The sequence below is a fragment of the Rhipicephalus sanguineus genome, chromosome 11, assembly GCF_013339695.2.
Source record: "Rhipicephalus sanguineus isolate Rsan-2018 chromosome 11, BIME_Rsan_1.4, whole genome shotgun sequence".
Classification (NCBI taxonomy): domain Eukaryota; kingdom Metazoa; phylum Arthropoda; class Arachnida; order Ixodida; family Ixodidae; genus Rhipicephalus; species Rhipicephalus sanguineus.
Genome location: NC_051186.1, coordinates 92,624,735 through 92,696,823, shown reverse-complemented (window position 1 = coordinate 92,696,823; position 72,089 = coordinate 92,624,735). Strand labels below are relative to the sequence as shown.

General features: G+C 44.8%; 1 protein-coding gene across 2 annotated transcripts; it reads right to left on the bottom strand.

Annotated features, from left to right (window-relative positions):
• Positions 1-21,144: 21,144 nt before the first annotated feature.
• LOC119373387 (uncharacterized) lies at positions 21,145-48,067 on the bottom strand. Of its 2 annotated transcripts, none has more exons than XM_037643408.2 (5): positions 47,912-48,067; positions 37,287-37,423; positions 37,143-37,225; positions 31,637-31,747; positions 21,145-21,469 (listed from the first exon to the last, which is right to left on the bottom strand). In XM_037643408.2, the coding sequence occupies exons 1-5, from the start codon at positions 48,041-48,043 to the stop codon at positions 21,288-21,290; spliced, it is 645 nt and encodes a 214-aa protein (XP_037499336.1). In that variant the 5' UTR covers positions 48,044-48,067; the 3' UTR covers positions 21,145-21,287. The 2 variants fall into 2 exon arrangements, with proteins under 2 accessions (XP_037499336.1, XP_037499337.1); XM_037643409.2 differs by having other exon boundaries at positions 37,287-37,358; positions 47,912-48,056.
• Positions 48,068-72,089: the final 24,022 nt, after the last annotated feature.

The window sequence follows — 72,089 nt, the reverse complement described above, 5'->3', positions numbered from 1 at the left end:
TTGAAATTGTGCGAAAAACGAGAAGAGTGGCAACCAGAGATGTTTATATTAACGCAAGTGGACTTTTGCGCGCCTGTCAAGCAGGCCAAAGTGGAGAGGGCATTGTCAGCGCTGATGTTTGTTACAGTGAAAGCTGTAATGAGATCACAACAGCCGATTTTGGCTCCATAGTTGTCCCCTGCCGCCAGTGTACGTGACCGCTATCGCGTGAAATAAGAAAAAAAATAAATGAGAAACAAATTTCTACGATCCGGGCCCTCTGCGTGGCAGTCGGGCCTTCCGCCACAGTGTCACGCTGGTGCTTATAACTCCATCGCAAAAATATTCTACACAGGCGTCATGTCGGGCAAGGAATCGCGTTAACATATGTAATATAGCTTGGCAGAAGAGTAAAATAACAACCAGTCATCACACAATGCTAATAGCGTAAAGAGTGTGTTGTTTAATGCTTCCCATCAGTGTTGCGGAGTTACCACTTCTGAAATGGAATGACTCCGGAATCATTCCACATTTTCGCGACCCCGGAATGGAATGGGGACAACGCTCGGAGGAATGGAATGCGAATGGAATTACGTCTTTTTCCGAAAATACAGGACGTTTTCGTCTACGTGCTGTTTTCAAGCTTCATACTTTAGTAAGTAAGAGCCTCGCAAGTTAACACTAAAGCAGTATTTTTAAAATGGCTTAGCTGATTACAAGAACGGTACATTTATAAGCAACGCGCCTACTACAAACTTAGGCATAAGTTAGTGTACAAACAAATGCATTATCCCAGCAGATACCGAAGGGAGAAACAAATTACCCCTGCGCGTTGCTTCCCATTGATACCCCCACCCGAAAGTGGCGAATACGCTATGCACAGCCTGATCTTTATCTCACGAGCAGTTTAGTACCTGACACACGTAAATTGCATTTGCGACAAGGAAGACACTGCATACCTGCGCACAGGCGAACACAGAAAGTTCTCCTCACCCCATCCATGCTTGCGAGGCGCGCTTGACAGGCGTGAGTGCTGACGGGCAGTGCGGCCCAGTGTTCCGTATTTGATGTAAAGGCGCTTTTGTCAGCATAAAAATACGCTATGTCGTCATTTTAGGATTTACAGATTTAAGCTTAAACAATAGTGAAACACCGCCATTCGTTCAAACATGTTGACCACGCAAATACTATCGCTAGCGGGAGAACTGCCCCTATGGGAATTAGTAGGGTGGTTGTACTGCACGAGATATGTTACCAAGTTACTATTCCTCGACCTTGGCAACGTGTTTTGCGTACTTTTGCAGTTCTTATTGCATTTCATGACATCAGCTTTAGGGGGCGTTCATTCTTAACTCGACAAAACTATCAAGATGCCTTTCCTACGTTGAGGAATTACAGGAATGGAATCGGACTGCCAGGCCATTCCCTGAGTGGCAATGCGCTAAGTTTTTTTTTCATTTCGAGGAATTGAAAGGAATGGAATTACGGCAAGTTCTAATTTCCCGGAATAGAATTGGAATCGAATGGAGGCACCCATTCCGCAACACTCCTTCCCACCCACTGCAAAGTGCTCAGCCATAATTCTTCATTATCAGCCACAGCACAAAGTGTAGATAATGCCTTACAGATGTGTAGTGGGTACCGCGATTCTCCGAAGAATGAAGAAAAATGGCATAGTGGGAACTTAGCTACTTCAGAAAAATTGCGAAGATTTATGACGTAGTGGGTACGTTGCCCACTGGCGACCACAGCCAGCAATGCACTCCCTCACCAGAGCAGGATTGGCCACCCTGGTGTAATACTTGGCCACTACCTCCCACATGAATACACCAATTAACCCTCGGCCCTCAGTCCCCAGCGGCTGCGAAGCAACTGACCAAGGCGGCGGTCAGACCTGCGACGCAGCAGAGGATGCTAAGAATCTCTGGGTACGGACAGGCCGCCATTGGAATCTGAATTTGGCTACGTATAACGCTAGAACTTTATCTAGTGAGGCGAGTCTAGCTGTACTATTCGAGGAATTAGAGGGTGTTAAATGGGATGTAATAGGGCTCAGTGAGGTTAGGAGGCCACAGGAGGCTTATACAGTGCTGAAGAACGGACACGTCCTATGCTATCGTGGCTTAGGTGACAGAAGAGAACTAGGAGTGGGGTTCCTTATTCATAAAGATATAGCTGGCAATATAAAGGAATATATACTATAGCATTAATGAGAGGGTGATATGTATCGTAATTAGGTTTAATAAGAGGTACAAGATCAAGGTGGTACAGGCCTACGCGCCTACATCCAGCCATGATGACCAAATGGTTGAACGCTTCTACGAAGACGTAGAATCAGCAATGAGTAAGGTAAAGACACAGTCTACTGTACTGATGGGCGACTTTAATGCAAAGGTAGGCAAGAAGCAGGCTGGAGATCATGCAGTTGGGGAATATGGCATCGGCTCTAGAAACGCCAGAGGGGAGTTACTAGTAGAGTTTGCAGAACGCAATAATTTACGCATCTTGAATACCCTCTACAGAAAACGGGCTACTCGTAAGTAGACGTGGAGGAGTCCTAATGGCGAAACTAAAAATGAAATAGACTTCATAATGTGCGGCCACCCGGGCAGTGTACAGGATGTGGAAGTAGTTAACAAGATCCGATGCAGTGACCATAGAATGGTAAGATCTAGAATTCAACTTGACGTGAGGAAGGAACGGCAGAAACTGACACGCAAGAAGCCGATTAATGAACTAGCTTTGAGAGGGAAAGTTCAGGAATTCAGAGTTTCACTTCAGAATAGGTACGCGGCTTTAACCGAGGAAACCGACCTTAGCGTTGACGCAATAAATGATAATCTGACTAGTATCATCAAGGAGTGTGCAGTGGAAGTACAGTCGTTAGACACTGGTAAGCTATCCCAAGAGACGAAAAACCTCATTAAGAAACGTCAAGCTATGAAAGCCTCATACGCAACAGACAAAATAGAGCTGGCGGAGCTTTCGAAGTTAATAAATAGGCGTAAAGTAGCCGACATAAGAAAGTATAATATGGAGAGAATTGAGCATGCTCTAAAGAACGGAAGAAGCCTCAAAGCTATGAAGACAAGACTGTGCATAGGCAAAAATCAGATGTATGCATTAAGGGACAAGGAAGGCAAGGTCACAAACAATATGGATAGAATAGTTGAGGTAGCGGAAGAGTTCTACAGAGATCTGTACAGCAGCCGAGGCATTCAGGATGATAACGTAGGAAGGAGTAATAGCGCAGAGGAATCTGACATCCCACCAGTATTGACAGGAGAAGTAAAGAAAGCCCTAAAGGGAATGCAAAGAGGCAAAGCAGCTGGTGAGGATCAGGTAACATCAGACCTGTTGAAAGACGGTGGAGAGATTATGTTTGAGAAACTGGCCACCCTGTATACGAAGTGCCTCTCGACGGGGAGGATACCAGAATCTTGGAAGAATGCCAACATCATCTTGATCCATAAGAAAGGGGACGTCAAGGACCTGAAAAATTACAGGCCCACAAGCTTACTGTCCGTTGTCTACAAGCTATTTACAAAAGTAATTGCTAACAGAATTAATGCGACATTAGAGTTCAATCAACCAAGGGACCAGGCAGGATTTCGTACAGGATTCTCAACAATAGACCATATTCATACTATCAATCAGGTGATAGAGAAATGCGCGGAATACAACCAACCCCTATACATAGCCTTCATAGATTACGAGAAGGCATTTGATTCGGTGGAGACATCAGCAGTCATGCAGGCACTGCGGAATCAAGGGATCGACGAAGCCTATATAAACATAATGGAAGAAATATACAGCGGATCCACAGCCACTATAGTACTCCATAAAGAAAGCGACAGAATCCCAATAAAGAAGGCCGTACGGCAGGGAGACACGATCTCTCCAATGTTATTCACCGCGTGTTTACAGGATGTTTTCAGGGCCCTACATTGGGAAGAGTTAGGGATAAGAGTTAATGGAGAGTATCTCAGTAACCTACGATTCGCTGATGACATTGCATTGATGAGTAATCCGGGAGACGAATTGCAGCTCATGATTACTGAACTGGATACGGAAAGTAGAAGAGTAGGTCTGAAAATTAATATGCCTAAAACTAAAGTAATGTGGAACAATCTTGGCAGAGAACAGCGCTTTGCGATAGGTGGCGAGACACTGGAAGTTGTTAAGGAGTACGTCTACTTGGGACAGGTAGTAACCACGCAGCCGAACCATGAGAGTGAAATAACTAGAAGAATAAGGATGGGTTGGGACTCATTCGGCAAGCATTATCAAATCATGAATGGTAATCTACCACTATCCCTGAAGAGGAAGGTATATAACAGCTGCATCTTACCGGTACTTACCTACGGAGCAGAAACCTGGAGACTTACAAAGAGGGTTCAACTTAAATTGAGGACGACGCAGCGAGCGATGGAAAATAAAATGATAGGTGTAACCTTAAGAGACAGGAAGAGAGCAGAGTGGGTCAGGGAACAAACGGGGGCTAAGGACATCATAGTTGAAATCAAGAAGAAGAAATGGATATGGGCTGGGCACGTAGCACGTCGGCAGGATAACCGGTGGTCATTAAGGGTAACTAACTGGATTCCAAGAGATGGCAAACGCGTGAGAGGGAGACAGAAAATTAGGTGGGTAGATGAGATTAAGAAGTTTGCAGGTATTACGTGGCAGCAGAAAGCACAGGACCGGGTTGATTCGCGGAACATGGGAGAGGCCTTTGCCCTGCAGTGGGCGTAGACAGGCTGATGATGATGATGATGGGTACGTTGCATGTTTACTTGTATTAGTTGCCCCAAGAGATAAGAGCGGGCTCTACAAAGTCCGCCCTTCTAGCTTTTGCTGTGACTTGCTGCGTGTTTCACGCAGGCCTGGCGATCTTTTTAGATGCGAAGTATCTTTAGGCGGAGCTCAATCCGGTGGTGGTGGTGGTGGTGGTGGTTGTGGTGGTGGTGTGCGGCGTGACCACCCTTACTGCGCATGCGCATACCCTCTCCACACACCTCCTCTCCCATTTCCCTCTCCCCTTCCCCTCTCCATTTCCCTCTCCCCTCCCCCTTTCCACTCTTCTTCTGAAACGCGGGCTAGACATGCCGAAATTCTCTCCTGCGCAACGCCGCGATGAGCTCGAGCGCATGCGCGTCCCCTCCACTTCTCTCTCCTCCCACGCTGCCCCCCTCTCGCCAGCCTGTCGACCGCGTTCCCCGCTCGCCCTGTGAGAATTCACGGCCAGGCTAGATGGAAGATACGACGCGCGTAGCATCCCTCTTCGCGTTCCACGACGCGAGGTCGGTAGCATGCCCAGCGAACGCCAACGGAACGCGATTGTGCAAATGCTCCGGCTTCGCATCGCCTCATGGTCCCCTTTAGCGGGAGATGGTGTAATTTTATCAGAACAGCGGTCTCGCACATCAGAGAGTACACTCAATGACGTGCTGCTTCTGAGATCGTGCTCACTCCCTTGACACAAACAATTAAGCCAACTAAATAAATTCGTATTTATCTTGTGAGAAAATAAATACTATGACTTTGAAATGTATGCTGGTTTGTGCAAGTTGGTAGGAATACGTGGTATAGTTACTTCAGCTCCTCTGAAGAACGTGTTTTACCCTTGTCCCACTTTCTTAAGAGGAGGGCAAGCAACTACATCACACATTCAATGTTTTTTTGTAATGTTTGCCTCACCTTTTTCATACTTTCTTTTTTATACAAAGAAAAAAAAACCGTTACGAACCGTTACGGAACGTTTTTTTTTTCGTTCCGTAACAGAAACGAAACGGAACTTTTTGCGGTGAAACGAAACTAAAACCGAAACGAAAAACATTTCGGTCCGACACCCTGCTTGAAACAGTTATTAAAAGCATTAGGTTAAGATTATTTAGGAAGTGTTTTGGTGTAATCTGAGAAAACTCGAGCGCGATCGGTTTGATAGTTTTCCAGAAAAGTTATATCAAGTTTGGAAAATTTTGAAAAGCTCGGAAAACATACAGCAACAATTACACTAAAAACAATTTTGATGGGAAAATTTGCCATCAGAAAGCATGAAAATGTAGGAAGTAAACACATTAAACCGATCTAGACATAGTTATTTTAAAAAATGCATACACGCAGAATCAATAATGGAAAAGAGCCCGCGTATTCATTAGGAGGCGTGGTCTTTAGTGCCTCTTTTAAAGAGATCGGAGCACTCCTACGCCCTCGGCAATACATTGTTTCGCTCCTCATAGTGTGTATTATTTTTTAGTAAGGAAGTACAAAAACATGGCTCTTTTGGTCGCTCAACCCTACCATACCCCTTTAAAGTGGTCATAACAACTTTTGCAAGCAATGATCTAATGACCTCATTATTGGAGTCTACTGCCTCGAGAATCGATTGCTGTAAAATTTCTCGAATCCGTCAAAAATGAGTGGTTTGGCGCACGCTGTGAGCGCTTTCTCTCTGCTCTCGTCCCGACCAGCTCACTGGAAGCTACACAGGGAGGGATGGCACGGGGAAAAGGAGTGACGACAGCGCGCGTCATGACCTCGTATGAATAGACGGCGCCTGAGCAAATGCCAAATTCGAGGTCCACGTCCAAACTCTCGTTGCCGCGCACGACTGCAACATTCGGCTGAGCTGTCCATAGCAGTGTCTGCTTTCCGAAGGATGTGTTTTCTCCCCAAGGCCGAGTGGTGGTTCATGACCCTTTGACGCGTGTAATATTTCGCGGACAGAAGCATACAATTTGCGTTATTACTGCGTGGCAGAACGCGTCAACACAGATTAAATGCGAAGGGAGTGGGTGGTCAAAAGGCCTACCGATGACAAAGCGCTCAGGCGTAATTAATCATCATCAGCCACAGCATCAACAAAGTAAGTTGACGCTCAGGTGCGAGTGTTCCCGTACTGACGCGTAGTGGGTATTTTGCCAATTGGCAAAAGGAAGAAATACATACTCATTTATTCAAAAGTGTTAACGCCATAAAAACTTTGCCTCTTTGACGACTATTGAAGAAAAAAAAAGAAGGTGACCATTTTACTCCATCGCATAGGGGAAGGCCCCTATACGAAAGGCCTTTGCCTTTCGTATAGGTTTCAGCCGTGGCCAAAATTAATCGGGCGGCGCCTTTTTAACGCGAAAGCGTTCAAAAGCTCGTACCTTTTACGTGACCGAAATAGCGAGAGATTCAAATAAAATAAATAATGAAAAACATTGCTTCTAGTGAGAATCGCATCCAGTTCGTCTGCGTGGCAAGCAGGTGTTCCACCACAGAGCCACGCTATTTTTTTATTTATTGAACATAGCCACGCAATTGATTGAAATTGCTTCGAAAAAAAAAAAACGCCAGGCCTGCGCGGAAAGCGCAGCACAGTCACACCGAAAGCTGGAAGAGCAGCATTTTCAGAGCCCGTTATAAACTCTCTTGTGGCTACTAATACAAGTACACTAGCAACGTACCCACTACGCCACAATGGATGGATGGATGCGAAACTTTATTGTAAGTCCTGAGGTGCACGACTCAACGCGCAGCGGGCCGCTCCCACGTTGGGACAGTCAGGCCAAGCCCAACCACAAATCATACTTTTTGTCAAGTTGGGAAGCACCCACCACGACATTATTCGTCATTCTGCGGAGAAGCGAGGTGCCATCTGAAAGGCATTGTGTGCACTTTGTTGATGTGACGGTTGATGACGATGAAGAATTATGGCTGAGCCCTTTGTAATGAGTTGGAAGCTTAAAAGACCCACTAGTTACGTAATTCACATTGTGGGACGCCCGCTCGTTATTTAACTCTCCCACCACGCTTTATGACATACGTTTACGTGATAGAGAGACTTTATTGAGACCCTGACGAAATGGATCATGGGAGCCTTATGAGCTTCCTTGGCAACCAATAGAAGTGCACTTCTAGGAACCCACTTCGCTATAAATCGTCATAATTTTTGTGAAGAAGGGAAGCAGCCACTATGCAATTTTTCGTCATTCTGCGCAGAAGCCTGGTACCCGCTTAAGACTTGTAAGACATGTTGTGCACTTTGATGATGCTGTGGCTGATGACGATGAAGAATTATGGCAAAGCCCATGTAATGGGTTGGAAGCATTCACCAACCCACTTGTTGCGCAATTCGCATTGTGTGACGCCTGGTTACAAAATTCGCATGGCGTGACGCGTGGTTGTTATTTACTCTTCTACCACACCACATTACATATGTTAATGTGGTCCCTTCCCGACATGAAGCCTGTATACGGTGTTTTTGTAAAGCAGTTTCAAGCACCGGCATGGCTCTGGCGTAGAATACTGGGCTCGCACGCAGAGGGCCCATGTTCGCACCTCGTTCCATCCTGGGTATTTTTTATTATTTCCTTTTTTTCTTATTTCGCGCGATAGCGGTTACGGACACCGGCGGCGCCAAAAACGGCCCTTGTCGTCCTCTCATTACAGCTTTCGCTGTAAAACACTATAGGAATGTCATTTAGTGGAAGGAGTCTCCTTGACGGATGTAGTATTGCGTGGCAGTGCGTAGCATCGCGCCAGGCGTCAAGACATGTGAGTTGCGCAACGAGTGGGTGCTTTAAAAGCCCATCCAATACCAAGCATTTAGACATATTTAATCAACATCAGCTGCAAAAGCATCAACAAAGTTAACAGCTGCGTGGGTTCGCGTGTTGCCTCATGGACGCCTAGTGGGCCCTTCGCTTAATCACAAAAGGAAGAATTATGGCGTCGTAGGCATTTAACTATTGTACTTGCTGTAGGCTATCTTGGATAGCTTTATGCGGCCAATGCTACGCGCACGGTCGTTCGTTTCCTTACAGCCCGGCTGAGACATGCAACGAGAACCGAAGGCAGGCTAACAATTGAGAAGGCGATGCGCGCGGGTCCCGATTACGCTATCGTGTTCTACTATTGAAAGCGAAGCTTAAGCGTCCTCGAAGTTTTTCGCTTCACGCACGACGTCACGTAACCACTAGAAGTGGCTATCTTGCCGTGTAATGCACTCAAACAAGGATTTTATGCCGAACAGAATGAAACATCTTTTCAATAATCGTTAACCGCCCTTCCTCCAAATGAATTAGATAATTGCCCAGCGATCGCTTGGCATGGGCTACTTACAGCTGCTGGCTAGAGCAAATTTTGTTGGTCGTCAAAGAGACACAAATATTCACAATTTTGTACATACATGTTTTAACACGAGAAACTCCGTCTTTGTTTTTTCGTATTCTGCCGCTCCGTCGTGTTGCGTGAAAATTTCAGTAAATACAGGGTTAGTTGAATGGTGAAAAAGTACCAGTCAAAGAAGGCCTTCTTTAAGAACCTATCGAAACAAGACTTCTTGAAAAAAGATATTGCCACGTGCGTTTCTTATTATCACTTTTGCTGTGTTCGGTTTTCGCCCACAAAGACTGCCAGCAACGCTCGGCGCAACCCGCGCCTTATTGTTCGAGGAGCTTCGCAATGATTGTAGATCATTTTGTTCAGCTTTCGCGCACGACGCGAACACTCGAGCTTGTTCTAGAGATTGCGCGACAACCAGCGATAACGCTGGAATATTCTACGGCACGTGCATAAATGCCGACGCGCTTCACCGCTTGTCAGTTGATCGACGGTCGACGCTCTGTTCGCCGCTATCAGTGTATTGCTGTAGTTTGACGTTCAGTTTGCCGGCCACAAGTTCGGGCAAATAAACAGTTTCATCTCGGACGTGCTGACTGCTGTCTTCGTCGACGTCACGACCCCGTGACATCTTGGATCAAGCAGATATCTTGGATCAAGCAGTTTCTGCTACTGTTCTAGCTTCAAATTAGGCTCCCTAAAATCTTGCAGTGAAATTGCCGATCGATTTGGTCGGCAACCACAGATTTATCATTTATTTCTTCGCAATTTTCCCCAGACATAATTGCTATTCAAGAAACCTGGCTTGCAGATGGTCAAATATTTTACCTAGGAAATTACCGATTATTTCGTTTGGATGAACCTGGCAGAGGTGGTGGACTGGCCATCCTAATATCAAATAGGTTTAGTCACGGAGCCAAGATAGCTTATCACTGTATGGCTACTGATTTGGAGTTTTGGTGTTAGACGTAACATTGCCGAACTGCTCTCCTATTTGTTTTGGTAATGCATACTTCCCGGCCCGCGTACAGGACACGATATGTCTAGATGTCAGGATAGCCTCCTGCAGAAAGGATCTACTACTGACTGGTGACTTCAATTCCCACCACGTGTCTTGGGGTTTTAGAGCAGATATAAGTAGAAAACGCTTGTGGGAATGGACTCTTGACAATGATTTATCTTGTTTGAATACAGGCGTCGCCGACTTGTCAGAGATCAATCTAAATCGGCTATAGATGTGACTTTTTCCAGCTCCTCCTTAAATATAGCATCGTGGATTACTTTAGACTGCGCTTCAAACAGTGACCACCTTCCTATTAGTTTCGAAATAAACTTCCCGAAGATATTTCTAACCGGAATACATGGCTCATTTGTAAATTATGTTAAATTAAAAAAAAAGACCTAAAGGCTACCTTGATTCCTCGCAAGGACATGCAGGATGATATTAGGGCTATGAGCATGTGTGCGGTATTGAAAACACCATTAAAAAATTCAACTTTTAGGGGCGAAGCTCCTTAAGGCGGCACCCGTTCGTCCCTCGTAGTCGTCGTCGTCGTAGTAGTAGCAGTAGTAGTAGTCGTAGTCCGTAACAAGTCTTACGCTTTGACCTCCAAGGTGGTGCCGGTAGGAGATTTTTCCTGTGCGTTGTTGAACAATAAAAAATTCGCAGCGTGCGCGTTAACTAAAAGCCGAATTCTTCTGTCTCTCATTCCCCATTAGCAGCCATTGGCATGTTCCAGTAGGAAACGTTAGTAGAAGTAGAAGTGTAAGTGTTAGCTAAAAGCCGACTTCTGTCTCTCATTCCCATTAGCAGCCATTGTTTACCTCCAAGGTAGTGCCTGGTGAGATTTCTCCTGTGCGTGATTAAACAACAAAAATTTGGTTCAAAACGCCGTTGATTGATGAAATAAACCAACGAAAGACGCCAGATGTTTTGTAAAAGCAAAACGAAAGAACGCCAGATGTTTCTAAAGCAAAACGAAAAGACGCCAGCTGCTTAACGAAAGACGCCAGATTTTTCGAAAGCAATGGTTTTCTAAACAATGAAAATTCACAGCGTACATGTAAAATTAAAGTGAGCTGCAAGTCGTCATAACTCATCTAACCTTTAGTATAAACGCGCCCGATCTCACGTCGGTGATGATGTACTGGGCAGAATTCACGGAAGATTCATGGTTTACCGATGAACCTCCGCAGCTTCGCCCACTCATCATCATTCACTCCGTGGATATGCTGTGATTTTTTTCATTGAACTCGGCCACAGAAGGATCATTTAGCCCTTGGTGGAATGCGGAATGTAAGAGGGTTATATAAAGCTAAAAGCTGCGTGGAAACAACTTCTACTAAACCAGCCCCCCCCAAAATTGGTATGATTACAAATACATGGCAGCAAATTTTAAGTGCATTGTACGCAAAGCAAAAGATGACTATGATATTAACAAATATAATACCCTTTCTAAGTAAAAAAATAACAAGGCGCTTTTCAGATTTTTACGCTCTAGAAAAATGATTCCACCATGAGCAAATATTGATTTGCTCGCTCTCGCGAACTCTGAATTATCAGAAAATATAGCTAAAGGATTAGAAGATAGGTTCATGTCAATTATGCCTATGCACATTGTAAACCCAATGGCAGGTCAGGAATTCAGTGAGGTTACATTAATAGAACTGGCGGATGTAGTAAACATTTACTTCCTGCAGCACCAGGGCCAGATGGGGAGACCGCTACAATAACAAAAGAGTTGTACGAAATTTCCCCGCATGAAATCCGTAACATGGTTAATTATTCGTTGAAAAATTCTTGGATACCTGCAGGCTGGAAGCTTTCCAAAATAATTCCGATACTGAAAAAACAGGGAGTTGGGTTTGCGCTTTACAATATAAGGCCAATTTCTCTTACGTCTAACCTGATCAAATTGATAGAAAGAGTTTTGAATACACGAATAACAAAATATATTGATGAGCACTCATTACTAAAACCGAGTCAAATTGGCTTCCGATCTGGGTGCTCCATATGGTGCGCGCACGTGGACTTGGAGAGTCGCATGCAGCTGGCTCGGCGCCGACGAGAATATTGTGTGCTAGTGACCATGGATTTAGCGAAGGCGTACAATAACGTGGAGCATACAATTCTAATACAACAGATGAAATGTTACCAATTTCGAAACTACATAACGGCATGGGTTGCAGAGTTTTTAAGGGAAAGAAAAGTTATTCCTTCCAAGGTGGTTGTTTTTCTAACAGATATAAGCAGAAACGCGGTGTGCCACAAGGGGCAGTGCTGTCGCCTGTTTTGTTCAATATTTTCATGAGCTCCATTCTAACCCATCGCGATATTCAATTATATGTGTATGCGGACGACATTGCATCATTCACAACCAATAGTGATTTGCACGCTCTTTTCCAGACATTCCAAATTATATAAATATGTTACAAGCATAGCTTCAAGATATTCATAGGACGTTAAACGTCAACAAAAGCACGCTTCTCGCGTTTTCGTTCAGTGACCCGGTCAACGCCTCACTAATGTACGGCCAAGAAAAGATTCCCCAAGTTGATTCCCGAAATAACAAGTCACCCCATGGCAACACGCGCCATGGGGTGACTGCGTAAGCTTGCAAACAGGAAAGCTGGGGTGCAAAGAAATACATTGATAATGATTTATAAAATGTATGTGCGGCCTATTATGAAATTCGGGTGTGTATTATTTTCTGGACGCGCGAAATATAAAATTAGACCCTTACTACTAGAAAGACAAGCTTTGCGCGTGTCCCTTGGTCTTCCGAAGTTTGTGGCAAATAATGCATTGTATATCAAAGTGCGAATACCATCTCTGATGAATAGATTCAAAATCCTTACCGTTCAAACCTCTTTAAACATATATAAGTTGCCGTAGAATTAGCTATATTACGTTTTATGAAAGATCCGGGCCATTTTTTTTGAAAAACAGGGGTCGCGCTTACACACCCCACAGATTATATACGCTCAGGCGCTGCTAGAACCATTGAAGCTTAAAATAAACGTATTGGCTCAACACGTACAAGTCATTCAAAACTTGACATAGATTTTAATAATATTTTTCCTCCAAATGCGAAACAAATGCCATTACGGTGTTTAAATGATCAGTTGCAAGATTACATTGCGCACTTGACAATTACAATATAATTGCGACTGATGCATCCGTATCAAACGAAAAGGCTGGGGTAGGCATCTTCTCTCCTTCTCTTGACTGGTCTTTTCCTGTTAGACTTCCAGATTACACACCTATCTTCAGTGCAGAATTATTTGCTATTGTTCTGGCTCTACGAAAACTTCCTTCAAGCGAATCAGAAGCACTTATAATTACAGGTGCTCTTTCAGTATGTTCGGCGCTCTCTTCGGCGACAAACTTACCGCTAATTATAATGTTTCATCATTTAGTACCGGCAAACTTGCGAAAAATTCGGCTGTTATGGTTACGAGGCCACTGCGGAATATATTGTCACGTGGTCGTGACGTCGACGAAGACGGCAGTCGGCATTTTGAAGATGAAACTGTTTATTTGGCCGAACTTGTGGCCGGGAAACGGAAAGTTAATTTAGAGCAATACACACTGTATGCACTGATATAGCGGCGAACAGAGCGTCGACCGTCGATCAACTAACTAGCGGTCAAGCGCGTCGGCTTTTATACAGGCGCTGTCGAACTTCCAGCGATATCGCTGGTGGCGGCGTTATTTCTCGACAAAGCTGGAATATTAGCGTGGGGCACGCAATCTTAACAAAACGACCTACTACAATCGCAAAGCTTCTCGAACACTGCTTCGCGGACAGCATCGCGCTTGATAACCGTCCTTGCTGGTCAAAGCCGAATACATCAAAATATAACAAGAAGTGGGCGTGGCAATATTTAAATGAGATGGCGGACTCATTAGCCACAATATCTTAAAGGGGACCCATTACTCCGATTATACCCGATACTTTTTACGCAACAGCAATAAGATTTCGAAATGCGCGTCTGCATAATGAAGTAGGCAAATTTTCATTGGATCAATACAGCGATTTCACACATCTAAGATTTTGCTGGAATAGGCAGCGGTGTGTATCACGGCAAGTAGAAGTTACTTTCACCAGACTACGCTGCAGAATTCCGAATTTGAGTTATTACTTACACAAAGCGGGACTCAGCGCGTCTCCGTTATGTCAGTTTTGCAGTGAAATAGATACAATGGACCATTTGTTTTTAATCCGTCACCGGTATTATAATCAGAGAAAAAGATGCCTCGTCGCTCCCCTTCAAAAGTTAGGATTACAAATCAATATTCCCCAAATATTATCATTTGGTGGCATTACATTAGGTTATAGACACATGAAGGTCCACTCTGCAGTGTTTGATTACATACAGGAAGCAAAAAGGTTACTGTGCTAGTTTATATAGGCTTATTTTCAGTACTAATTACAAACCGTTCTTACATCCGTCAAATATCACATCGGACAGTCTGACTGTGTGCTCTGCAGAATTCTCAAGTATTAGCTACGTTTTTTTTTTTCTTTTCTTTTCTCTTTTAGTCTAAAAGCACATCATTTATCTTTAGGTTCACAGGTATTTACCTCAAATATCCTGCCGCCCGGTTCATGGCCCATCCCCCTTGTAAGCGCCATCCGTAAAAGGGTCATCCTCATCATCATCACCATCATCAGAAAAAAAGGGTTCGCGTAGGCGAGTCAGTCTTGGAACACGGTCTGAACGAACCGGATGTCTACCGAACCCGCATCGACGCACGGGGTTCGCGCACAGTGGCGCCTGTCTTCGGGACAACTAGTGCCTCAGGTTCTTCACCTCGCAAGACCTGTTACGTGGCCTGCTGCTGTCAGGGAACCCGCATTTACGCGCGTGGTTCATCCTACCGGGCGTCGTTGGCGAGTATCTTGCGTTACTCGCCTGGCGCCGAAGAGACCCGTGGTGCTACCGACAATGGCGGATACCGTCTACCGAGTGGTGGGTCACCCATTCGTCCCATGACCCCTACTGCTGCAACGTCACTACCACGCCCGACATCTAGCCGACGACGACTACGTCACCGCCGGGACTCTACCAGCCTACTACTTCCCGGACTCTAACACCGCCGCGTGGGACGATAGACTGTAGTACGTTCTCGTCTTTTGTATTTCGTGTGTGTGTGCCATCCAAATATAATTGTCGTGTGGTTCTTAAACTCAGCCACCATCTTCTTCATCCTCAACGCGTCACATGCTCTGCGGCGTGACGATCCTGAAATACAACATCACATATATGGCGTCCTCGAGACAGGACTGCTCTTAACCTGTGTAAAACAACATCGTGTTCCTGAGGCGTGTTTGACGGTTGATGATGGAGACAGACAAGCTCAGGGCAATTGGGAAGGAAGTGGGGCTGAGCGGTTCAGCGCTAAAGGAGTCGATAGAGGAAGAGCGCGCACGTGAACGAGAAATTCGTGAAGCAAGCTTAACCAAACGCAATGCGACAAAAGAAGCTAAACTGAGGCACTGGCGAGGTTGAAGGCAGAGAAGGAGGTACTGGAACTCAGGTTGAAGCTGCGAGAGTTAGACGCGACAACTGGTAGCTTGAGTGCTGGTCAGTTAACGGAGGGTGCGCACTTGAGCGCTCCTGAAAGCTACCAGAGTCCCCACAAGCTCATACCTCCCTTCAACGAAAGTCGCGACGAGTTAGACGCTTATATTCAGTGCTTTGAATGTGTCGCCATGAGCCAAGATTGGCTGGAAGACAAATGGGCCCTCTCACTAAGCCTCTATTTGACAGGCGAAGCGCTAAGTGTTATTGGTAGAATGGCACCTGACCACCCCATGGATTATGCTACACTGAAGAAGACGTTGTTGCAGCGCTTCATGTTTACTGAGGAGGTGTACCGCACCAAGTTTCGGTCGGCGGAACCAGAGAGCTCCGAAATCGGTCGGCAGTTCGCTGGACGAATTTTAGGATAATAAGATCATTGGCAGGAGATGGCCAAGATAGAACGGACATATGCTCTGCGAGACGTTATTGTTTCGGAGCAGTTCCTCATGACATGCCATAAGAAGCTGGCAATTTTCCTGAGGGAAAGGAATTGCCAAGGAATCGAAAAGCTGGCCGAAGCTTCTGATCATTATATGGAGGCCCAGTGTTTAGTCAATCTTGGCAAAGGTAAAAACGATAACGCCAAACATAATAAGCCACCAGACCAAGCTCAGCCCACGCCTTGAAAAGAGGAAAAAGAGAAGCTGTAATGATTTCTCTGTGGAAAACGTGGCCACAAAGCTGCAGACTGCTGGTCAAGCACAAAAGGGACAAGAACAAAAATCCTTTTGCGTAAAGTGCAGGCGTAGTGGGCATAACGCCGAGGGCAGTCCTAACAAGGAAAGCGCAGAGCCTCTTGCCTGAAAGAGCAAGAGCACCGGCACGAGTCAACAATGCAGGAGACACAGGCCTTGCGTCAAGGTACCGATTCGTCGGAACACAAAAGGGGGAGATGCCTAAACGGGAAGACAAGTCAGTGCCCACGGCTGATTGTGCCCTCGAAGGCCACTCCGTTACCGTCTTGAGAAATACGGGATGCGATTCGATTATTGCAAGAAAGCCTCTTGTACCAGTCAGTAAGCTCACAGGGAAAGTTTCCTCTGTCTGTCTTCTCGATCGAAGGGTACTGAAACTACCGGAAGCGTAAGTGCGAATCACCTCACCTTCCTTCACAGGCCAGACTCGCGCGATATGCATGGACGACCCTCTGTGCGACGTTGTTTTGGGCAACGTAAACGGGGTCTGGGATGCATCCGATCCCGATCTTGATTGCCAAAGGCATCTATATCCGTCTAGTCAGGTGGAAGAATCAGCTGGGCAGGGAGCTGACAAGGGCTCTACCACTGCATCCTATACTGGGGAAACCTTAAAATCGGCTGCAAGGGAAACCAAAGACAACAAAGAAGTGGCTGCGACAGTCAGAGAAGTTATCGTCTGCTACCGGTACCCGCAATAAGTCCCCTGAATACAAGTTCAACCTATTTGCGGAGAAGACGGTGAGATGACAGCAGTCTTCAGAAATGCTGGGAAGCAGTTGACAAACCGTTAAAGGGCCCCTAAACCACCCAGCGGAAGAAATTTAGTTGAGGTGAGGAAGTTGTGCTCGAGTTTACAACGAACACGTAGCCGTGAGAATATTTCGAAACGGTGCCGTAATAGTGGAGTTACACGCGTTTGATGATCGAAACGCGACGATCGCTTCTTTCCCTCTTTCCTACGCTACCCTCTTCCAAAACCGCTTTGCCCTCCTCGCTGAGTGCCCCTCCTCATCTCGCGTGGCATACGTCACCGCTGACGCGCCGTTCGAGACAGCGTCTACGTCCGGTTGCCGCGACTCCGGCGACTCCGACGCTCCAGCTCGCCGTCAACTCTATGTGGCATCTGGGTGCACTGTTCGTTGACTAACCGCTGTTGCTGCCGTGCCGCCCCGTGCCCCTACGAGTCGTGCCGGTATGGACCCTGTGTTGCGCGCACGCCTTCAAAGGATCGCCTACATGATGGACCCGTACGGGGACACGCCGTGCCAGACCATCTCGGCTCGAGATGAGGAGCCGAGCTCGAGTTCACGGAGCTCATCAAACCGCAAGGCGTGAATGTGTAATTACGCTAGCGACTTGGCGGTTGCGTTACGGGCCGCAGATGTCGATTCGCAAGCGGCAACACGACCAAGAACAGCAAGGTGCGCGCGAACAGCTGTTTGCAGAGTAACCAGAAGTCGTCGGTTGTCGTTCGGCCAATCGCAAGCATCAAAAGTGATAACGTCAACGAGTTTCACTGGTGATGTCACACATGTCAGTGGCAGGAATGGCGGGGACCGGAAAGGGGAAGCTATTGTTTTTTCGAAATTGTGGGGCGCCCGCGACCTGTAGCGCTGCGGCGTGTGGCATCGTTGATCGCGACGGCATTCTGCACGCGATGCGCTTGTTTACTTGAAATGTTTGGGAAAATGTCGGAGGGGGTTTAGGGGCCCTTTAGAGACGAGATTTACCGAGATTCAATTCCTTTTAAAAAAAGGCATTCTTTATAGAAGATAGACGCTGCGGTCGGGGAAAGAAATGCAACAACTTGTTGTACCAACATCCCTCCGCACTATTGCAATGCAAATGGCTCATGAAGGAATTCTTGCGGGTCAACAAAAACGGACAACAGACCATGTCCTCGAGGAGTTTTACTGGCCAGGGGTACAATCAGATGTCGCACGATTTGTGAAATCCTGCGACATGTGCCAGAGGACTTTTCCCAAACACTTAGTCGGTCGAGTGCTGTCGGGAAAAACTCCCGTCATTTATTCACCTTTTACAATAGTAGCAACAGGTAATGTGCGACCACTATTTCCGGTGTCACAGAAAGCAACCAAGCTACCATTTATACCATTTCAACGAATGGAATCGGCTGTCGATGTCAGCATTTCGAAATTGCTCGCACCTAACCACGGATTGCAAATCGCAGCTCAAGGACAAGCCATCGATGACTCGGGAGATTCCGCCTACCACAGGAAACAAGAGAAGAAATATGGACCGCGAAGCTTCTACGCACAAAAAAAGAAGTGAGCTCATATGTGGTACTTGAAATACGACTTCTCGGTCGCGTATATAAAGGTGGTCAGAATGTCGGCGCTGATTATAAGAGCTGATTAATCTACCCATAAGCGATGTATCTACTCGACTTGATGCTTTAAAATTGTTCGGTCTTGTAGATTAAATTCGCTTTCATGCCTGTTTACTTAGAGCTGACCGTGAACTTCTGACCTGTACTGTGATTATTCCCACAAGTGCCGAGTGTGCGGTACTCGAAATTTTCGTGACAGTTTTTGTTTACTCATGCGTGCACTCATGTGCAATGCTCTCATGTGCAATGCTCGGAAGTGTGGTGCAGTGCACGAAAGTGCGGTACAGTGCTAGTGCTCCGAGTGCGTGTGTGCTACGGTGCCCCAAGTTTTCAAGCAACAGCGGCAAGTTCTTCAGGAGGAACTTTCTTAAATGGGAGGTAATTGTGAAGAACCACGTAAAAGTGAGCCAGCGAGAGCAGACGACGGAGCGGCAGATCGCTGGAAGCAGAAGAAAAAGAAACAGCTCGTGCTTCTGAAGAGAAAAAAAGGGCTCGCGTAGGCGAGTCAGTCTTGGAACACGGTCTGAACGAACCGGATGTCTACCGAACCCGCATCGACGCACGGGGTTCGCGCACAGAGGCGCCTGTCTTCGGGACAACGAGTGCCTCAGGTTCTCCACCTCGCAAGATCTGTTACGTGGTCTGGTGCTATCGGGGAACCCGCATTTACGCGCGTGGTTCACCCTACCGGGCGTCGTTCCGCCGTCAGAAACGCGAGCGTCGCAATATACTCGCCTGGCGCCGAAGAGACCCGTGGTGCTACCGACAATGGCGGATACCGCCTACCGAGTGGTGGGTCACCCACTCGTCCCATGACCCCTACTGCTGCAACATCACTACCACGCCCGACATCTAGTCGACGACGACTACGTCACCGCCGGGACTCTACCAGCCTACTACTTCCCGCACTCTAGCACCGCCACGTGGGACGATTTATTGTAGTACGTTCTCGTCTTTCGTATTTCGTGTGTGTTTCGTCCACATATAAATTAAGCCACCATCTCCTCCATCGTCGACGCGTCACAAGCTCTGCGGCGTGACGATCTTGAAATACATCACAGAAGCTCATAGCATCCAACCAGCCATCCATCCAGTGGCGCCGCTCGACGTTACTTTGGAAGCTGATAAGTGCGCGGTCTAGGGCGCTGGCGCGCGCGCTATTTCGTCATGCATCAGGAGACGGTTCGCGAACTTGCTGTGTTCTTGACGCTTCGCCTTCCTAGGACTGGAAGCACGAAAAGCGCTTTGGTCCCTGGAGTGGCCGTATATCCTTAAACCAGCGTAATGTTTTGTTACACGAGATCGGATCTAAAAGAGTTAGCGGCTAGCCTTACTTATTACACCATTCCAATTTGTTGTTACCACATCCCTTGCTTCGTTCTCGCGGCGAAACTGACTTTTTCGTGCAGTTTATTTCTGTATAATTGATGCCATCAATATTACACCTCAGTTAATCAAAGCAACAAAATAATGTCCCCTGTGTTCTTCCTGAGCTATTTCTCTGCTGGATTCATTTGGTATGAACATGCTGATCACGCCACACTGTACTCGAGCAATGTACCTCCATCTGTGGATGTGTACTAGGCCACGAAGTTCAGCAACTACCAACCATTCGCGACCTGAGCCCTGGCTCCTTTTATCATTTGACCCAACTGTTCCATCAACTGTGTTGAAGTTGCCGTGGAACAGGACTTACCGAAGATACCGATAAAAGAAGGGACGTCCAAACTATCAACGCGCTTATCACTAGAAAAATCATGCTACGCATCAGTACCTTGCGTCTGTATGTGCCATTCATTTTTATATAGTATATACAGGAAATACGCGTACTAGGGAAGTTTCAAATTTTACCCGCCGGGGTGGCTCTTCGGGTACCTAGTTGTGCGGCATAGCACGACAGCAAAGGCACGATTTTGCAATCGCAGTTTGTACATTTGCATGAGAAAAAAAATATCGTTAAGTTTATCAACATCCTTGCTACACCTACACGTGTTATGGCTCGGCGCAAGCCCCGCCAGGATGTGCAGGAGCCTTGTCAAATGCTTCCGAACGTTCTGCTCAGACTGCATGCATGACGCGTGTAGTTGAGTGCGGTATGGGGCTCAGTCAAGCACCAGCGATAACGTCGGAATGTACGATGGTACTTATATACAAACTGATACCCTTCAACAAACATCCCATTGTTGACGACCGATCCTGTGCTGGCCGGTATAATTATTCCGTCAGAGTTAATACTTCGTGGTTCGCAAAATAATGAGTTTCATTATTTCCGGTTTGTCTGATACTTTCCTCGCCTAGCAATGTGCAGGCCGAGTTGGTGAAAATAATTGTGAAGCCCATCATTATAATTGTGAAGGCCATCGCCCAGATATTACGCCTGTAATATCTGAGTGATATCTGAAACACTATATTTAAAAATAAATCAGGCGGATACACTGCTTCCCCAATATCGTATTTATTAAATTTCATTCGGTGAATGAAAGCAAGTAGACTTGTAGAAAAAGTATTGCAAGTTGCACTTCTAGAACTGTAATACATTTTCCAGAGTTGTTGTTTCTCTAGGATATCATGGGGACCCCATTGTTCTCACTCTTGCACTCAGGAGTGTAAGGTTGTGTCCAGTTCTTCTTAGTCAATAACAGAATATCGTTATAACGTTTCCGACATTCATCATATTTGGTGTTATTGATATCGTTCAGTGCTGTATCTTCCACCCGCAGGTCGTGAAAAGTTAGGGCACCTGGCAACGAACATTAAAGATGCTTTTGTACAAGAAGCTTAGTGTATGCAAATTTCCAGCATAAACTGTATTGCTAGTTGGAAAGTTCATTTTTGTGTCGGTGGTCTTCTAACTGTAATGTACGAACTCACCCTGCGCTGTATATTGTTACGGGGAGAAGGACAACGACGAAGACAAGAAAGAAGACGACGTTGACAGATCCTGCAAGCTGGGCGCCATCTTGCCAGCCGCTGTCTGCGAATTTCTTCTAGACATAAGAGGGTTACTTATTATTTCCTTTTGCAATTTGGTATTTTATAATTCTTTTCTCTAATTGATTATTTTCTATATTAAGGTTATTTTCTCATGCTATTGGCACATAACCCAAAGATTCCTATCTTATTTTCAATTCTCGCTTGCAGTCCGATTAATTCAATTACTTTTGTCTAAATTCTAAATTTCCATGTAATGTTTACCGCGGGTTTCATGGCCAATCCCCCTTTGTGTGTAAAAGCCAGTAGAAGAGGTTCAAGCAAGCAAGCAAGCCGCCTTTCTCCTGCTGAGCGCAAGTACTCTATTATTGAACGCGAATGTCTGGCGCTTGTTTGGGCAGTCGGAAAATTTCGCCCTATTTGTACGGCCGGCCATTCACAGCCATCACTGATCATCATGCTTTGTGTTGGCTTTCGTCCCTGAAACACCCTTCGGGCCGCGTTGGCCGTTGGGCTCTGCGCCTCCAAGAATTCGACTGCTCAGTTGTCTACAAAACCGGCCGCTTGCACCAAGATGCCGACTGTTTGTCCCGATATCCTGTTGACCCCCCAGACAGTTCTACGGCCAACCTTTCTGGCAACGTTTTCTCTCTGTCCGCTTTTCACGACATTGGAATCAAGCAACGGCGGGACACCTTCTTGCACGATATCATCCAAAGGCTAACATACGCGACGCCCGACCCTTTCCTTCGAATGTTTCAGCTTCATGATGATGTATTGTACCGTTGCAACATGCGTCCTGACGGCCCCGACAGACTACTCATCGTTCCTCCTCACCTGCGTCAGACTGTTCTCGCCCAGCTTCAAGATATGCCGACAGCCGGTCACCTCGGCGTTTCACGGACTTATGACAGAGTTCGCCGGTGCTTCTTCTGGCCTGGACTGTACCGCGACGTCTCCCGTTATATTACTGCCTGTGATCTTTGTCAAAGACGGAAAAAACCTGCTATCCATCATGCCGGACGCCTTCAGCCGCTCGGCATATTATCAGAGCCATTCTACCGTGTAGGTGTTCTACGTCCACTGCGGGCAATGGGTGGATTGCAGTAGCAACCGATTATGCAACACGATACGCGATCACACGGGCTCTTCCAACTAGCTGTGCAACTGACGTTACTAGCTAGTTGGCAACTGACGTCATCCTACACCACGGCACCCCTCGGCAGCTCCTCACCGACCGAGGCAGCTATTTCCTTTCGAAAGTGGTTGATGACCTCCTACGCTCCTGCGCCACCAAACACAAGCTTTCAACTGTTTATCATCCGCAAAGCAACGGCCTAACCGAGCGCCTCAATCGAACTCTTACTGACATGCTATTCATGTAAGTCTCCGCTGACCATCGCGACTGGGACACTACGTTACCGTTTGTCACCTTTGCCTATAATTCTTCTCGACACGGTACCGCTGGGTTCTCTACATTTTTCCTTTTGTTCGGCCGCGACCCTACGCTACCTTTCGACACACTCCTGCCGTCCAAACTGAGTTATACGTCGGAGTACGCTCAGGAGGCAATAACAAAGGCCTAAGAGGTGCGCCAAGTTGCTCGACGCCGACTAGCGGCCTCGCAGGAAAACCAGAGGCGTATATATGACGCCCACCATCGTGACGTCCGCTACGCACCAGGCAATCTGGTTCTGCTTTGGTCCACCACGCGCCGCCTGGGACTTTCGGACAAGTTACTCCCACGCTATTCAGTCCCTTACCACATCTTACGCCAGCTGACCGACGTCACCTACGAAATCGCCCTTAGTGAACCCAACGTCGTTCACCCTCGCACTGACGTAGTTCATGTTACGCGCCTCAAGCCCTATCACTTGACTGCCTCCTGATGAGCACTGGGTCGATGCTTCAGCAGCCGGGAGATAATGTAACGGGCTGAAGAGGACAAGGAAGACAAGAAAGAGGACGACGTTGACAGACCCTGCAAGCTGGGCGCCATCTTGCCAGCCGCTGAGTTTATTCTCTGTATACATATTGTAAATATATTCTCCCCGTAACAATATTTCTACAATTTATAGCAGTCATTTTTTAGGTGTAGTCGTATTAGTAACTAGTGAAGAATTATCTACAGCGCAAAGAAGAGTGCGTGTAATAATTTATGAGCAAAGTGAAATAGGCAGTGGTAAAATTACAAAAATACCACAGAATGAACACTACGTACTACCAAATCAATGTTTATTTCAACAATGACCGAATTGCGCATAAGCATAAACTACACAAGACAAGAAACATAAAACAGCCGTGGTGGTCAGACGTTGCTCGATCATTAACGTAGGGAGGACTTACCTTTCGGTCACGTAATATTATATTGTAAGAGTTGAATAGTTTCCCTTTAATTATTTCAGATTGCCGCTTCACACACCTAGTCCCTGCTATCGCGTGTGTCGTTTGTTATTTCTGTTAATTATTTAGCGCGAAAGAAATTAGCACCACGCCGATCATTCAATGTCTCACCTGTATGTGCGGCACATTAGCAAGTGGGTGCAATGTACTGCTCTTTTTGAAAAATTTGGTACTCATTGAACGAGGAGGGGGGGTGCACATATTTATGTACTGGCAAGCCTGTCATGCATACGCGAGACCACAGTCGAGCGGCATGCTGTGTGTACACTTCGCGCTACTTGACTGTGATCTCGCGTATACGGGACGACTGGGACAAATCCGGCGTCAAGCAGTGTCGGGCAATAGCCTTTCCTCCCTACCAACTTTCCTGACCCTCTTCTTTAATGTGCTGCCGAACCGGTACACGCGGCATGAAAAAATGAAGATGGTGGTCTCTATTGGAACGCAGTGGTGCCAGACTGCCACATGCACGTCACCAAACCTTTGCATGTTGCACTATTTCAACGATGGTTACATCATCTATTACTGTGTATCATCATCGCTGTATCTTCTTATGCTTCATCCAAAGTTGTATATTTATAGAGGGTGCCCCAGCTAACTCTAGCCAGAGTTTAACAATATACCGACGCACTTTTTCATGACGCGATCAAATGTACGTGGCTGACTATTGCATGAAGCAAGTCATGGTACTTTTAGTGTCCTGATTAGGTGCTTAATCAGGGAAGGTTATTTAACTAAAATCTAAAGCAACGAGGATGTGCAAAAATTCCAAATAGAATTTGTAGATCGGTTTGTAAATTGTTCGATTAGACAGTTATTATTTCCCATCTATTAAAATATTAGCGCGTTTCTGCTTGGTGCGAGAGCCCGCGAAATAAAGAAGCAAGAAAAAAAAAAACATGGTTGATCGCGCTATCATATGAATCGGTATAACAGGAAATTAAAACGTGCCTTTACATATGTAGTTGAATGTTTACTGTACACTGACATAAGAGAGCTTGCATAATTTATCTTGGTGTTTGGCAGCTATAGCACCGTTTAGCGTGGATGCACTCACGTTAACGCTTGGTGGCACATCTACATCCCAAAAACTAATTTCCATGATCAATGATCGATGAAATCTTTGTGGGAGCTACAGTAGTTAACAGTGAGAGCTTAATCGGAGTAAGTCGTGTGGCAGCCAAAAGAACGTAGCTGATTGAACGCAAAACTTGGGCTAAGGTCGCCATCCCACGACATGTTAAAGAGTTTTTGTACACCACGGCCGGTCTAGATAAAAATGCATCGCACTTCATGTGTACCCTCTAACCCGGCCGCGATTTTTCACGGAGTGAGCTTACGCGGGGAACGTAGTGTTACAGCCAGGCAAGGAAGGCGCGCTTTGCAGAGCTATTTTAAAGACGATAGTCTTTATTGGGGCACTTAAACGCAGAAATTTTTGTCTGTCTGTCTGTCTTTCTGTTTGTGAGCACGTCACTCGATTCAGCCACCCGGCCAAAGTTGAACCACTTGTTTACCGCCCACCGATCTTGAACTGGTACGGCTGTTCATACTTGTGAGCGTTGTCGATCAAAAAGCAAACAATACGCATGTCGGAGGCGCAACATCACTAGGTAAGTATTAGGTGGTGTGTTCCTTTAATAGAAAATACATAGATACGTAATTCTAGAGACCCTAATTTCTTAAGCTGTGCTGAAAATGCGACTGCGCGTAAACTTGCCTTCCTCCGTGCCCTCTGCACGAGCTCATTGTTGTGTTTCGGTTTCGGTTCAGTATTGCACTGTACGAATGCCATGGGGCGCCGCTCTGGCATTCCTGTTTTACCCAGGCTACGTGTAAATAAAAGAGTGTGTGAAGAGTACTCGTTGAGTGCGGACGTTTCTTCTGCTTCGGCGAGTCGCGCCAAACCGCGTGTTGGGGCTGGCTGGCGTCCCCGCCGGTCGCGTTGGTCACCGCCGGCCTTCGCCTGCTGCTGCGCCGGGACTAGCATCCCGCGACACAGCACTCATGTTTCCCGACGTATTGCCAGATGGCGTCCATATCTCACGCAGCGCCTCTTCTATCGTCTTTAGACGACATTTGCAGCGAATCACGCAGATACGCGGCCAAATTATTCATTTGGATGGATGCTATGAGCGAGGCCGAGGCTTTGGCTTAAGGTCGCACTGCAGGAACTAATCGCAACGACGCATTGCAGGAACTCATCGCGGAGGTTACGGTCATGATGCATTGCTTCACTTTACCGCTCTCAGACGACGACACCGCCCCGCCGACCGAGAGCACTGTGAGAGGAAATTCTGACAGATAAAAGGCGCGTTTGTAACGCCTCCAGAGTGTGTGACCGTGGCGCTACAATAAAGAAAAAAAGTGACCTTGGCGGAGTAAATAGCGTACCCGGCATCTGTTGTCGCGGCCCGAGTGACCGGGGATTCGACTCCCGTTGAAGGATTTTTTTTCTTTGCAATGTGTTCGTGTTCCGTTTTTCGATCTCTATTTCCATGACGGAAATACGTCACTGACGTCTTGGTGGACCCCGCCATACAACACTTTCGTGTTCAAAAAATGCCACGGGAAATACCCGTTTGTGCGCCGTGATTGCAGGGCTCCCGAACGTTGCGCGTACCAATAATACATTTTCCTTGCTACAAATAATGGCGTTTAGATGGTAAATGTAACTGGTAGCGAAGGTTCCACACAAACTCATACGGTCATAAAATGGCCGCTCATCAGCTGCACATGGGGCTGAGCGCCATCTATGTGAGAATAAAACACTTGCGGTGGAACAAAAACAAATAAAGCAGATGTGACGCAATATGCGGTATAAAAGTGACGTCATTTTGTTCGCACTAGCGCGAACTCTGGTCTAAAGATCGCTAAGGAGTTGCGTCATTGCCATCCGAGGTGAGCCCTTGGCGACTGCGCTTCAAGTGGACGCCAGCTAAACTAATATCGACCCATCACTACACAGTGTTGTCCAAGTGCACTGCCGTTTCATTTACCTTAGTTTTACTAGTAAACTTTATTCTTCGAACTCTTATTCTTCGTGGTGGCATCTCAAGCAGCTGCGTTAAATCACGCAGTCGTGTGCCTCTCATGTTTGCAGCGTTGCGTTATTGCTTCGTACATATACATGCGCCGTGATGTGAAGGGATGGAAACAAACGCGAATAGTGTGGCATCTACGCGCTCTGCTGTTTCGCATTTCATTTCAACCGGCTGTAGCTGCTATCGTAATAAAGAGCCACTGGAGTCATCTGTGATACAGTCAAGGACCACTATAGCATGTTTATGTCGCAAGGTCGCAGCGCGGTGACAACAGGGCGCCGCACTGTTCGGGCGTGTTTCCATCCGTCCTGTACATTGCTTGTGTGCTTCAGTTCTAAGAAAAAGATAAGACGTCTAGTGACGTCGAAATTATGACATTTCGATTTTGTTCAATGATGACAATATGGCAACATTAAGAAAGAGAAAATTGACAACCACTGGTATGTAGCACGGACCCACAGGGAAAGCCACACGAATTTCTCAAAAAGAAAGCTTCTTTGTTGGCGAAAACTTCATCCTGATTCGGATTCGAACTCGGGACCAATGTCTAACGGGGCGGTCAATCTACCAATTGGGCTAACCAGGAAACTAGCAAGCAACAGCGCGAGGGCGTATTTATCGACAACTCGAAGCAGATAGACACACAATATTTCAAATGGGTTCTGCGGAATCCCGCAAAGTAGCGGAAGGGTTAATAAACGGGAAATAGTAAGGCAATATTAGTACACTGTACGCAAGGAGTACCATTTGTGGTAATAAGTGCAAACGATTGTGGGCAGCTCAACTCGAAGTGAATTCTGGGGAAGTGCAATGCACGCCCTGTCCTGTGATTTTCATGTGTTTATATTTGCTCGCTTAGCCTTGACGGTGGCATCCGCTCACCTTCGGCACTGCCGAAGGGAGCGGAATAATTAAAGGGTGATTAGTATCTTCATGTCACGCCTTTCCCAACTTATCCCCCACAGCGACCAAGATTTTATTTCCTTTTATTTCAATAAAGGTCACATTCATTCATTCACTCTATTAATTAAATAAAGGAAAGAAGTGAAACTTTTAAGGGCACGTTTTATTTGTTATACACGATACTAATGAGCACTAACAGACAATAATGCCAAGGAAAGTACAGGGGACGTTATTAGCAGTAAATGTAATGTAAGTGTGAAGAAAGAAAAGTGGACGAAAAGGTAGCTTGCCGCGGGCAGGGATCGAACCTGCGACCTTCGAATAACGCGTCCCATGATCTACCAACTGAGCTACCACGGCGGCCATCCTCCCGTCCACTTTATAGGGTATATATGTACATTTAACCGTATTTTAAGCTATCTTTTCGTACATTTAGCCATATTTTAAGCTATCTCACGTTAATAAGAAATAAGTAAAAACTGTGACAATTACTTCGCGCTCGTCTTGTGTGTACCTGTTCGTTCGTTTCGTGCGTCCTGCTTTATGTTTGAGCAGTGGGCTTCAAGTGTCGAGCTGTGACGCATTAGTTCGCGCTCGTCCTGTGTGCGTTGTTTTCGTGCGTCCTTTAGGCTCGAACGACGCGCTGGTAGTTTTGAGCTGCTTTCCGTTCTTTGCGTTACATTGCACTTTATTGCTATCGCATTCATTCCTTCGCCGTTGCGGCAAAACTGTGACATTTTTTATCTGCACGTAAGAAATGCCGTAATCATAGGTTTAAAAGTCGTCAAAAGACAGCCATCGAGCCAACCTGCCATTTTCGATGCCAAACGGGGTCGTAAAGTAGCCAATTTGGCGCAAAGTAGCCACCAACATCAACCCTGGCCCCGAGCCACTGCGGTGTGCCTGGCAACGAACTGCCCAACGAGCAAGCGGTACACACCTACTGTCACCCGAGGACGTGCCCTTAACAACCAAGACATGATTCTGATTAAATGACGCACCTACAACAATACGACCCCGACGCACGTATCGCACGCGTCGAAAGGCTACTCGTGATCACCGCGTGCTACATAACACCAAAACGTCTAAAGAATCAATCGAATTCCATTAAGTTCACTGTGTAATTTGATGATCAGGGGCTACAATTTGTGGTCGTTATCGTTAAAAGGAACGATGGAACGCTATCTTTCAGTTTTTACAGAAAAGGCACGCACACTGGCAGGTACCCGAACTTCAGTCCTATCCATCCTGACATTCACAAGAGGTCAGTGGCTGCCTTCTTGTTAGGCCGCGCGAATCATATTTGCACGAATTCTATAGAGCTGACGGCTCATCTGAAGACACTTCGGGAGGACGTTTCGAGATGCGGCTGCCCACTAGCGTTCATTATTACGGTGGAACATCTTTTGTATTTCCCCTCCCAGCCTGCCTGTGTCAGACAGAAGAAACGCACTTCTGTTCCCTACATGCCCGGGATGAGCGAGACTTTGTCACGCATACTGTGCAGCTAATTAATAATATCTGAGGTTCAACCCCCCAAACCACGATATGATGATCAGAGACGCCGTAGTGGAGGGCTCCGAAAATTTCGGCCACCTGGGGTTATTTAACGTACACCTAAACCTAAGTATACGGGCATGAAACATTTTCGCATCCGTCGAAAATACAGCCGCCGCGGCCGTCATTCAATACCCCTACCTTCGGGTCACCAGTCGAACGCCAGAACCACTAGACCGCCATGGTGGGGCTACTGCACAGCTACGACGTTGAACTTGCCCACGTGCCTAATCGCAAATTGAGGCAGGCACTTGTGAGTGGGACGGACAATCTACCGAAGGATGCTTTTCCTGCTGTTGTGTATAATGTGCCCTATGCGGATTGCCAAAGCGTTTACATCGGGGAGACCGGTAACTTTAGGCAGCGTCTGCGCTAACATAAAATTGATGTGCAAAAGAAGAGAATGGCATCTAATGCACTGGCGGAGCATGCAGCTATGACTTATCACACCATTGACTGAATGACTGCTAGCATCATCGGAAAAGAAAAAAAATCGAAGTCGCGCCTGTATCTCGAGGGACTCGAGGTGCAACCTACAAGGCACACACCTAATCGAAATGATGGAAACCTACCATATCTGCTTGCTTTCATAGCCTGATAATTACATACTTGAAATACAGGCACAAATCGAAGAAACGTCATGCGTCACATGAACATTTCCCATCTCTAAAGCTGATCGCTTATCGCAATGAAACTGCATCATTACACGCTCAGCAAGTTGCATTTGCGAAGTTGCTACATTGCTAGGAATTTACCCATAACATTAGAGACATAATTTTAGAGGCTTGCAGAAAGTGCGAGTCATAATAGGCACCTTCGGTGTATCCTTAAAAAAACCGTGAAATATTTCTATTTTTTCTTCTTCTACTGTCAGAAATTCATCTTCAACTACGACGTTAACAAATTTATTTTTAAAAAAGAATCACGGAGGACGCGAATAGCAATGGAAGGAAGTCCGTTAGGAGTAGCATTGCGAGACTGGAAGAGCATGCTTTCTTGCAAACGAATGTTGCCGCAGCCAAATTATTGTTTAAAATAATATATATTAGGGAAGCTGCGTAGACCATATAATGCGTGGTGCAAATAACGAAGCCGAAGAATTTAGTTGGTCGTTGATTATTAGGTAAAATGAAAACAGTAAGGTGTAAGTCTAAATAAGAAAGTAGCCTAATATGCTAAAACGCAAATCTATAAGGACTCACTGCGTACATAGGGTTGTGGAATACTTTTTCGCTACGTGAGATTCCTTACCTTGGCATAAGTATCCAGTAGGTGACTGTTTTTTTGTATTTGGCCCCAAGCGAAGTGCGGCTGCCGCGGCGAGGAATCCAACCCGCTCCCTCAGTATAAGCAACGCGACATTTTAGCCGCTAGGGTATCACAGCGGTATACTGCTGTGCTTGACAAATATATGAAATTCTAGTCATAAAACAGACTCCGCTTATGAAACACGGCGTAATTGTACTAGCCAGAAAGCCAGGAAGGATAACCCAGCAGTGAATATAAATAGGTTCGTATTTGCGGCTCTTATTGAATAATATAGCTCTCGTGCACAAAGCTGGAGCAGGGGCGGCGCCAGCGGGGTGCGCGGGGAGCCTCTAATATTTCCGCCTGCTAGTGCATTACACCTGGTCAGTTTAATTGAAATCTGCATCAATAATTGCAGTATTCTACGAAACATCCGTGGTTACTTAGCTCGTAGTCTTCAACAGTATCTCCCCTAAAAACACAATGCTGCCAACACAATAAAAAGGAAACACTCAGTTGCTATATTAAGGGCAATTTCCGTGAAGCTTCATTGCATATGTACCTAAGTCCTCTAAAAAAATGAACGACAATGGTGGCACTAATTTTGTACAGCAAAAGCACACACACCAGTTTTGTGCCGGGCAACATAAACATGCAATGAAATATTGTGCCTTATTCAGGTTTTTCATTCTCTTAGGCATAGCCTATCAGCGTACGCATTGATGGAGCGGCGTTAGAAACGGTAATGTTAGTAGTAAAATTTCACCCTAGCTTATCTCGCAAACCAATTAAATAACAAAAACTGCACAAAGAGCACGTACCACCAACGCTGCTGCTGCTGCTGCTGATGGTCTGATTGCTCACCGCAACCACAGCACACTTTTTGTCTTCGCTTAGGTATTCTAATATCTCCTCGTCAACTTCTGTCTGTCCTAAAAAAGAAAATATCCAGCGTTGTCAACATTGCGATGCCGTAATAAAACTTTCAAAGGGTTTTCCTATATACTGAAATATTGTGTAATTGGCGCAGGGACGTGACTGTATAATATTTATGTAGATTTGTTTTTCTGAATGTTGGTGTTTTAAGAAAAAGTGACTATTTTCGGAAAGCCCAGAACACGGCGTGCGCTACTGCTTTCTGTCATCACTTTGCCAAATTAAAGTTTATTTATTCATTCATTTATTTAGGACACCCGCTAATGGTCCACGTCCGTGACTGTCACATAACGGGCACACACGCACACAAAAACTCACAGGGCCCCTTATGCATTCCGCCGCTCCATACAAACATGCACCCTGTGCCCCACAAGCAACGGCGGCAGCGAACAATTCCTCTGGCAAAATCATCTTCTAATTCTAAAGAAGTCCTCTACGTCGATGCTGCCGAATACAGTGCTGGTCTTTTTTTACAGCGAAAGCTGTTATGAGATCATTTCAGCAGCCGTTTTTGGCGGCGTAGTTGTCCGCCGGTGTGCGTAACCACTATCGCACGAAATAAAAAAGCAAACGAAATAAGAAAAAATTTCCAGGATGGAACAGGGTTGGAAGCTGGGCCCTCTGCGTGGGAGTCCAGTATTGTACCTGAGATACATGCCACTGCTGTTTTTAATTCATGGGAAGATGACCATTTATTGCTGTGAACCGCGCACTACATAATTCGTCACATTATAATTACCTTAATGTACACAGCGCCAACATTGTTCCCTACAGTAAGAGACATTTCGAAAGTGCGGCAAACACACACAAACGTACAGAAGTGCAAGCCACTCCGGCACGGGCTCACAAGTCTTAACAACACTGCACAATTTAGCAGCTCCTTCTCGGAAGACAGACCTGGTCGGTCGCGGTGGCTCGGCGTGCCTGTCGATCATGCGACTTTTCCATAGCGAATAACGTCCTAATAACATAAATAAATCATATGGTCTATTATTGGTGGGGCTGTTTTTTGAAAGGGAGGATGCCGTTGCTCGAAACTGCTTCGCAAAAAGACACTATACAGGCTTTATGTAGGGAAGCAACCACATTGACGAATGTAATATAGCGTGGTAGAAGAGTAAAATAAGAACCATGTGTCACACAACGCGAATTATGTAACCAGAATGCGAATTGCGCGAACACAATGCGAATTGCGCAACGAGTGGGTTGTTCAATGCTTCAAAACCATCACAAAGCGCTCTTCCATAATTCTTCATCGTCATCAGGCACAGCATCAACAAAGTGCACACAATGCCTCACAGGTGTTTAGCGGCTACCTCTGTTCTCTGCAGAATAACGAAAAATGGCACAGTGGTAAATTCCCTACATCGCAAAAGCTTTGATAATTTATAGCGTAGTAGATTTCTCGCAAGTGCACTTGTATTGCTTGCCAAGGAAGCCCATAAGGCCCCCATGATCCATTTCCTCAGGGTCTCAGTAACGTTCTTTCCCCCTCTGTCTCTCTCTTTCCCACGTTAAGGTACGTCATATTGCGTGGTGGAAGAGTGAAATAGCGACCGGGCGTCACACATTGCGAATTACTGGGTCGTTCAAAGATTCCAACCCATTACACAGGGCTCAGCCATAATTATTCATCGTCATCAGTCGTCGCACCAGAAAAGTGCACATAATGCCTTAGGGACCTGGTACCTCGCTTCTCCGCAGAATGACGAATAATGGAGCAGTAGGTGCTTCCCAACCTCACAAAAATTATGACTTATGGCGTAGTAGTACCTTGCTTGTGTACTTCTGTTACTAGCCCCAAGAGAGTTTACAACAAGCTCTGGAAATGCCGCTCCTCCAGCTTTCGCTGACACTATACTGCGCTTTCCGCGCAGACCCGGCGTTTTTTGCCCTATCACTTGTCAACTCTCAAGGCCAGATACCTACTGCTGCCTCAATTTCTGCTTCCTCTTCTGAGGAGGGAGGAAGCGTACATTGCTCTAGCCCTTACCATTCCGGAAAATTCATGTATTATAAGTGAATCGAAAACTGTCACCTATAATTTTGGAGCGGATAGAGTGTCCAAAACAGCCCTCTCCATCCTCCTGGCCCATCTTCCGCAAGAAGATGCCGCTTTATTATGGACTCCCGCGCACGCGGGCCTTGCCGGTAACGAAGCGGTTCACGCCAGCGCCCGAGGATTTACCGTCCGGGCGCAGGCACTGGAACAGTCAAGCGCCGTTTCGACAACGACTCCGTTTGCTGCGCGGGATCGAATTCGAACATTTCATGACATCTACCTACATAAGTCAACGCGAATGCGATCTGCCCCGCCACTCAGAACGCTTTGTGCACCTAACGTGATTTTGCACTGCCTCCGTGGTCGGGCGCTCTTTCACCAAGTTACGACGTGGTGTCTGCATGCGACGTCACGTCGCGATGACGTACCGATGACGTCATAACGATGCCACAAATTTTGCCGGTCTGTGACGTCATGGTGACGTTATGTGGCGACGTAATCACGTGATGATAATTCTTTTTACGTCACTCGTGTTGTCCCCGACGCCGCGGTACGCCGTCGCCGACAATCAATTTTCGCATTTGATGAGGCATCTAAGTTTTTCGCTTTCAAAAAAAGGAAGACAGTGAAGCACACTAGCGCTCGAGATTACAGCTGCTAATCGATCTTGTGCAAAGAAAAGAAAGAAAATAGAAAAAAGGTGAGATACCTAAAACAAAAAAATAGTACATATGTCACGGGAGACGTGAAGTAAAGCTGAAATATGGAGTTTAGGCATGAAATATGACTTCCGAAAAAATACATATGATCTGTAGTTCCACCACTAGATTGAACACCACTAGAGTTAGAGTGATAGGCGGTTGCGATAAACAGCCGTTTAATTCGTTGACATGGACTCTAAGAAAGAGAGCACTTAAACTCCAAAGGCTTGGACAACATTTCTTTAATATTAACTTTAATTAAAAAATGAACCTAATTTGATATACATGAAAATACCTTTCGTCATGGAAAATGCGCAGAGGAATTACGGCTACAAGTTGCGTTACATAACAGGAAACGAAAAGATAGACCTAGGCTCATGTATTTGCGACCCAGGTTGACATAAACTTTTTACGCGACGTTACTATTTCCCGGGACCTTTTGTTCCTTAATTGACTGACGCAACGGTATAGAAAATGCACTCAACGAATTTTTTTTTTACGTTTAAAGTTGAGTAGATCTTTGAAAACCCCTTTAAGAGCAGTGCATCAAGTTCTTATTGCGGGCTAATTGAGTACAAAATTTTGCGCTACCTTTCTATCGTAATCAAACATCTGCCAGCGGACAGCGACTCCTATGTAGAGTTATGAATAGTTAATCTAGCTGTTTACAGGTTATCCTTGCACGTCGTATTTGCCAGCGCCATAAATAGGTTAATCTGTCGTCTTCAAATAACTTCGGTTGTTAGGTGGTAATTTCGGTGCTGTCATTTGAACATAAGCGTTTCATTGTGCTCTCAAAGCTACGCTGAATATTGTTCATCATCATCATCATCATCATCCTGCCTTTTGTCCCCTGCAGTACGAAGGCCTCCTGCCAATGATCTCAAACTCACCCTGTTGCGTGCCAGCTGATTCCATTCTCTGCCCCTGAATGTCGTAATTTATTCGCTGAACCTGAACTCTCGCCATCCTCGCTTACGCTTACTAACCCGTGGTACACATTTCAATGTACTAATGGATGATCCGGAGTCTGTCTTTCTGATAGCGTGGCCTTAATACCTGCCAGCCTTTCGGGTACCCTTGTTTGTTCTCTTATAACTGCGCTGTCTCTGACTGCGAATGGATTCCCTTAAGCAACAAATGAATGAACTGATTCAAACATGCAGCTATGCAGTTTCCCTTGGCGGTGACATTTCGCGAGTGTTTGTTGCGGTCAGCAAACGTCCAGAGGAATGTGATGACATCATACGAAATTATATTAAATGCCAAGCATTTATTATCGGACGAAAGGCACTTTGTCTGTTTCTCGCTATCTATCTAGCCGCAAACCTCTATGCGCTCTCATGGTCTTCTCTTTACCTTGCTAGCTAAAAAATTTGCCATAGGAGTACATAAGTGTATGACGCACACGACTAGCAGGCTATGGCATGAATAACGTGAAACTGTATAGTAGGGTGCTTTGAAAGCGTGTATGTGCTACACGTGATACAGTCTATGTACGGCAAGAACACACTTCCGAAATCTTACTGCGATTGCCTTAACGAGCCCTTGTCGCGGAAATTCCGGTACCTGCTTCCGTGGTTTTGTAGGTGGGCGAAAACTCCCGATGTACGTACAGAACAAAAATCATGTTTCGAGCCTGAGTAAAATACAGGCATTCTGGATGAGAGTCAGGCATTCTAGCGCATACCTACACCCGTACATGAAACTGCTAGGAAAAAAGACCCTGTGCCATGTAGGTGCAAACATCGTGGTCGCATTTTGGCTTTCCACATTTATAACAATGTCATAGACGTTACGTATGTGCACCTATAATTCTGGAAACTAGACTCAAGCGTTGGTTGACTGGTCGTAACCGCCGACGACCACTGACGCTACAACAGCGGACCGTAGCGTGAGCTTTGTTTCTTAAAACTTACGTCTGTGCCGTAAAGTGAGCGCGGACGTTACGCTGGGTCATGCGCTACCCGCCAATGCAGACGACATGCGTGGCAGAACCCACAATATGCGCATAACTACTCAAAGTACACACATATATGAATCCACCTTGTAAAGACTGGCTCAAAGCGAAACATATCTGATGTTGATGGCTTCGCTCACAGCTTCGTATAAAATCGGTTCCTACAATACCTGGGATGTGCCTTCATTTTTTCCCGAACTGGTTGCTTATATTCTGTGGCGATCGGTAATGAAAGCTTAGTTCAACCTTCAGCATGGGATAGGAGTAGAGAAATGTAGCCGATAAGAGCAATGGTGGTGAAATAATTTCAATATGAATGAAACACTATATGAATGAAATGTCCTTGAAACGGTTGGCTGTTTGCAACGTCGAAGTCGCTATATTTCGCGGCTGTCATACAACAGAATTGGACCCAAGCTTCCAGCAAAAGAAAACGTTCGAGAGTGCAAGGTAGCTGCCATTTGTAATTCTTCTGTCATTCATAATATCAGGCCTAATAATTAGGATCCAATATAGATACTTCTATTATGTCTATCAAAAGCTATACGCGGTCAGTGAATCAATACTCGTATTGTGGGCGTTCACCTTGCGCTTTTCAGCGGAATATTTTCTAATCACTTTAAGTACTGTATGATTAAAGTATACTAAAATGATTTGTAATGAGTTTTAGTGTACGTGGTAATAACATTATTATGTTAAAAATATATGCATAATGAAACTATACGTACCATAAAAAACAGTCATCTTGTCATACAGTTCAGCTGCATCCTCGTTGTATTTACTAAAGTTTCCCGTCATGTTCCTTTGTACACTGATAAAAGTCCGAAAAGCTGAATTAGGAAAATTCTTCAAATCAACTACGAATTACTTACTAGGTGCCGTTCTCCATGTGATATCTTGTAAATATAGTCTGATTTTCTGTAATTTCCAAAGTGAGGTCTTTCCTGCACAGGGGAGATGCAGGTAGCGTTGTGTTGAACACCCATATCGGATTGGTAGTATTCATGAACTGAAAATAGATTAAGAAAATTTGTTTACGCAGATGTTGATTGATGACAATTACTAGCGAAAACTGATGTATTGTCTCTCTGCATGTATTCAAGTAGTAGCAGTTGATGATCACACAGATCTCAAAAAACTTTATACCGGATCCTTTATTTCTGTATTCAATTGCGGAAGTTGTTACTTTAAATTTTCACAGTATTTTGTACATTGCTTAGGAGGATTACTGCTTGCAGTAAGCAGCACATTATGCACCGCTGACTAAAAAAAAATTGGCGCAGTTTGCACTAGTGGTGCAAGGTTGCAACAAACAGGTGGTCCTTGCACCACTCTTCAGGTGAGTTGTTCGGACTCACGAGAAAGAAGCTGCCCTCCGAAGCCCGTGCTTCTGCCCCGCTTAAACGACATGGGTTAGGCGGACACACGCCACGTGATTACTGTTACGTGATTTTTGCGGACTGACTAGTGTTAAGTGATCCTACATCATGCGAACAGTGTTAAGAGATTTTCGTAGAAACATGTCACGCCAGTAGTGGTACATAATTTTACTGAAGCAAGGTGTGTGACCTGGCTAGTAGGCAATCCATAGTGACGTGAACAGCGCGTGAAACACACAAGGACGAAAAACCGACGTGGACTAGCGCTGGTCCTCGTCGGTTTTTCGTCCATGTGTGTTTCACGCGCTGTTCACGTCACTACGTAATTTTACGTCACGTAAGAAGTGTAAAGATATTTTGGCGGGAACATGTCACACGAATATATTATGTAGTTCTGGCGGGGTCATGTTACCTGGCTAGAGTTACGTGATTTTTGCAGGAACTTGTCACGTGACTAGCGTTACGTGATATAACGTTATATTCCCCTCGTCTTCCTTTTTCCTTCTTTCTTTTTGTTCTTGCTTCTTCTTTCTATCTCTCTCTCTCTCTCTCTATTTATTTCTTTCCCTTGCTTTATTTCTCTCTCTTTCTTGTTCTGTCTTGATATCAGTTTTATTTCTCTCTCTTTCCTTCCCTCTGTCTCTTTCTTTCAATTTGTTTCTGTTTGTTTTTCGCTTTTTGTCTTGACCTCTGTTTTTTTCAATATCTTTTTCGTTTTCTTCTTACGTCTTTCTCTCTCTCTCTGTCTATTTCTTTCTCTGTCTTTCTCTGTTTTTTTTTTCTCTCTCTTACCACTACTTCTCTCCCTCTCTCTCTTTCTGGTTTTTTTCTAAGCCGGGAGCGCGCCCCGGGCGCACGTGTTTGGCGAGTGAAGCAGAAGACGAGAAAGAGGTCGAACAGAGCTCGCGCTGCATGATGATAATAGTTTTCGTGATGCCATGCGCGGGTAAGCCGAGCATAGACAGCTCCGTTAAGGCTGCGCCTATAAATTCTTTAAACCAATATTTTATAAGGCAGGAACCGTTTATTAAGACATGGACGTCAGAGAATCACACAGTGAATGAATATGGCATTAGATAAAAGTAAGGAAATATCTTCTTTCAATACCGGACCAGAAGCAGGTGTGCTTATGGCGCTTATGCTTGATGAGGATGCATGCGCCTGTGGTATGCTTTCGCTGATTGTGAACTTTAAAATGCAGAGAAGTGTCCTCTGGAGAAGTCATGCTTACGGAATAATGCTATTGAGCTGCAATGTATGAAGACACAGCTTGTTGAATTGCTTAGCCGCAGTCCGTCAATGTTCTCCCTCTGGCATCGAAGAATCAAGCATCCATTACCGTCAACACGACGGACCTGCGACTTGTTAGCAATTTAGGTGCTTCAGCTGCCCAATTTTGGTTCTCTAACTCCCCGAGTTTGGTTCACGCGAGCAGGCGCCAGTTTTCTACTCCACGAGACCTAGAGAAATTGTCTTGGGGGAATGCCTTCAGCCACAGCATGATGCCGCCCTACGAGCAGCTGCTCAGTTTTTATTTTGGATTACCATTTTTTTTCGCTGCAGAACTTATAGAAAAGAAGTAGCCAGGGTAATATAAACTTCAATCTTTCCACAGAAAGCCAGTTAAAATAGAAGGGAACAGAACAGGGTCCCGCAGTGCATCGAACTATAGCAGCAGAGTAAGCCAAAGCAGCTTCTTTCCGAGGATCTTGATCACCAACTACCATGACAAACGCTACACCGACTGCGTAAATTGCTTGTTGAGCACTCCTGTAACGAAAACCAGCTTTCAATCATGTGTGAACTGTTTTACAGCAGAGCTGTTATGCTCGACGGTTGCCGTGTGTCGTAGATAAAAAAAATATCATCGTCGTGAACCATCACGCGCTCTCCTCGTACTCCTCTTCCTCTTCGTCTTCTTGTCTTCTGCTTCGTATCCAGAATATGTACGCCGACTTGTCCGGCGTGGAATGCGATAACTCTGATGGGTGAGAGAACGTGTATGGAGAGAGAAACAGAGAGAGATAGTAAGAAAGAGGTAGAAAAAAAACAGAAATTCTTATCGAAAAAAGTTTCCGGGCGAGGCGAGATTCGAGCCCACGTACCCACGATCCGAATGCGAGCGTCGTAACCACTCGGCTATCCAGGCACGCTAGCAGAGCATAACGTAGCCTTGTATAGTATAGTATAGGATGGAGATGAGAAAGGGGAGTGAGGGTGAGGAGGAGAGATGTAATGATGAGGAGAGAAAGATGGGGAGCAAGAGTACAGGGAGAGACAGAAAGAGAAATAGTAAAATAGAGGGACAGACAGGGGAAAAGGAGAGAAAAAGATAAAGAGATAGAAAGACAGAGAAAAAGTAGACCGAGGAAGAGATAGAAAGAAACAGACACAAAAATGATATAAAAAAAGGGAGAGCAAGGATGTCATGTATAGTAGAGTAAAGCAAGGGGTGTGACCAGCTAGGGCCAGCTAGGTGTCCACCAGCTCAGCTGTGGCCCAGCCTTACGCGACTTAGTGCGAGCTGCGCTAATTTTAACTAGAACAATGCCTAGAGCCGGCTTCAGGGAACGGATAATCTACGATGGATCTTATCATGCGGTCAACCAGATAAGTGCAATATCTGCCGAATGCAACAAACAACCAACCTGTTTATTTAGCATTGAAAGGCCGTGGCGGAGCGCACTGCTGAAGCAACGGCAACACAAAAGGCATGGAAAATGTAGACCAAACAATTCTATGACCACATGACGCCAGGCTACGGCAACATCTAAGGACTGCTCTGGCGATTTGCGCGAGACCATAAGGGCCCTTGTATGCAACGAACTGCGACGGATGTTCCTCTCCACTCAACCTCTAGGCGGTTTCAACTGCAGATATCATCCGGGAGGAACTTCAGAAATCGCTCGTATTTCAGGTCAGATGTACCCTCGTCATGAAAGAAGGACTAGTTACACAGCAGCAGCCATTACAGCTGGAGCTCCTCGTATGAAATGAAAGCGCTCATATTGGTGCCGCATGATGATCAACATGCTTGAAAAATTTTCAAGTGCCGTGTGGGCCTTGCGGTTAAAAATTCGCCAAAGTTGCTACATGATATGATCAACATAAATTTCTATCCAACTATTGTCATAGGTGAGGCACTTCAAAAGTAGCCAAATAATAAGCAAAGGTTTTGCGACCGCTGCCTGAAAAATAGCCAAATGGGTGAAATATAGCCTAATCTGGCAACAGTGGATTGTACTTGTAAATTAACGTCTTTTTTAGAAGTAAAAACTCTAGCCCTCAGACTCCAGCAGCTGCTGGCAATCTGACCATGACGGTGGTCATGGTAGTATAGGAACAGAGTGTGCTATACTACATACTATACTAATAATCTCTTGAGCCGAAAATGCGGCCGATGGCCACTCAAGGTGGGTACGTTCAACAGATGGACCCTCTGAAGCCAATCTAGACTAGCAGAGTTACTGAAGGTGCTGAAATGCTTAACGTTCGTCATCACTGTTCTTAATGAGATTAGCAAAACTGGGAAATTTACGCGGTACTACATAACAAACGCTCATTCTGATACAGAGGGCTCCCTGAAAAGAAAAAGTGTCGCGGAGGATCCTAGTTCATAGAGACATGCACATAGGTATTGGAACTCCTGTACGCCTCTCCTAAAGTTTTCTGCAGCTAACGTGCTTTTGCAATGCCTCAAGGGTCAGAGGCATTGCAAGCTTTGTGCACTTTAACTGTGTTTTGCACTACCACCTGGACCGACCCGCCGTTATCCAAGCAATGATGTTATATGATTAAGTCACCAGGTGAAGTCACCTTATGTGACGTAGCAGTGACGTCGTGATGACGTCGCAAATTTTGGCCATCCTTGACATCATGCTGACGTCATATGGTGACGTCATCACGTGATGATTTTTGCATCGCTCATGTTTATGTCGCCAACGTGGGACGTCGGTCAAATTTCGCGTTTGATGACGCGTCTAAGACTTCCTCCTAGATAATGAAATAGTAGCAAGTGTCGCGATTAATTTAAATCAGTGATATGAACTCAGTGTAGTACAGGGTTACGCTCCAACCGTCCAGCCATGATGACGAAGAAGTGAAACAATTCAATGAAATATAACTATGCACAAGGACCACACGCAGTACACCATAGACCTGGACGACTTCATTGCGACAGTACGAATAAAATATAAATAGGAAAATACGATAGCCAACATCAGTACAGCTACCGTACAATAGAAGATATATGATAGTGGCATTGGCTCAACGAAATCAACTCCGGATAATGAGGACCTTCCCAAAGCATCCGTATACAATGTGTGCATGGAAAAGCCCTCGCGGAGATAAAAAATGGAACTACATTTTATAGGATGCCGAGATCCATTTATTGCAGAGACGTAGAATTGATGGACAATGTAGAAAGCAGTAATCACGTTTTAGTGAAGCTAGGGACAGCCCTCACCCTGAGAATAGCAAGATAAAAAATAGCCACTAAAATGTGGTCAACATAAGTGTGGTCAGAATAAAGAAATGCCAGACCTGACGATACCACTGCTAGAATGATTTGTAAAGCAGCATTTGATGTTAGAGGTACGCAAGCATGGAAACAAGTAACCAAACCCATCGAAAGTACAAAGTTTGTAACAAAAAAGCCACAACACATACATGTATCTGACAAAATCAAGATCTAAAATATTATTTGCTGAGATAACAAATCTGTTCAACACGACAAAAGTTACCGACAAAAGGCATTATAACGCAAAGAAGATAAATGCAGCAGTGAGACAAGGTGGCCACACCAACGCGTTAACTCGGCGAAGGTAGGAACAAGATTCAAGCACTAGAAATCCGGCATCTCCGATGCATTGTGGGAATCGATTTCATGAGAATCGGACAGAAAGTAGCAGCCTGTGCCGAATTTGAGCATAGATAGATAGATAGATAGATAGATAGATAGATAGATAGATAGATAGATAGATAGATAGATAGATAGATAGATAGATAGATAGATAGATAGATAGATAGATAGATAGATAGATAGATAGATAGATAGATAGATAGATAGATCATATCGCGGTCTTCGGACGTAAAAACCGAAAGATTATCATTATATTCAAATAAATCAAAGTAGAAAAAGGCACAAAAGTTTCGTACGTTAGAGTACATTAGGTTAGAGGGGCTCTACCAGGTATACCCGGCAGAAAAGTGATTAAGGAGCATGGCATAACAGTTCAATTGTTCAAGGATGAAGGAGATTTTATATTGGATGAACTTCCACTATCTTAAAAAAGCGTATGCTTGGGCATGTTGGTAATTCATGTTTCACGTTTTGAGCGCACAACAGAACAAGGACGAAAAACGACGCGGGCACAGCACTGTGTCCGCGTCGTTTTTCGCCCTTGTTCTTTTGTGCACTCAAAACGTGATCCACCATCTACACTGAATATCTTAAATCTTCAAGTGACAATGAGCGGTAGAAATGCCAACATTACATTAAAGGTGTCATGAATAATTTTTCGAAGCAATCATCAAGTGACCTCAATATAGCAGTTTATTGCCACACCAAGCGATTGCAGCAAAATTATCTCGAATCGGTCGAACACCAATGGAGTTCTAGGGGTTTCTTCCTGACTTCAAGCGCTTTCGTTCTTCTCTCGTCAGGACGAGCGGGCGAGAAGCTTCACAAAGAGGATAGTAGGGCAGGAAGAAGTTATGTAGCTGGCTGAAGAAGCCTGGCTTATGCATACCGTCTTTTTTTTTTTTTTTGCAATCTGCGCTGCCTCAACAACAAAACTTGTTTTCATGTTCCGTATTTGTACAGAATCACGGTATGATTGAAAGTCGAACATTAGCACTCACGCTCATTCGCAGACACATCCTTATAATCGCTATTGCCCGAGACAAAACATTCTCACTTAGAATAAAAGTAGAAATTGAAGGGTACTTTGTAAATTCCATAGTGTCTTCGGCAAAAGCCTGTGGCCATTCGACTGACTATGCCTTGGTATCGGGGGAATTCTACATTTTTGGGGCGCTTCTCCGAACCGCTTGCCGTGGAATAATTACCCGGCAGCTTGGGAGCCATCCGACTTACTCGACTGCTGCAACGAGACACCTGACGAAGGAGTGTTGCCACTCGTGCCGCTCTGCCGTCACATGATTGCTGAGAGAGTGTGAGAGGGAGAGGCCACAGCTGGCACCGTTCCAGGCAATGGACGGACGTATGCCACGAGTACGAGAGAATGAAAGCTCTCGCCTTAAAACACCGCCCCGTTGGCCTTATGTGCACCCGCCTGCATGAAATCGGCACGGAGTATAAGATATTTTTTCCGCCAACCTACTTATTTATCATCATGGTTCACATTGCCCCCGTCTGACGAACCACAATTCAAACATACAGCCCGCCTTTCTACAGCCGCAGATAAACACTCAGTTTACCAGAAGCTAAAGAAAGTCGAACCAGCTTCAAGCATTTAACATCGCAAAGTCTGGCTAAACAGCGGAGCTAGTGGCATCATACTGCTATTTCATTGGAGCACTTTGTTGTATAGTAGTTCTTCCATTATCAGCCTACAGGAAACCACGGTGTTTAATGTCGTGGAACAACTCTTGCAGCGCATGCAACGTACAGCTGATCTGTATTGTGACATACGCGCGCACAATTCACGAAGAGGGTTCCCTGTTCATGATCTATCTATCTATCTATCTATCTATCTATCTATCTATCTATCTATCTATCTATCTATCTATCTATCTATCTATCTATCTATCTATCTATCTATCTATCTATCTATCTATCTATCTATCTATCTATCTATCTGGAGGGTGCACGACTTTCGCCATAGCCGAACATTCTAGTTATAGACAGCTTCGTCAGTTTTAGTGCACTGAAGGTGAGTTGTGAAGCTTGCCCAATTTATGTTTCGCGTACTCGCTAGTCTAAATACATACAGCGTCTTCATTTTTAGTGGACGGGAAGTGAACAGTGGGCCTTGCCCACATTCTGCCGCATATACCCGTTCGGAGCTACGGACGCTCCGCAGGCGTTTTCCATTAAGCTCGACCGCAAACAGCTCCACTCTGAAAAGCTACTTGAACCCCATGACGTCGAGCAAATTTCATGAAGCAATGGAAAAATTGCTGGCATAAAACATGCCAGGGATGACAGTCAATATACGCATATCCTGCTTTCTTTTCTTTCAATCTCTCGTCTTTACGCACTGTCTTCTCTCTTGAATTCGAATGAACTTACCGAGCTTCCTACTTTAATGCAGACGACCTGTTCGATTTCAATGGTATGTTATTCGGACTTCGTTTGGCACTTGCAAATCTCGAACGCAAAATGGACACGCTGTTGGATCGCTTCATATTGGAATCTTTCTCGCGTACTGGCATGGTGGTGTTGCGTGCGTCTCAAACTTTAACGAACACGAGAAGTGACACGGAGCTACAGTTGAGCCTTCAGGATCGTTGGACCCACGCTCAAGTCAGAGAGAAGACATCCACGCACAAAAAGTTGTAAAGCGCAGCTCTTAGGCACCCGATCCTGCGTGAAGCGGCAGCGCCGTTGCGGACGCCGTCGGTGGCATCACAGACATACATGAAAAAAAAATTAGGCGAAGCTTGCACAAACCCGCGCACGGCTTGAAACAGCGAAACTGGATCATTCTGAAGACTAATCTGGCTGCTTCTGGGTTGTTTAGAAGTAATTCCTAGGTGATGCACGTTGTTTCTACGTTGTTTCTATACGCTTTAGCTAGGTGATGGTAGTTTATTTCTACATTGGTTCTCAGCGCAGAGAAGTTCGAGTTAAACCACAGACAGTCACAGACACGGCACGGATGTCCAAACTACAGAGATAGAACGTCGCGCTGAAACCAAGCGTTCGCACTTCTCAAAGATATACGGGCACGTCGTCGTTGGCGCACGCCTTCCGTCGCTTCGGGGTCTCTCACAGCCGCCATTGGCTTTCCCGTTCCCTACTATTTTATCGTTGTACGTATTTGAGGTCTTCGGCTCGCCGCTGTCGCTTCGCAGCCATTTGTCGGGCTAACTGTTGCGTTCTTCATTTTATGTAGACCAGTGGTGAGTAATGGGATTTACCAATTTCTGTAGCACATAGCCGTTTATGATGATGATAGACGTTTGGTTCGCCGGCCAAAGAACGATTTGCTAAACAGCTTCGCTGTTAAAAGTGACCGATAGAAGAAAAAATCAATTGAGAAAAATTACCCAGAATAGAACGCGATTTGAAGCCGGGTCCTCTGCTCGGCGGTCGAGCAGTCTGCCACGCTAGTGCTTGCAGCTCATTTGCAAAAAGACCCTATATAGGCGTCATGTCGGGCAAGGAATCGAGTTAACCTACGTAATATAGCATGGGCGAAGAGGAAAATAAGAAGCAGTCATCACACAACGCAAATGGCGCAACGAGTGTGTGACATAATGCTTCCAACCCACTGCAATGTGCTCAGCCATAATTCTTCATCGTCATCAGGCACATTGAGTACCAACAAAGTGCACATAATACCCCACTGATGTCCTGTGGGTACCTCGTTTATCCATAAAAAGAAGAATAATGGCGTAGTTGGTGCTGCCCAACTTCACAAAAACTATGCTTTAAGGCATGGCGGATACATTGCTGCAAGCCAAAATTTGAAACACAGGTGGCCTTGCACCAACTTGAAGCTGCGCTCAGAATTCGCATTAGGCATTATCGTAATCGTCGGTGAATATTTTTTTGTTTTCGGACCACCTCATTACAAATTATGGATAAGTCATTATTCCCAGAAGACAACTGTCATCTCTAGTGTTCCGCCGTCCAGCAACGTAAGATCATTACGAAGCATTTGTCTATATGCTTATTACAGCTGTTCGCAAATGACTCGTCAACGATCGTTGAGCGACACGCAGAGTCAGACTTCGAGAATGAGTGCAAAGCCGGCATGTCAGAGCATTTAAGAACTAAAACAAAGCTGGGAGTCGCCATCTGTGGATACAAGCTTCGACGACCATGCAGACAGCAATATAAGCATTCAACAATGATGCAAGCAGGGAAACAATGACGGTCGCTAGTCTAGAGGAACAACGGGCACAAAAACGGTCGCAGCCTACGTTATCCGGGCTCATTCCAGAGCGGACGCTATTTGTTCTTACCAAAAACTGCGCAAAATAAACAGGGTGAGGTAAGACACACGCACCAGCGCAGACAATAGCAACACGCACAAGCGCAGACTAGCGCGAGAAGTGGCTGAGGCATTCTACATCCACAAGTACAGCAGCATGTGTGTTGTCAGGCCTTCGGTAACGTTACACAAAACAGAGATGCATTATCTAACCGCCAACCTCTAATCGTTCACGTAGTTTTTCTTGTTACTTATATTTGTGTTTCCTTCAATAACTTCCAGTTGCTAGACTGCACTTGTGCGTGTGTCTTACCTGTCCCTGTTTATTTTACGTGCTTTTTCATAGTAATGGAGTACCAACTCGCCCAACGCTCAGTCCCTTTAAAGCTATTTGTTCCACGACGAACAAACATGACTAGTGATTATTTGGACTGACGGGAGTGCTCGCCGATGTATAAATAGGAGAAACTTCTATATCGCAATCATCACGCGTCACATTGACTCGCCAACTTAAAGGAGCTTTCACACCGCCCTCCTCGATGTAGCCCACGACTTGAAGAATGACCTCATTCTGGTTTATTTTTCTAGATGGGAGCATTCATATATCCATATGGTTGTCCGGCCCTCATAATAACACACCGTTGTGAGACTATCAGTCGAACCACAACTGCTGGTAAACAATAAGAACCACACGACTTCACCACCAGTTTAGAGCGGCGAGAAGGAAACAGTTCAGCAAAGATGCGGAATAATCTATACCGTATAGGGTCCTAAAGTCATGGCAAAAGTTTATTTTAATGTATAAAATGAACTGCGTTAAGATAGCGAAAGCGTCGATATCATTAAATAGACGCAGATTCTTCATTTATTAATCACTACAATACAGAAATCATGCTGGAAAGTTCGTGGGTCGCACAACAGCATTGCATGCCAGCACTATTTTTTGACATTAGGTGAATACGTGAGCAGTTAGCAGCAAATCAATGTGCTTACCTCGTTTATAGCATAGTCCTCATACTTGTATTGCTCGGTGGTAACTTCCTGGGAGTTTCCGTCTGAGGCGGAAGGTGCAATACAAAAAAAATTCACCAGCAAGAAAATAGATGTGAGTTGCTGCTGTGCCATAATGTAACAGCATACGGTCCTACACTGTTTCGATCCTCAGTAAAGTGAGTCGCTTATATAGGAAAAATCTATTTAGGAATGCTGACGACATGTCGAAAACAAAGGCTATCTGCTCAGCTGCTAGCTAAAGCGCAGAAAAAATAACTATAGCAAAGCTATATGAGATTAACGTCACGCGATCTATTACTATTTCGTCAGATGATATTGCTTCAAGGGGGTGAGAATGTCACTGCAAAAAATCACTATCTTCAGTGTTATTCACATTTTACTCACAGCTTTATATACCTTTTGACATTACACAGCTGGAACTCGTAAGTTAATAATCTCAATTATATTGATTTCCTGTGTTTATTTCTCAAGAAAAACAGCCCTATATTCTGCTTCGCGAGCTGCCAGGCTAGCTAAACACGATATTCACGCTGTCGTAGTTCAGCGATACGGAACACTCACACATGTGATTATACATATATATATATATATATATATATATATATATATATATATATATATATATATATATATATCTGTGCGTGTATGTTTGTGTGTGTGTGCAAATGCTACTGGTAAACAGTAGAGCGAATAAGCTTGCTGACGCATCATATTTAGACTGCGCAAAGCGAAGCGTACGTTTTTGCGAATCGGGAATTTACGAAAACCAAGCCTCCTTGCGTACGATGTATTGACGAACTTGCTTCCCAGCCCTTTTTTATCATACTCTATGTCATGTGTGTTAATTCTTGTCTGTTCACAAACAGTTGACGAAATCCCTATGAACTGATTTATAGAGTGGATTGTCGAGTACCCGGTACGAAATCCTGCTTGGTTCTTAGTCATATGTATGCCCATTATACGAACATTTTCTTTTCTGGCTCTACTCTAAATTCTCTAGCGAGCAAACAAAATATGTGCCTGACTCGACTATCAAAATGGCTGACAGGAAATAAAATCGAACTTAATGCACACAATACAAGTTTTAAACTATTCAGACAAGGAAAACAAAAACAGAATGATAGACGTTGAACGCGTCATCAGTTTTCGCAATAGTGCTCTTTCGCGCTTTGATTGAACACGAGGTTAGGTGTAATTGGAGACATCATTGTCAACATGGAGAGATCACATTAAGCATGCATATTGTGAAGTCTCTAGTTCAGTTGGTATAACGTACAAAATGATAAATTTGTTGCATTGTGGTTTAAGAAAAATATTTATTATGCTCTTGTACAATCATACCTGGGGAAGCACTACGAAACCTAGCTTGCAATCACATATAATTTTACAAAAAAGTGCGCAGATTGCGCTAATGGCGCAAGGCTGGAACCATCAGCGGAGCTACTGTTGAACCTAGTTAGGTTTCGCTAGTAATGCCAAGATTTTACTAGAGATACTATGCTTTTGCTAGTAGTATTGGGTATGAGAAGAGTTGGCTAGATATGTCATGTGACTACCTGTGACATGACGTTGTGGTTTTGGCCACGTGATTAACTGATACGTGGTTTTGGTGAAAACATGTCTAGCTTTTAGACATGTGACTAGCAATTACGCGATGTTGCGTGATTTTAGTGACTAAATGTTACGTGATTTTTAGCCACGCGAGTAGTTACGTGATGTTACATGATTGTAGTAGTGTGACTAGCTACGTGATTCATATTGAACAGTGCAAAAAAACGAGACACAGCGCTCCTGTTGTGCAGTCTTTTTTTGTGTCTCGTTTTTTGCGCTGTTCAATATGAACCCCAACCAACTTGCCTAACTCTCCCTTTTGCTGTAGCTACGTTGTTACGTGATTTTTAGGCACTTGGCTGATTGCACGTGCTTTTGAATGACGTGAGCGTTGGGACTTGATGTTTAGTCACGTGACCAGTAGTTACGTAATGTTAAATGATTTAGTCATATGTTTCGCCTGAAGGGCAAAGCAATGATGATGATGGTGATGTCCTCTTCTTGACGGCGCACACCCACAAGGAGGGATGGGCCAAAAACCGGGCGGCAGTGAATGCGAGAGCAAGAAACTTGAATGTCTTCTTTGTCCTTCTCAGTTCTGGACTTCACTTTCCCTGCACCCATCTGAATATGATTTCCTGTCGTCTCGTATCTAATACACTATCATCTTTGTTACACGTTTTGGTTTTGAGCTATTGTTGTGTGCGCATGTGCGGTAAGGTTGCCTTGGGCTTACATATATATTGATGTATGAATGAATAAGGCAGTTCTTAGCGCTTATTTCGCACGTTTCTTTTCTTCGGGAGTGTCTTGTTTGTATGCGCTGTCATTTTAGCCTCATTAATCTGGTCGCGGTGTAACATATATACTGTGATTCTGGTTCAGCCGTTTCGCTTCTTCCCTCCTGTGGCCTAAGTCTACAAGATCCAAATCGTTCCCACTCGCTCGCACCACCACGAGTCACGAGATGCTCTTCTTTTTCTCAGGCCGACTGGCCACTATTTTCGTGACGCTACAACCCGAAAATGAAAAACTAGCGTGGGTCGCCAGCGATACGACGCAAACGCAGCGCGGGCAACGATGCAACATAGCCCGCGTGTCGTATAAATTTTAATTTGGCCGCGTGTGGCGCCCCGTGCGTTTCACCAATCTCTGCGTGCGTTTGTATTCTTCCGTTAGTACCCTAGAAAACGGATGAGGCATGGAAGACCGTAATGCAGAACTAACCACGGCTTCAAGTATGCATTTCATGCGTATGGCTCTCCATCTAAAGGATCTTTATGAAGAACATGACATCAGACCAGACTGGAACCCCATCTTGATGAGGTGTTCATCCTTACCAGCCTCCCTGTGTGACAAGCTTTGAATAATTTTTCCTGTTTCTTTGGACTTGCACAGTATATATGCATGTAAGCCATTGAATGCTTGTGCAGTGTTTGTGCGATTATTGTCGCTAAGTGAATGCATCAATACGTCATAGCGTTTGTGATAATTTCAAATACGCATAACAAATACCATGAAACAAAAAAAATCAGGCACGGCGTACATGCTAAAAGCGTTGTGGTGGGAAAGTGTTTCGTAATGCCTGGAAATAAAGAAAATGAAACGAGGCATGGCGTAATTGTCTAAGGCAGCGAGCTGCAGAGCGAGGGGTCTCAGGTTCGAAACCCCAGTCGAGCGCTTCGGAATTTTTAACACGAAAGTGTTTTATGCCGGGGTCCAACAAGACTTCAGTGACGTATTTCCGTCACGCAATTGACGTCGGAAAAATTTACACGATCATATGGGAAAGAAAAAAAGCTCCGTCTACGGGAATCGAACCTACGACCGCTTGGTCCGCAAAAACAGATGCCGGGCACGCTGTTCACTGCGCCACGGTCAGACTCTGCAGGCTTTACAAACGCGCCTTTTATATCTACCACTCTCCCGGTCGGCGGGGTGGTGTTGCCCTCTGGGAGCTGTAAAGTGAAGTAATTCGTCATTACTGTGGCCTCCGCAATTAGCACCTGCAATGCGTTACACGTCGATCCCATTCGGCGTGTTTTCAATAGACGTTCAATTTTGTCAATGCCTTAACACACCGCGATGTGGCTATCTTCGACCAAGCGTCGTAAAAGCGTCGGCCTCGCTCATAGCATCACGCTAATCCGAACCAAAAATAGCTCTGCGACTCGCGCCTCCCTCATCTGGCTGTAACACCGCGTTTCCCGCTGACGCGCTCGCCCCGAGAAATATCGCGGCCGGGTTACCAGGGCGGCACGACGCGCTTTGCGTTTCCCTCTAGTCCGGCCGAGGTGTTCAATCACATTTGAACATGCCGTGGGATGGCGACCAAGTTCTGCGTCCAATATGCGACGCTCTTCTGGCTATCACACCTCGTTGTCTGATTACGCTTTCACCGTCAACTACTACAGCAACCACAAGGGTTTCTTTAATCATTTAGCATGGATGTTAGTCGTCAGTATGGAGACATACCACCAATCATGAAAGTGGGTGCATCCACGTTAAACTGTGCTATAATAATAATAATAATAATAATAATAATAATATTATTATTAATAATAATAATAATAATAATAATAATAATAATAATAATAATAATATAATAATAATAATAATAATAATAATAATAATAACAACAATAATATCTGGAGTTTAACGTCCTAAAACCACGATGTGATTATGAGAGACGCTGTAGTGGAGGGCCCCGGGAATTTCGACCACCTGGGGTTCTTTAACGTGCACCTAAAGCTAATTACATGGTAAACGGTGCTATGGCTGCCAGACATCACTATACATTGTGCAAACTCTCTTATATCAATTCAGTTACTTCTGTAAGCATTCAGTTACTTCTGTAAGGGCACGCTTTACTTTCGTGTTATTGCGATTCCGATGACGGAGGGATCAACCACCTTTTTTTTTTCTGCAGAATTTTTTTATATTTGGTTTTTAATAATATATACATACATATCCGGGACGTGACGGCGCAAATCCGGCGAGCGTGTCCATATAATTGCTATCGCAATAAAATGCTGGTCCCAACTGGGCACGCAACTGTGGTCAGTCTGATGAATTAGTTGCACATTTTCTCACGGGGGACGACACGGACGACTTCAGGTCGTGCGCGGCGCAGATGAGAGTTCGTGATGCCGTCCGGGATGACCTCGTAGTCTAGAGCACCGATACGGCAAAGCACCTTGTATGGTTCGAAGTATCGCCGAAGAAGCCTTTCGCTAAGTCCACGTCGGCGTATTGGTGTCCAGACGCAAACAGAGTCGCCGGGCTTGTATTCCACGAAGCGTCGTCGAAGATTGTAACTTCTGCTGTCGATCGTCTGCTTATTGTTGATGCGTAGGCGGGTGAGTTGTCGGCGCGTTGAAGCCAGACCGTCACGTCGTGGTTTGCTTCGTCGGTGAGGTTCGGTACCATGGCGGCGAGCGTCGTTGCTGGGTTTCTTCCGTATAGCAATTTGTATGGCGTCATCTGCGTCGTTTCTTGCCCGACCGTCTTGTATGCGAAAGTCGCGTATGAAATGATGGCATCTCACAACTTGGGATCGACGTCGCGAACACGGCCAACATGTCAGCGATGGCCGGTGAGGCCATTGGTCTACAGGTGGTAGGCTGCGGTCCGGCGATGGCTTCTCTGGCTGCATCCGAAGATCGCCTGAATTAAGTCCTCATTAAAGGCCGTAGATCTGTCAGTAATGAGGACGTCTGGACCGCCATGACGCAGAACGACGTTTTCAACGGACTTGGATACTTCGGCAGCACTTCCTTTGGACGGGCCCTTGTCTCGGCGTACCGGTTGAGGTAGTCGGCAGCTAAGAGGATTCATTTGTTTTGAGGAATTCGACGTTGGGAACGGCCCCATTAAGTCCATCCCGATTTCTGCAATGGCCGGCAAGGTGTATCGATGGGCTTCAGAAGTGCGGATGGCCTAGTCGGCGGTGTCGTCCATCGCTGGCAGTCTCGGCAAGTATTTAAGTACTGAGTGACGTCGGCAGTGATGCGTGGCCAGTAGTAGTTTTCTTGTATTCTCGCGAGCGTGCGGAAAATTCCAAAGGGTCCAGCCGTGGGGTCGTGACATGTTCGGCAAAGAGCCACGTAATATATAATAACAGGACTAAAGTCGCAACATCACGTAACAGCTAGTCACATGGCATGTTCCCGCCAAAAGCACGTGACACGTATGCAGTGTGGGGAACCGACCGAAACCAGAGATTTATGGCCAAGCCTAGCCAAACTTAGTACTACCACCAAATACTTAGCGTCTCTAGGAAAAGCTTGGCATTGTAAGCAAAACTTAGAAGCACCTTGGTCGAACACTAGTGCGGCTCTTGGTTCCAGCCTGAAACCACTCATGCAAACGGCGCTTTTTGTTTTTTTTTTATTTCCGTAAGTATTTTTCTGAGCCCAGAATGGGCAGCTTCATCCCAGAATAGGCAGCTCTCCGTAGGAGAAATGTGCTTCTCAAGCAACTTGGGAACTCGACTTCTTAAGGATGCACGGTTCTTAGCACTACGCCGACAGGCTAATAGGACACAAGCCGTGTTCGGAAGTACCTGCTTGTGCCAACACCTGTTATCCTTGCTCAAGGTGAACCGGTCAGCTCTCCCGTCGACGATGACCGATGAACAACTGTGATCGACCATGAGGATTTTCTCCGCACAAAAATTTAATGCGGGTATTTCTTCTTTCTTGGCTGTTAAGTGTTACCAGCCATCAAGCCAGGGCGTTACAGTGCATTGTGCTTCACAAGGAATAAAGTTTTGTGACTTTACTAAACGATATTCAGAGTATTTTCTCGCCTTTTGCGATAAATATCGCGGTGTCACGGTACGCTAAACAGACGTCGCTGATCTCATGCGTTTCTTTCGTGAGTCACCCCATGCGGTCACCATATATGGCAATATAACTGTGGAACAAAAACTATAAATATCAATGCAGAATTCAGACATTCTGGAGAGAGGTATCTGTTACGTTTCTCGAATTCGGATGCAAGAAGTGACCAATATATACGATATAGGGAAATCTTTCTTAAAAATGGTAATGTTAGCTCAGATTTTAACAAAATAGCGCGACTAGGTCTCGTGCCAGCCGCCCATTAGGTGAGGTGAGACCTGAGTTTTAAACATTACCCTGTTGTCTACCCGGTATTCAACGTTTTAACGGGCTCGAGAACAGTGCAAGGACTGATAGATAGATAGATAGATAGATAGATAGATAGATAGATAGATAGATAGATAGATAGATAGATAGATAGATAGATAGATAGATAGATAGATAGATAGATAGATAGATAGATAGATAGATAGATAGATAGATAGATAGATAGATAGATAGATAGATAGATAGATAGATAGATAGATATTCAGAAATGCGTGAACTGTCTAATAATGTTTAAATTACAGTTGCAGTAATAAAGGGTGAAAAGCGTCTCCTATATTCATATCGAAATTTTGGGAAGTTAAACGCCAACAATTATATAAAATCTCAGAATCTCTGTTACTGCAGCCATCCACCTCGAACTGGGAGCCTCTTGCGACTTAAGTGATGAATAATTGGTTTAAGCCTTTCACTGCAGAGATGTTCAATATGCCAAATCTTCGAAAAAGCATTTACTGTTAAGAGTTCACAGCCATGGGCTTTATTGGCATTGCTCCGCTGCATGACGTTAATGCGCGACAGCGCCTGAATGATGCCAAAGCTACATATCGTGCACAGCGAACAGTATTGTCGAAGATAGAGGGCATGCTGCGCCCGCAAACAGGAATTCTATGCTCGGAGCCTCCTGATCAAAAAACCATTCCTAAAAAAAAAGCTAGCGTTTCGGTGCGCAAAAGACCAAAACGCAGCGAACACGTTATACCCAGCAAGAAACCGAACCCGTTAGCAAAACTGCAAAACGGCATGTCCAGGCCCGCTTTTCGTCGATTTTGTGGTTAACTTACTCTATGAAGAAAATAACGCGGTAGCATGGCTGTGCTACACTCAATTTCCTGTAGGAACACGTAGTCGCCGCCATTTTCTTAAATAAAAATTAGAAGTCGATTATCGAGGCAATGAATCAAATACGCTTCCTTTATTTTGCTCCTTTGTTGAACTCTCGCATCTTTGTAGCAATGCTCTGAAACTACTGGAACTCAGAGCTTCATCAAGGAATAAGGGGAATTAAAGTCGGAAGCCCCGCTCAAATCATGAAATGACATCGGCGATCTTTTGACCGTCGGCATTCTTCTGCCTTCTTGTTGCTTCTTAAACTGATCAAATGTCAGCCTAAATAACGTCATAAGTGAGTGAGAGAAAAAGCGAATCGGAAGCAAAAGCTTCTCTCATCTTTTCATCGGAATATGGAAATGATCACGTACTCTCTAACCTTTATTCACAGGGAAATATTTCCTTGTTTAATTCCAGGAAGCTACGCGAGCGCTAAATAAATGTCGTGACGTGTTTCTCATGACCCTCTGACGCTCAATAAAGGGCGGGTAAAATCAAAGCGCACAGATATTTAATTAAATTTTCATTATTAAAACACGGCAAGCGCGACTCGGCTTCAGTTTCTTAGCAATCTGTACATGAAGAATGAATACAGATGAAAAATAATGTCGATGCAAAGTGGACACTCATCTGGTGCACGCATGCAATTTATTTCGCATGTGTGCAACGATATTGAAACATTTCCTTGTTAGAACGCCCTCTTGCGGTTACCTCGGCCATGGTTACTGAAAGACAAGAAATTGTTCGTGTCCTCATTCTTTTCCTTTTTGAGCCGTAGCGCCAGATTTGTTGTGGAATGTATGTGCTGAGGCTGCGTACGCTCCGGAAATTTTGACCACGTGGTATTCTTTAAGGTGCACCTAAATCTATGCGCACGGGCCTCAAGCATTTTCGCCTCCGTCGAAAATACGGCCGCTGCGGCCGGGATTCGATGGGTATCTATGTGCTATGCGCAGGGATTGTGCAACTGACGGTAGTGACCTCCGGTCAACAAAACGTTGCGAATATTACATTTGCAGCAGCTTCACTGGCTTCGATGAAGAATGCAGAGGTCAAACCGCTGAAGGTTTACCGACCAATAGGTTGAAATTTTGCCCCGTAATAGAGAACACTCACAGGCGGAAAAATATAGGGGAGAAAATTGGTCGGTGCTTCGCATCTGATCTTTCGGTGATCCGCGGCGGCATTTTAAATGCGACATCAAAAAATGCAGCTTAATATCTGATGCTCGCAGAAGATAATGGACGCGGTAAGTCGGCGTGCTCGCTCAACGTTGTTAGAGTTATCGACAACGTACCAGAATGCTTCCCATTCACAAAGGAGCGGTAGAAATAACTCACAGACAAACCATTCCTTTCATAACGTCACTGGTGAGGTCAGAAAATTGAGGCCAAATGCGCGAGGCCAAGAGGAGGAGGGTTGCGGTTGAAACCCTCCATTTCCACTTCACATGCAAGCCGGATATGTTCGTGCTCTCTTGCAGGTCCGTTGGCCGCTCCGTCGAAGCGGTCATTCGGTAAATTTCGTTAACCATTAATTTTTGTGTGCTTGTTGTAAAGCGGGCAAGATACAGCTGACCGAGCTCTCAATAAGACCAAACTCGATCAAATCGCATAAAATTTTAGTCTTTTTGTTTATTCACACGTTTCATGCTAAAAACACTGAAACACGTAGTGCGAAAGTGTGAATTGGCAAAAGCACTTTTAGTTAACAACTGAAACACGTTTGAAAATAGCAAATATTTACTCCAAAATACACGAGCCAATTTGAAAATTTTTAACATTCACGAACTGGCCGCGCCGTACTTGACCCAATCACATCTGTTACGACGGCACCAAAGATATTTAGCACCAAACAAGACAGCAGTTTAAAGGAAGAGGGATGCGTGAAGCGATGAGAAATCGTTGAACAGTGAATGTTGCTGGAGTCAATGTTCCGACAAGTTGACTTGTGTTCCTCGAGGCAGCAGCACTGCATCGACAACAAAAAGTCTACTTGTCAAAACGTTGGCTCCAGCGACATTCCCTGTTCAACGATGTCTCAGAACATTTACAACAGATGCATTTCAGTGACAGTATAGGAGTAAAGACCTACAAAATTTCAAATTGGCTCCACGCATTTCAATGAACAGGAAAGAGCCTATGATTGCTTCACATCCTTTGAACTGCATGTCAAAAGTAAAAGATGAACAAATTGTGCAGCCGAACGAACACACACTCAAGCCTTTCATTACAGGTATTTCACCAGCAGCAGGTCGGCTGTCCTCATGAAGATTTAGTCTAGCGACAGCGCGCTTAAGTCAGTCCACTCAGGCGTGCACAGGAATTTGGTTTGCTGATGTACTCATGCAAAATGAATGCCTGCTCCAATAATAGAGCGACATACTTGTTCTCCCCGTTCACACTACGTAACCTGAATACCTTCGCGGCCCTGAAAATCCCGGATTCAAAGCACCACGGTGCCGCGCATTACATGTCATGCCCCGATTTAGCCTTCTTCGTCTAATAGTTGGCTGACCTGCTCCACGTGGCTTCCGTTTTGCTGCACGGATCATCGATGGTCTTTGCAGTATTCATACTTGGAACGGCAACCGAGTTAGGTAACCGAGAGCGATCCCACTTGCGATATCGCTGAGCCAGTTGCAAGGATGAGCGGAGGCAAGCGCTACGAACACAACAAGTCAACCACTTCTCGTGCTATGCCCTATTTAAAATTCACAATATAAAAAAAACAAAAATTAACAAAACAGAGTTCTTTACAGTTAAATCAACGTTATCATTTGTAAAAAAATTGTTAAAGGCAATAAATGCAAACATACGCATCATCCTTACTTCGTTCCTCCAGATATTCGGAAACCCGGCAACCGCCACGAGCGCGTATGTTTCTTGAAACCAAAACTGGCCCCCAGTTTTCGGGGGCTGCGATAAGGGCGTGGTCCCGAGCGCTGGCTCTCGCGCCATGCTAAATGTAGCTGGTAGCGAACTTACTATAGAAGCCCATAAGTACACAAATTGTGGCTCATCAGCATGGTCATGGGGCTTAGCGCCATCTATGTGAGGAGGGAACGCTTCCAGTGGAACAAAAAAAATTAAGCGGATGTTACACAATATCCGGTAAAAACGTTACGTATTTCGTTGGCACTAGCGCGAAATTTGAGCTAAAATAGCTTTCCTAGGCAGGACCCTGATAGCGAAGGACTCGCGCTAAGGCGAGCCAGCGAGCCTCTCGCGAGTGCGCTTCAAGTCACCACCAGCTAAACTAGTATCGACTCGAGACTATATGGATATTGATGTTTATGTCTACTGCCGTTTAATTCGTCTTGGTTTTACGAGGAAACTTATTCTTGGAACTTTTATTCTGCATTCGCGGTGTCTTCCACAGCTGTAATAAATCAAGTAGCAACGTACAGGGGTGGTCAAAAATTCCCAGACCGCAACGCCCGGCCGCGGAGCAGCAGCTCGCTGTTACAATGCGCTGCCATCGCAATCACGCCTTGGCGCACGCTGGCGTCCAGCGTGTGCGTGGAGGGGGGGGGAAGGTATCCCTCTCTCTTAGTTGGTCTCCTTGATAAGGTTCTGACCGTGTTCGTATGCAGCGAATTGCCCTGTGCAGACGGCTGAGAGAGCCACCGCAGTGAAAATGGAAAGTTAAACGCACGATATTATTTTCCAAGAACTCCAAAACCACGGTAATGCGTATGGTGTCTAGCTAAATGTGGCCGCCATCATGATGCGTCAGTTTTCCGCAAGAGTGCCGCGTCGCTACACGCTGCACAGTAGTTAAATATCGAAGAGCGGTGGGTGAGAGAACATGACGCATCAAGTTTATACGTCGGTTTCTTATCAAGGAGAGCGAGGAAAGGAGAGTGAGATGCACCCCTCCCCCTGCCCCCACGCACGCGCTCGACGCCAGCGTGCGCCAAGGCGTGATTGCGATCGCAGCGCCCCGATAACAGTGAGCCGCTGCTCCGCGACCGGGCGTTGCGGCCTGGGAACTTTTACCACCCCTGTACCTCTCATATTTGCAGCTTAACTTACTTGCTTTGCACATAGGTAGGTGGCCTAATGTCCACATTGTTTGTGTGCTTCGTGTGCTTCCTTGGTAACTAGACCAAGTGACGCCTAGTCATGCAAAATTATGACATTTCAGTTTTATTCAGTGGTCAAAATAACGGGATTTTATTGCACTGTACACAATGAGCACCAAGAGCCGTGATAAGCACACAAATTGCGTGGACACTACGTGCATTACATTTCGCCTTATGATCCAATAAGTTACAATAATAATTAATGTTGGGGTTTAACGACCAAAAACCACGATATCATCATGAAAGACGCCGTAGCTGACGGCACCGGGAATTTGGACCACCTGGAAGTATGTACCGTGCACCTAAATTTAAGTACACGGGCCTCTCTAGCATTTTCACCTCTATCGAGGATGCGGCCGCAGCGGCCCGGATTCAATCTCGCGGCCTGCGAGTCAGCTGTCGAGAACCTTAGCCACTAGACCACCGTGGCGGGTTCCAATAAGTTACCTTTACGTGTAACGTAAACAGACATGTGAATTGTAGCGCGATAGACAATTGAGCGATCGTCTCACTAATCAGGAACGGGAATAATGGTAGGCAGTGCGCGTTCAGGAAGGAAAAAAGTCACAGTTTCGCCGCAAGGGCGAAGCAATGAATGCGATAGCAAGAAATTAATGCTATACGAAGTGAGGCTCGCAAATGGTTACTCTCAGTTTGAACAGCGTTCCTGTTGCAAAGGTGGCCGAAGCAGCGAAGGAAACTAGCGTGCTTCAACTGTCGAGCTGTGACACTTGATAGTTCGCGCTCATCTTCTGTTTGTTCGTTTAGCGGCGTCCCTTCAGCTCGAGTGACTTTCGTACGCTCGGTAACATGAGCGCGGACATCACGGTGAAAGCGTGAAACATTCCTCTTCCCCTCACCGCGAGAAAACCGCGCGAGCAGACAACGGAAGGGCAATGTTCTCGCTGCGCAAATATAAGAAGCGAGCGAGCTCGACGACGACTTTTACATGCGCCCGTCGCGCTGCTAGCGCCATCTCGCTCGTAATGAACAAACGCTTATTATCGCCTGCCGTCTCTGAGTAAAGGGTATGTATATAACGCTCGCCGTTAGCTACGTGGGGGATCTGCGTTTCGTGGCGTAGTGGATAGCGCCACTCGCTGCGGAGCAAGAGGTCCCTGGTTCGATTCCACGCCTCGGAAGCATTTTTCTGAGTTATTTTTCTTTGGGACTTTTATATATATATATACATACTTATACATATACGGTGCATGACGGCGGCGACGGCGACGGCAAAATCCAGCCGAGACTGTCCATATAATTGCTATCGCAATAAAAAAGCCGCAGGGATGCTGATTTATGAAAATCCAGCGAGCACCCTATTTCGAACCATTCCTTCGGTTTGTTAGCTAGAAGATATGGGGCCCCAGGCGTACGTGTGTTGCTAATGCATTCTTGCACAGCACACATGTCCAGGAATTCGGGAAATCGACAACTAGCGCCATCTGTTGTGTTGGCTGCTAAGTGGCAGCGTCACTCAATGGGAACCGACATTTAAACATTTATTGTAGTGTAACGCTTCAATATACGCTTAAATCACTTCGTCCATATAATATGGGAGTCATTATGTCACAGAGCGAGAAGTTTTGTTTTATTCCCATTAACTTCCTGGGTTCGAGAGCCACTTTTATATGCTATGTGAAACTCCATAGAAGATAATTTAAAGATTTCTATAAAACCAATGCGCCCTCACTTGCTGAAATCACTCAAGGGAGCCCATCTGGATGATTCAATATTTGTACCTGTGAAGTTTGGCGGATGTCGGCGAAGTTTCTGAGGTTCGACGGTAACTTTTGTCTAAGGTGCCTTGCAGTGAAACCATCTTATAGGGGTGCATACGCTTGATAGTGTTTACGGTTGCCCTAAACAGGTGAAAATGTCAGTGTTTTTATATTAGCTTGTTTTTCTTGAAGCTGCTAAAGATATGGACGGTATGAATACTGTGGAGGTCTTAAGTTAATACTTAGCAATGAGAAGTCTTAGGTTAATTAGAGCAGATGGTCAAAAATGAGTATAGCTCCTCGTAATTCAAAATAAGAATTGGCAAGATATATTGATAAGGATACGAATTTCGCTCCACTGGGTGTAAGTAATGAAGATACTAATGAATTTAACAATTAACTTAAAACTTATTGGTGAAAGCGGTTAGTATAGAAGGACCTGTATACCATATATATATATATATATATATATATATATATATATATATATATATATTTAGATATAGTATTGCAATACACGCCATTAATGTTAGATGACTGTCGCATGCAAGTAACTAGCAGTAGATACTGTTATAGCTAATTAGTAATCAAAGGTATAAGAGATATGGTAATTGTGCTCTGCCATTATTAATATTTACACTTTCAGGTAAATAGAAAAGGGGCAAATAAGAATCAACTAATCGGAGAATTGCGTTGTATTGTATCACATGGAAGTGGAGACGAAGAGGATCAAGGATATACGAATCGTAGGTTGCTAATTAGTGATTAGGGGTCTTTTAGCTTAATTAGTATGGAAAATTAACACAGTTGACAATGACCCCCAAAAATTCACACTGAATGAGATTTACTCAGCAACATTATGCACGTTTGCACCCTGACCATGTAAGTAATCACTTTTAATGAATTCACCAATTTTAAGGTTATAATAGAAATCTTTCAGTATAGAAGGATATGTACATGATATATATAGGGTATTCAATGTGTGAAATTACCATGCGAGATAGATAGTAATATGCAATTATCTTTAGTGATAGTAATCGATAATTAGTAATCAGGAATAATTTGGGGGAAAATCTATAGAACCTAGCAATTAAAGGTATCAAATAAAAGATATGCCAGAGATGACGGTTATAGATTATTAGTGATCATTGTAGGCAGTTGCCAAGTGCGGGTATATGGTCATGAAATTAATAGGTTGATAACATTGTAATGCATCAAATGAAAGCATATAGGAAGAGGCTGAATACATTTAGAATGTTTGCTAATTGGCATTTAGGGGCTGTGCAGCGTAATTATTATTAATATTTTTTTACAGCAGAGTTATGCCCACGCTTTGTACTACTCGAGATATAGACAAAACACAATCATCATTATGCCGGCGCACTCTGCATAGCTGTGCCTAGTTAAGCCATGTTAATCATAGCCAATTGTAATGAAGTGTAGTTGAGAACGGTGAAAACTAATTAGCCAAGCATAATACAGCCAGAAGGCTAGTTAGCCCTAATTAAGCTGAGTTGAGATTCTAGTGTGCGTAGTCATGCCGAGCTCGGCAAGAGATGTCGAGCGATACCGATAAATTAATTATGAATGTGCCTAATCAGTGTTAATTAAGTTAATTAGCCCATTAGGTCTAGATTGACTTGTGGTGAAAGCTCGTCGAGATTAAGCCTCGAGTATGTAGATTAACTAATTAAGCTCATTAGCGTAATTAAGCTAAATAAGGTATAATTATTGCTACCTTGACTAGGGCTGCAAGTTAAGCTAGACCAAGTTCCAAATGTGCAAATTTGACCTATTACGCTAATTATTGCAATTAATCTGATTAAGCTAATTAACCTATTTGGTGTTGTGACTGTTGAGCGATACCCAATCGAACCTGATCAACACCTAGTTTATACTCGTGATTACCAATGTGACCCGGTGAACACTTCGTGCATCGGCGTGTGAATGCACGTGTGTCTAGTCAAGCCAGGGCCAGCCAATTGCCGAGCAGCTCTGCTCTAGCCCAGGTTTGCGCGACTCAGTGCAAGCTGCGCAATTTTTTTTCAATTAGGTCAGCTAAGCAGAATTCACGGTAAGAATATCTCACTAATGTTGATCTACATTCGCACCTTGGTACACAGTGCATTACTAATGAATGGTGACAATGAATTCAACATATGTTCAATTTAGGGGTGAAAGCTGTCAGTGTAGGACATCAGTAAAATAGATAGATAGTATCTAATCTATGCAGCTATAGATCTCAATCTATGCAGTTACAGTACAATGGTGGGAAGAATTGCAATATCATTCATTATTAGCTGTCATAAATATCATTAATTCGTAATCAATTATAATTATTCGTTTTATATAAATACCATCTATCACCGACAAGTGTCAAGAGAAACGTTTACGAGAGATGACTATTTTAAGGAGTACTGAGTTGAAAACGGCGCGAAAATTGGACGAAGGCTAAGGAAAAAACAACACAAGCGCTCGCACATTGATGAGTTATGCAAAACACTGGGTGCAAAAGAGCTTGATGTAAGAAAAAAAAATTGCAGAAGGGTGTCTTCAAGGGCCAGTTGCTACATGTTACTGCACTGAAAACCGCGCGAAAACGGCACGAAGGCTAACGAACAAAGAAACCCAGTTGAAAAACCCACCAGTGTGTTTGGCGTGTTCTGGTGTGTTTTGGGGTTAACACCAGAACACACTGGTGTGTTCTGGTGGATGCACCAGCCTGGCGTGCTGTGTTCTGGTGGGAAAGCCGACCCATCGTGTTGTGTTCTGGTGGGATGTGTTCTGGTGTGAAAATCGACCCAGTGTGGTGTGTCCTGGTGGGAAATGCAGTCATTCACCCAACCTTTTGCACTTAGTATTATCAAGTATGCAGTCACAAACTTGGGCATGTAAACGTTATCCTATTAAAATAAAATTTTACTAAACGCAATGAACGATCGACAGTATGACAACGCTATTATCTTCACCCGGCCCTGCTATCACACTAGCACCAAAGTGAAATTGTAATATTAAAAAAGAGAGCAGGAGACCTTGCCATCTACGCAAAGAACAAAACATATGTTGCATTCTATACACAAGAGGATAATGCCACTGATCACTGTATACGGTTCTGTGCCGTGCAGACGAACTATGGAATTGTTCGTTCTGATGTCAGAACTGGTGTACAGGTTAAATTAGGTAAGCCTTACGCCTGCATATGTGCGGTACACAAAATATTTCTGTTAGATGCTTTTTGAGTACCTTGTAGATCTCTACCATGCCTCTCACTAATTTATCTAGTTATTTACCTAAATAATTATATATATATATGTATATATATATATATATATATATATATATATATATATATATATATATATATATATATATATGCGCATACAAACTTAGAAACCTCACTGTACACTATACATGGTACAAGACACCATGGTAAGAGAACTGCATAGACTTCATGCACACTCATGCATTGCAAAGCTGACAGTAGTTGATGGGGAACCCATAAAAAGACAAAGAAAGCGATGTCACATTCGCATTTATTCAACGCATCAGCACAGAACAAGCTTTTGTACTTCTAATTACACTACACAGACATGGTGAACTGCAGTAGGCATACATGCATGTACATCAATGTCCAATAAAAAAAGAATGCAAAATAATCAAAGTAACAGGGCTATACGTTTGAAAATTTCAGCAATCCCAGAACGTTGTGCCATAATAGTGCTTGATTATATCTGCTACGAAATTTTGAAATTATGCTGTACTCGCATAGGAACATTGGAAATCAAAAGCACATTTGAAATGGAAAGCCAAAAAACAGCTTAAGTAAACCCACTAAATATTATGAGATATTGTTCTTATGGCCTCTGTCCTTAAAAGGGTAGAGACCAAAGAAGGAAGTGCGCAACGAGCCAGCTGCCAGTACCGGACATATCACTTCTCAATATGGCAACCAAGCACATAAATATAAGTTCACTGACAGGCAGAAATAGCATCAGCAAATAGCATAAAAGAATGTTTCACATATTTGTTGTTAAGGAATGGTTGCAACTGTAGTTTGTTTTCTGCATATGCATATTTTTCCTGCAAAATGCCAATACTACAAATGTCATACGACAAGGCGGTTAGACAAGCAAGGTGAAGTTGATGTTTATTTCGGGAAAAAAGCAAAACAAAGAAAGGTACAATTTGCCTAGGGGACCGGCGAAAAGATATAAAAGCCTGACAAGGCGCCTGCCCCCTGAAAACCTAAAATCCCACCAAAATGACAAAATGCTGAGTGTAAAAAAGTAACAGTCAATATTGAAATAAGCATAAAATAGTTGCTACGTGCAGGTCACATGTGTATAGGAAAACAAATAGATGAGTGAATTGGCCCAGGCAATGACATCAGTAAGGCATATATGCGACCAACATATGAAACAATGTTTAAGAAAATAAACAAACATGAATGTGACATTACATGACGAAACGTAAGATTTCAATGCAGAAGGTTTCAAAAATTAAAAAAGACAAAGAAAACAAATATTTAGAGAATACAAAACAATGATTATGATGATGGTGATTATGTTTATGTAGATAGCATAGGTGTGCGCACAGGAGGGCGGGGGGGGGGCGGCTGCCCCCCTATTCACCTAAGAGGGGGGGTGCAAAGTCAGTCCCACACATTGACATAATAGGGAGGGGGGCGCTGCCACTCGGGGGGGGGGGCAATGTCAGCGCCATACATTGACATAATTGGGAGGGGGGGTGCTGCGACGAACCTTCGCCCCCCTGAAGGGGAGCCCTGCGCACGCCTATGGTAGATAGTAAGTGTGACTGAATCTTCCTTTTAAAATTGTGTATGAGTCTATATCGTCAAGCAGAGTAGCTAGATTCAGGTGTCAGATCAAGGTTAAACGAAAAATATTTCTGCAATATTCTCTGCCTTACTATCACAAGACCCTCGCCAAGTATTGAGTAATTATTTGGCGCATGAGGCACTTGAGTAAATAACAAAAAACAGAAACACCCTGCTGCATGCCTAGGCATGCAGCGGGGGGATTAATACCAAGTGCACTGAAAAAAGAAGACATGCTCACCGATGAAAGAAAGAGAAAGAAAACTGTACATTCTAACCTATCATATCAACTGTTGGACAAGGTGCGCCATATGAACTTTTGGAGAAACACGTATCGTACACTAGAACAATATGGCACACATATTTTAGTCACCTTCGAAAAGATTCGGCATTTTTGCTACAACGAATGTTCCCCCTCGATTTACAAGAACACACGGTGAAGCCATGCTGCTTTCATGCAGCAAGCACTGCCCTACATGTGCTGGTGGATGCTCGATACTGTACATGAAGGGTAAAAAATACTGCTGACTGATATTTTCCTGGCATAACAATAATATGGTCTGAGCGGCTGCACCATACAGTATGGAAACCTCTTGAACAAACCTATTTAACAATCTCTGAGCAATAAATGCCTCAGACTCCTCGACAGTTTCCTTGAGCAGCATGAAGACACTTTCAGAAAGCGGCATGAAGTGTCTGATGTATCTTGATGGCAGAATGTCATCGAGACATGGGATGCTGTAATACAAAATCCACAATTCTCATTCGGTTGCCTTCCAAAAGGCCCTTTCCAAAACTACAGAGGGCTGCAAGAACATCAAGTGTTGCTGTCCTCACGTGACTCAGACCTACGTCACACTGTGTTTACACATAACCACCAGCTCGATATGAACATCACAAATGTTTTTTAAGGAAGTGGCATTGAAAATGTACTAAATGCATTCCAAGCAACCCCAATAACCTTGTTAGTGTTCTTGACACCAATTTTATTAAGCGCAAGAATACAAAAAAACTTCTAAAATCTGAGTCAGTACTCCATCACCAATATCTGACATAATTGGTGCTTTACAAGGAACCTTCTGATCTCGCACCTTCAAATATGAGCTATCAGTGGTTGTAATCCAGTAAGCATATTTTTATTGAATTACGACTCACACAAGCACAAGCTTGCAATCTACTTACAGAGAGGCCAGGAAGCATTACTGCTGTATTTCTTGCCACACAATCAGAGAGGTCAGCATCTGGGCTGTCGACTTCAACATCCTCAGGAGCCTCTTGACTACATTCTGAATTACCATGGACCTTGCTGACTGTTATAGGAAGTTCATCCTGCAGATATGGTTCATCTTCGAGCCCAACATTGTCATCAGTAAGCTCATCTGAACTTGCCTGCATAGAAAAGAGAGCGACAAAACAGAAGAGAGACGATATTCAGGAGTTATGCATTCATGTTCGATCATCAAGTATAAAAGCCACATAAGTAATTTTGTGAAAAAAGCAATAAGCGACACGATGGAGTTAGCTCTCGCCTAGAAGTTGAATCGCACGGGAGTGACAGCTGTTCAATGCTGCCAGTATGAAGGCAGCAATTATGCACGAATGCTGGCATGACATGTGCTCTAACAATTTAAGCATATTTGTTTTTTTGGCCGTTCGCTCCTTCCGTGTGACAACCAGTAATATGTTACTGATGTACTATTCCAGCTTGGTGCTACTGACTGGTTTCTCAGAAATTCTGGGCAATGAGGGACGTATCACAGATTTCTCCATTTGAGCAATCTAGCAAGAGGAATGAGTGATCTGGTCAAGCGACCATCCATTTCGTTGCTTGTCACTGTGACATGCCAAGTAGCGCCAATGGAATTTAGGCTTCTAGCACTCGCAACATGACGACAGGTATGAAACTGGCACTGCTTACAGCAAAGTGGTGCAAGCATAAAGACATCACAGATGCTGCAATACTGGATAAGTAATAGGAATCATTCATGGTTCTGGCAAGAAAAGCGTATTAATAAATGTTATCTGCCCCAGTTTAATCTCATTACCACCGTCCTTTCGACAGCAGCTCAGCATTTTGAATAACAGGCAAGACTGAATCAAATGGTTGAAACGGGATTTGTAATTGGGATAGCTTTCTAGATGTGAAGTTGTACACAGTAGCCCAAACTGAAACAATACAGGCCAGGAATCTTTTTTCCTGTCTCTGCTTGCACTACCAAGCACTACGTCATTCATTGAATCAGGTACATTTACTCAATGTGGATGCAATGCGGTTTGTATTGTAGCCTCTGCATAGCACTAGTGCGTTAATGTTTTATGAAGACAGACAGTAACTGATTTTCTTCGTGGAAATGTGTGCCTCATTTCTTTTGTCGCAAACTGCAAGTACATGGCACATTACTAACGCACCTTGACACCATTTGGGTCCTAGATTTGCTGTTCATAAATAACAAGTGTTCCACTCGGGCACTATTGAAAGGACATGCAGTCGATGGCCGTCAAAAAGCCACAACTCTATCGACTCAGTGCACTTGTCACGCTCCTGCTACATGGCAGTTTGGAACGTACGTTGAGGGTGTGAGGCTTTTCTGGAACATATAGTGTGGCACTGAGGATCTTTATTTTCATTTTCATGTCACCGAAAGTTCAACAGTATAAATCCTCATAAAAGCACAAATATGTCTGTCACTTTTGTTTAAACGATTCAATCAACTGTTTATACGTAGTTATGAATGAATATTTAGTATACCTACTGACAGCCCCCTAAGCATTATTCCCCACCAACCCAACCACTCTCTCCCCTCTTACATATACAGGCACTTACCACCCCGCCCCCGTGTTGTTTTAGCAACCCCCCCCCCCCCGTCATTTCGAAGTTATTGGTAAAACACTGCTGGCACCGCGCGCCCCGCTTCTACATCGATGTGTAACAGTTACAAAGTTAAACGAGGATTGCATCGCCCCGCGGTGGAAAGCTGTGATATCAGTCATTTACGGCGAAAGAAGCTGTTGTCTCAGATAAGCACGAACAGAACGGCTGCATGTGCGAATCGATATTGATAACGGCGGGCTCTGAGAAACTTACCTGTGAAGCATCTAGAGCAGCAGACGATTCTTTCTTCTGGCTCCACACAATCTGTAGGCGAACTTTGACGATGTAGTCGGTTCCACATAGAACCGAAAGCGCCGTTTCTGAGGCGGAACCGACCACCACGACGGGGCCATGGGTGCACGGGGGCCCAGGGCCGTCACTTCAACAGCAGCGCTGTAGTGAAAGAACTACGATCTACGATCATCACATTGTAATTCACGCGCCGTACTGCTGATCGTACACACGCCGTTGTTAAGCACCACCGCTGAGCTGCTTTGGTGGCGAAGTCGGTTAGCAAGCATCGCGGCAGTTCGTGGTGTTGAACGTCGTGGGTTCGAAAACGCGCATTGTATCTTTTTTCTTTTTTTTAGTGTTCTCGTTTCTTGTTTCAAAACATTGCGTCAAGATTAACATGACCTCTCCGAAGGAACCGTAACTTTACTTTTTAAAAGAAAATCAAGCGGAAGGCGGCTGCAGCAGTATACTGTAGCTGCAATCGTACTCAAGACGCGATACATTGTTTCATTGCATCGCATATGAATGGGACGCTGACATGACATTTCCGACCACTGATTTATTACGTTGAGAACGCACTCAAGCAATAAACACTTGAAAAAAAAGCGACAATCCTCAGAACGCCGTTGATATAGCATGTTTTATAGAACCAGTTTCGGTTTCGATCGAAACCGGGACTGGTAGTATAAGAGCTGTGATAATAAAATGAATTATCAGCAGCGATTTGAGGTTTGTGATCACTTAATTTGTGAATTAGAGCTCCTAAACTTTCAAGTAAAGCAACAAAGTTAATGGTTGAAGAAGATATGCCACTACGCCTTTAGTTAGCGGCAAAACATTCATTTTGACGCCACTGCTAGCAACACTGGCATTGTTTTTTTCCATTCCGTGGAGGATTTTTTGTGCGTGAACGTTCGCCCGCTTGTGAAAAGTTAGTGCGACGCAGTGATTTGTCTACCTAAGATACCAATTTCACAAGAACAAAAAGGTTATAAGTGCGAAGAGCGTGTGGTGGTTTAACCGCAAGGACGTTGACGACTTCACCCCCGGGGATGTCTTCAGTGCTTACTGGGAGCGGCGATGAGAAGACCAAAGTCGGCTCTACGACACCGGTTTTCTGCATATGACAGGCGATGTAAAATTCTTCATTACATGGGGCACATATTCTGTGCGTATGTTTAAAATCTCTTCTTACACGTGCGGAGTCGAAGAAGAGCTTAAACTTCATTCTGGCTGCGCATGTTCAACTTTTTCCCCCACACTCGCCTTACGTGCTGAACCACGCCGTTATAACTCCATGTCATGTCCCAGCGCTGGCCGACCGCTATCTACATGTAGCCTATCTACTATTCTGTAGTATGTAGTACTTTACGCCGAGCTGCCGTCGCCGCGTGAGAGTGTACCAGCGAATGCTATGCCTTGCACAGTGTTTAAATCCTGAGTTAGGGCGATATTATAGATTTAACGTTAATTGCTACCGTGGAACCATGATTTGCACAGATTTTTTTTTTAAATCCACGATGTGAACCTGTGATAGTATACAGGTGACTACCGCAGTTCGTTGCCACGTTGTATTTTCGAAATGCATGGATCTAGACGGGTGCGAGCAAGTGATGCTCTCTTATGCGCTGCAGCATAGTGCTCAGGCTTCAGGAAGAGGTCGAAACAAGCGTGCGGCCTGCGAAGCCCGAAGCTTACCAGCTTATACATTTTTTTAGCGAAATCTTTGTCAACATGGCATTACACCCATCTTCACTAACCAGAGGTCGTGCTCTTGAATTCGTGTATTCTTCATGATGCTGGTTGTATTGCTGTGAGGCCTTGCTCAGTGCTTTAAGACCGGTCTTCAGGGCATAGCTTGACGGTGGTCCTGGTGGAAGCTTTCCCACATGTATTTATGCAAATGTGTGCTAATCATCATAATTACTTTCTGATAAGTGTGACTTATTTGTAATATTGCACTACTGCTAGTTGGAATCATAAGTGTATAAACAAAATTGTTTTTCTGTCACAATTGTCGCATAGTGCATGGCTCCCATTGCATGTTTTCATAGTTTTGTGTGACTGTGTTGGCTTGTATTGTCAACTGACCTATTTATCGATTATGACGTGTCACTTTTATTCACAGTCCAAAGAAGCAATGGACCAATGTTTCAATGCATACGGACAAAAAAAAGATACGCTGACCAACCCAAACAAACATTTATGACATCTCGGTTTTCAACACGCAAGCTTTGATCTCAATGAACGCATCACCAGAAGTGCTTCATTTAAATGGCCTTGAGTAATCACTGCAAAGGCTGTGCTTAGATGGGGTTTCGATTTCCATCGTTAAGATTAACTCTCTTGCAAGCAGTCTGTATGATAAGTGATTCTATGTGTAGCCGAGATGCTGCCATATTTTCTGTTGTGACGATTTTTGCGTTGTCTCAATCAGTCTTGTGGTCATTCATCACGGCGTGTTCAGCTAAAGCGTTGTTGTGGGCGCTCTTATTTTTTGTCACGAGCGTGCTGCTGGAGACGCTTCTTGTAGTTTCCTGACTCTCCGATGTAAACACTCTTGCAGTCTGCCAAGGTATCTAGTAAACTACACTGGGGAAATGCTCCCTGGGCAGGCGGTCCTTCACTCTCACAATTTGATGGCGGATCTTTTGGGGTGAAATGTGTGCCACATACATGTCATACTCACGTCGGACATGTGCCAAACATTCGCTTGTTGCAGAAATATGCGGTACAGGGGCTCGCTTCGTAGAGGCGGGGGCCAGCAGGGAGGAGGTGCGTCAAGGTGTCATTGTCATGACAGTTGAATTTCACCTCTGTGCACTCCGCTTCCAGCAAGAGGGCTGTTGTCAGCAC

Excerpts from the sequence above, each read along its gene's own strand:
- LOC119373387 (XM_037643408.2), bottom strand. The coding sequence starts at position 48,043 with ATGGCACAGCAGCAACTCACATCTATTTTCTTGCTGGTGAATTTTTTT. Across the intron at positions 37,226-37,286 it reads CACATGGAGAACGGCACCTA|TGTACAAAGGAACATGACGG; the intron begins GTAAGTAATTCG and ends GACTTTTATCAG. Across the intron at positions 31,748-37,142 it reads CAAGATGACTGTTTTTTATG|GACAGACAGAAGTTGACGAG; the intron begins GTACGTATAGTT and ends TTTCTTTTTTAG.